Source organism: Cydia strobilella, chromosome 13 (genome assembly GCF_947568885.1).
Source record: "Cydia strobilella chromosome 13, ilCydStro3.1, whole genome shotgun sequence".
Lineage (NCBI taxonomy): Eukaryota > Metazoa > Arthropoda > Insecta > Lepidoptera > Tortricidae > Cydia > Cydia strobilella.
In genome coordinates this window covers 1,780,055-1,833,250 of record NC_086053.1, presented here as the reverse complement: position 1 = coordinate 1,833,250, position 53,196 = coordinate 1,780,055, and the positions used below count along the sequence as shown (strand labels likewise).

General features: G+C 39.1%; 4 protein-coding genes across 4 annotated transcripts in view; all 4 read right to left on the bottom strand.

Moving 5' to 3' along the window:
* The window catches only part of LOC134746504 (uncharacterized), a 2,030-nt gene extending 1,085 nt beyond the window's left edge, over positions 1 to 945 (bottom strand). The window contains exons 1-2 of the mRNA XM_063680915.1: positions 798 to 945; positions 14 to 195 (exon numbers count right to left, since the gene is read on the bottom strand). Coding sequence (XP_063536985.1) covers positions 14 to 195 — 182 coding nt within the window. The 5' untranslated portion in view covers positions 798 to 945. The remainder of the gene's footprint in view (positions 1 to 13; positions 196 to 797) is intronic.
* A 13,754-nt stretch (positions 946 to 14,699) lies between these two features.
* On the bottom strand, positions 14,700 to 21,031 carry LOC134746464 (uncharacterized). The gene is made up of 5 exons (XM_063680861.1): positions 20,924 to 21,031; positions 18,634 to 18,739; positions 15,678 to 18,303; positions 15,249 to 15,392; positions 14,700 to 14,932 (listed from the first exon to the last, which is right to left on the bottom strand). Exons 1-5 carry the CDS (start codon positions 21,018 to 21,020, stop codon positions 14,705 to 14,707), a joined length of 3,201 nt encoding a protein of 1,066 aa, XP_063536931.1. The 5' UTR covers positions 21,021 to 21,031; the 3' UTR covers positions 14,700 to 14,704.
* A 4,277-nt stretch (positions 21,032 to 25,308) lies between these two features.
* Positions 25,309 to 29,517, bottom strand: LOC134746949 (uncharacterized). The gene is made up of 3 exons (XM_063681521.1): positions 29,390 to 29,517; positions 26,886 to 27,106; positions 25,309 to 25,466 (listed from the first exon to the last, which is right to left on the bottom strand). Exons 1-3 carry the CDS (start codon positions 29,439 to 29,441, stop codon positions 25,314 to 25,316), a joined length of 426 nt encoding a protein of 141 aa, XP_063537591.1. The 5' UTR covers positions 29,442 to 29,517; the 3' UTR covers positions 25,309 to 25,313.
* A 534-nt stretch (positions 29,518 to 30,051) lies between these two features.
* Positions 30,052 to 38,258, bottom strand: LOC134746431 (uncharacterized). Its single transcript, XM_063680800.1, has 3 exons — positions 38,100 to 38,258; positions 33,186 to 33,391; positions 30,052 to 31,120 (listed from the first exon to the last, which is right to left on the bottom strand). The coding sequence occupies exons 1-3, from the start codon at positions 38,152 to 38,154 to the stop codon at positions 30,983 to 30,985; spliced, it is 399 nt and encodes a 132-aa protein (XP_063536870.1). The 5' UTR covers positions 38,155 to 38,258; the 3' UTR covers positions 30,052 to 30,982.
* Between the last annotated feature and the right edge of the window lie 14,938 nt (positions 38,259 to 53,196).

Sequence of the window (53,196 nt, the reverse complement as noted above, 5' to 3'; positions counted from 1 at the left end):
AAACTATACTTACTTGCCGCCATTACTCGACCACTGTGTCGAAAAGCCGCCACAGTTCAAGCCATCGTCATCATAGTTAGCCGGCGTGGGGAACCCTAGTCGCCAGGCTGACGCTCTTGAAGGAGGCTGCGTCACTCTCCCGTGACCCAGGACGAGAGATGCTGAAGTAAGCAGGAGGACGGTGTGGCTGATCATCTGTTAAATGGATATTTCATGCATAACATCGTCCCGTCCACAAGGTTAATTGACAATTCGTAAATTATATTTATTGCAAAATAAGGTCACCAATTTTGTGAGCTAAGTACATACGTGACATACATATGATACATACATACAGGGATGGCCTAAAAATTCGTTTACAATGATTATTTACTGTTGTTGATCATTTTAACAAATGTTTGCGTTTGTGTATCGAAGCCAAAAGAGAATATTTTGAACATAAAACACCGTTTCGTTTCAGTTGTTTAACTATTGTAGTTTTAATTTTTAATGGAATTTTGTAAGAGCCAAGTAACAAGAATATTACTAAATATTTTTATCAATGTATAGGTATTGTAGTTTTTACATTAGTCTTCTCTTTAAATATGTTCTTTTTTATGTATTTAAAAAACAATAAACAAACAAAAATGAGGATTTGAGTTAAATCGAAGTTTGACTGCCTAAGTACCTAGGATTTTTTTGTTAATTTACTAACTCAAAAATAACAATACGAGGTAGGTATAAATTTTGTGCATATTTAGATAGTTTTTATTATTTTCTAACAAGTAACTAAAAATAAATAAACATTAGGTAACTACCTTATTGATCTTGCACTGTCTAAACAGAAGATGGGCCACAAAACAATGTAAAAAGTTAATTAGGCAATAGAGCCAACAGCTTTTTTTCACGGCACCGTTCCAAAGCGGAAGAAGCGTTCAGAAATGAAAGTGATGACTGATGCGATTTCCCGCCAATTTATATAGAAGCGTATCTTTCAATCGTTATTAATCTCACCAACATAATAAATACTTGGTGTTGTAAAGATATGGAACGAATCACAACAATTAACAGCGTTTCTGTGTTTGACTTCCTATATATATAGCTCCATGCCGTAATCGGCAACGGCGACCCTAGCTAATTACGAGCGTGGGCTCTGACATGGCTGGCAAAGCCGAACTTATTTTTAAAGACTCTATCGCAGGTGGGGCAGTAAAGCTGACCAGAATCATTGTAAGTGTAATTATAGGAGGGTTTCGGCCGGGACTTACGTATCTGACGTTTCGATATCCAAGACTCAAGTGCTAAAACAACCAGCCCGTAAATGCGAAGCGGACACTTCCAACCTAACTATAGAAGGGAAACCCCTGACAGAAGTGTCCTCTTTCAAGTATCTTGGGAGCCAGATCAGAAAGGATAACAGACTATCCTCCGAGATCCCATCTAGGATTGCTAAGGCTGCGTCCACTTTCGGTCGGTTAACGCATCGTGTTTGGGGATCGCATGATCTAAAGCTGCAGACGAAGTTGTCGGTGTACAAAGCCATGGTTCTTCCGATTCTTTTGTATGCTTCGGAAACATGGTGTTTGTACAAAGGCGACATTCGCTTGCTGGACACGTTCCACTTACGCTGTCTACGTTCCATTCTGCGAATAAAATGGCAAGATCGTGTCCCCAACACAGAGGTACTTCGTCGTTGTAAAATGCCTGGCATGGAGGCGCTCTTGATGAAGGTTGACTTCCTAATCAGATACGTAACCTAGTTTTAATTCGCGATATATGGATTCTGGGCCTTATTGTGCCGGAATAGTAGATTGTGTCACAAGGGAGCAAAATGACATATTTACGGCGAGGACGTACATTAAATCCTGAACGAAGCGAAGGATTCTATAATTGAATCCTTAGAGTAGTGAGGGATTCAAGTGTTAACGCCCAAGGTGGAAATAATTTTACCACGTGACACATACTGTTTTTCACATCACATATAAGGAAATTATTGTGTTTCCAAATATTATTTGACCTAAAAAAATAGTATGCAAAAAAGAAAAAAAAAACATCTCCTAGAATAGAAAAGTGCCACTTTGATCCGTCCTAGCAGGCTAAAAAAGTGCCACTTTGATCCCTCCTAGCGGGGAAGAAAAAGCTCTTTTTCGAATAGGTGATGTGAAATAGTAGATTGTGTTACAAGGGATCAAAATGACATATTTACGGCGAGGGCGTAAATTGAATCCTAAACGAAGCGAAGGATTCTATAATAGAATCCCGAGAGTAACGAGGGATTCTAAAGTAGAATCCTGAGCGTAGTGAGGGATTCAAGTGTGTTCCGCCCAATATGGAAATAATTTTGCTACCATGTGACACATACTGCTTTTCACATCACCTATGAGGTAATTATGAGGTTTAAAAATATTATATAAGCTAAAAAAATAATGTGCAAAAAAATGCAAAAATAGTGTCCTAGAACAGAAAAGTGTTACTTTGATCCCTCCTAGCAGGGAAGAAAAGTGCCACTTTGAACCCTCCTAGCAGGGAAGAAAAACCCCTTTTTCGAATATGAAAGACATATTTATGCGCTATTAGGGTATGCGTTATTAATTTGTGAATATCGTAAAATATGGGACACCCAATTATAGAGCCCTCAACTTTTGGACTTTTGGGTACCTATATCCACAGGGCACAAGGTAAATGCCGAATGTGAAATTTGACAGCACTTTTGAAAAATAGGTGCCAATAGCTACTGCATTATAGAATGAGTGCATTGCATTGTTTTGATATCATCATCATCACTTTCATATTTTCAAGTATTTACCTAAAGTGCCTAAAGGAATGTCTGCAAGGGAAATCCTCACAAAACGTATGTTTTACCTATAAATACTTGTCTTTAAGTGGCTTAGGTATTTCGTTTTACGAATGGGACAATAACCAAAGGCCCTGACACTCTTTGATAGAGAAAGATAGTCTAATTGCGATTCCTATAAGAGGAAATAGAAAATAGTCATGCTTTGTCCTTATCACCGACCGGGTGGCATCATAGGTAGGAGGCGATGGCAAATACCGAAATTTATAAGAGTGAAAGAGAAAAAATCCTATGCTGCCCAAATTTTATATGAATATTCTTTCCCCTGGTCGCTCGGTGGCGCGTCTATACTTACTACTTGTATATACTATGTCTGTGCAATAGCCGGAAAATGGAGCATTAAATTTTAACAAATGGGTTTTTGACCCGATGACGTTATGTTGGTACATGATAATTCAGATTACGTTAGGTCAATGCCCTCAAAGCTGTGTTTTAGATAGGTATGTAATGTAGGTACATAGCCTTCCTTTTTTAGAAGATTATATTTTAAAAATGAGAAATGACATTATATACTCGTAGTAGCAGCAGTAGCTTTATTTACATATAGTAAGCACCGCGAATGGCTTATTTAATTTCATAATCCAGTAAATTATTTGATTTATTTGTGAAACTATTCCAACAGTACCAAGTGGCGCTGTCTATGACGACTAGAAAATTATATCGATACGATAATATCCAGACACTTGGAAGCCCTATTACTCGGTTCGATTACGCCTACACCGATAGTGTGAAATTGTGTCCGCATATAGTTTTTACTGCATTAGTGTACTAATTTAACTTAGTGTTGTTGTATTGTAAGCTAGTATGGGTGCGTAGCAACGTGGTGAAAAGATGCATTTATAGTTAGTTTCTTTATATGTGTGCTACCTCGCCCCCCTCGAAAAAAACCGGCCAAGTGCGAGTCGGACTCGCGTTCCAAGGGTTTCGTACATTACACAATTTAAACAATGTCTTTTATGTGAACCGTGACTGAAATGTTTTTAAAAAACCCGTAGGGGTCGGATCAAAAACTAAGTAATTAAGTCCTACTCACGCTTGACTGCACATTTCTAATAGGTTTTCCTGTAATCTATAGGTAAAGATCTATTCTATTAATTTTTTTCAAAATTTTAGATCCAGTAGTTTCAGAGATAAAGTGGGAATGGTCATTTTTTGCCTATTTTCTTGAATAACTTCTAAACTGTTTATTTTAAAATTATAAAAAATATATTTGAGATTCTTACAATAAGCTCTTTCATTTGATATGTAACACGATATAGCTTGAAAAACTTTTTTTTTTTTCTCATTTACCCCCCAAAAGTGGCCCCCGTGTTTAAAATTCATTTGTTTACGTTACATGTCCGTCTTTAGGTTACAAACATATATGTATACCAAATTTCAACTTAATTCATCCAGTAGTTTCGGAGCAAATAGGATGTGACAGACGGACAGACAGACGCACGAGTGATCCTATAAGGGTTCCGTTTTATTCCTTTTGAGGTACGGAACCCTAAAAACGGCAGAATTTTTTGTTAGGAAAGATGTAGCGATCTACTGATGTGTACTCCATTACTAATTCCTTCAAGCCTACTGTTTATAATTTGTGGTCACAAATTGAATTCGACACAGTTGCATCAGCAATATCTTGTCGTACAAAATATTGCTATATTTCTAGACCATCAGTAAACAGGTGCTGAAAATCAATGTTTAACCGCGACTTTTTCGCATGTGGGTCATAGATACAGACAATAAAATATAGGTATCTTATATAGCTTAATCCCTTGGTCCTTGGTATGTAAATCTATGGCTTTGTATAGCATGTGAAAAGACTTGCATCGTCAAAGTTGCAAAGAAATTTAATGTTCTAAATTCTAGAGACTAGTTTCTAATAAAGAGTTATCAATTATGAGAAAATTTACATGGAATAGTGACTATAATAACGGAGCCGATTTCTAAATATGAGGACGAGTAGGTACCTATTAGGCAATACTTTGAATCATCAGAAAATGTCTATCATTGTTTTAATAAAATCTCGGAACATAGTCATATTGTAACATACATACTAAGAATGATTGGAAATAATACAAGACAATGGGTTATAAAGGTATAAAGATAAATAAAGAGATTTCAAGGGCGTGGTTTATTACGGTTATCTTTAGGGCTTTGAGGTTTATGCCTAGATTAATACCGTCATTAAATGTGTGATGCTGAAATAGTTATTTACGATACAAGTGCGGAAAAGAGGAAAATCCAAACGAGTGGCGATAAATTAAAACACGACCGCAGGGAGTGTTTTAAATCGACACGAGTCGCGAATTACCTATCCGCACGTGTATCGTACAACGTTTTACAGTACATATGGCCCTTTAAACTTTCGACATATGCACGAAAAGTGCTCTTTTACGCACTAGTGCGAGAAAGTTGCACCATATGTACTGTAAATAAATAAAGAGTAACGACACTTACATTAAGAGAAGGGACATTTAAGAGAAATATCGGAGTATTGTAAAATTTACACCGCTTTGCGCGTTAGAGTTGAATGTCCTGCGTCCTTTATGTTTTTCACCTCAGCAGCTCGAACAAGCCTACTTTCGTCACTCCCTGGAGTGAGGAAAGTGCGACTTTCCTCACACCAGGGAGTGAAACAATGTAGCTTTTTAATTTAGTGAAGGCCATGAACTTCATACTACGGTACGGTACGGTACGGTACGGTCCGGTCCGGTCCGGTCTCGTATCGTATCGTATCGTATCGTATCGTATCTTATCGTATCGTACATACTTTTTTTTCTGTTTATTCTGTGTAATTCGAAATACATTTTAACCTTTAATATGTTCTCACTACTGAGGTGAAAAATTATGTGTGCAACACGAGAGCAAAGTTATTTTACATCTCGTGTTTTTGAGTCCCTCGCTACGCTCAAGATTCTACCTTAGAATCACGAGCGACGCTCGTGATTCAATTATGGAATCTTTCGCTTTCTCGGGACTCAAAATAAACACTCGCAAGAAAAACCAACTTTCCTCTCTTGTTGCACAAATAACTATTTCACGTGTTTAATGAAAGATATTGCCTACTGCAATTGGTTTTAACCAAGGATTGGTCCATGGTTTTAACATAATTAACAAATTAGTGGATCTGTGAGCTGTAGACCGAGAACATCCGGACCGGACATACGATAGAATTTTAGCCCAAGCTGGCATAAACACCTACTCCAGAAAGCATTGCATTGTGTTCTTATATATTATTAGAACTTTCTCAACATTTTTAAATACTAACGCCTCACGTTTTTATTTTGGTCTGAGAAAAAATTCCGATTAATAAGGTAAACGTCCGAGTGCTTGACGCGGTACTAGTATATGGCATGAGCACTCTATGTCAAAGTGACATGGCTAAATTCAAAGGAACTAAGATGATTTTTCTTCATTCGAATTTAAGTCATGTCACTTTGACATAGTGCCCATGCCATATACTGTCCGCGCGCCAATTCCGTGCATTCGGAGGTCGAGGAAGAGGGAGGGTGTGCACCGCGCCCGTACGTACAAAATGACATTACTCTGTCATGACGCCCAACATTCCTAACATTCCTCAGCCTGCACGGAATTCGCGCTCGGACAGTACTAGTACCGTTTAGAACAGTAATAGTGGCGTTTAGAATCCGACTCGTTAAGACTATATTGCTACTCGTCTTGCATGATAACTGTCCAGAAAGGAACATAGATAGATGGGACTCCGATTAGTATAATCATTTTTAACTCAGGTGAGCTGCTAATAGGTCTTCTTCTTCCTCGGTCCCTCATTGCTGAGGGTCGCGACTATGTATGTTCCGTCTCCATAGACTGTATTATATAGATTAATTACCCAAAATTTTTGTTCCCCAATAGCTTTTGTTCCTTTCGCGTTTTTCCTATTCTGCTTTTTAATCAGGCGTTTATTTTTCAGTAGTTAATTTAATCACACGCGAATACCTTCCCAGTCGCTTTTTTCCCCAAAGAGTAATATTTCCGAGAACAAGCCCTTCTTACCCTGAGCCGACGGAGCCCCGCTACGCGGGGCTCCTATTTCTGGGCGGTTTGCCCTTGGGGCATCTGAAGCTACCTAACGAAGCTAACCTACCTATCCATCGACTTAGTGTGACTATCGTGAAAACATTACTCTTTGGAGAAAAAAAAACGACTGGGACATGTGTGATTAAATTAACTACTGAAAAAATTTACGCCTGGTTAAAAAGCAGCAGAATGGGGAAAAACGCGAATGGAACAAAAGCTATTGGGGAACAAAATTTTTGGGTAGCTAATAATCTAAACGGTCTTCATAGTGCTAATAGGTATTAGGACCTATTTCTTGAAAGATAGATCTTATTGTATGTAAAATAATGTAAATGTTGTATTAGTTGAAAGATACTACATTTAACGGTCGTCTTTATTGAACTAGGTTTCTAGGCTTAACATTGTCAGGTCGTAAGTTCAAAACGGGTCAAGCCTGATTGTACACAAGACAATAGGTATGAACTCATGTTCAAACTCCGTTATCAATTCATTGAAAATCAGGGTTGGCAATCAGGGTATCTACCATAGGAAACCCAATCCATTTTTCCTTATAGGAATGTAGACCAATTTGAGCAGCAGCGATTGGAAGACCTAGATGCTAAGCGTCATTAAGCCCTCCTACACGTACACCCGCAACTCGACTGGACAACTCCATTGCGCATCCTGTGACCGCATCTTCAAGACAAAGTTTGGTTTTGCGAGCCACATTAGGGCATTTCATAATCCGGACAAGAATTGTTAATGGGGTCGCCATTGCCGGATGCGGCAAGGAAGAAGATTATAAATCATCATCATCTCGTCGGTGGAGCAATTTCCATGTTTGGCGGTCCCTGCCTTCTCTTTGACAGCCTGATACGACACGACGTTGAGTTTTTCCTTTATTTGATGCATGTACGCTCTCCTTGGTCTTCCCTTCTTCCTCTTTCTTTCAATATTATAAATAAATAATAATAAATAAATATTATAGGACATTATTACACAAATTGACGAAGTCCCACAGTAAGCTCAATAAGGCTTGTGTTAAGTTACTTAGACAACGATATATATATAAATATTTATAAATATGTTTTATATACATAGAAAACACCCATGACTCAGGAATAGAAATCTGTGTTCATCACACGAATAAATGCTTTTACCAGGATTGGAACCCAGGACCATCGGCTTCATAGGCAATTAGGCAGGGTCACTGCCCCCCTAGGCCAGACAGGTTAATATTAAAATGTCTCATTTGGAATTTTAGATCACCGATCTTATCAGCAATATCATTCGATTACCTACATATTAGCGTTATTACACAATAATCTTTTATTAATACTATCAATAGTATCATTCTTATCACTGAGTGCAATCAAGTGCAGTGTTAGAACTTTGTCGCTTTGAAGTCATGAAAGATACCACCCATATATGTATGATGATTTAACTTAAAGCGACATAGTCCTAACCTAACGAATTAGTACTATAAGGTGACACAGATTCTTATTCATCGCTTATCAAAAAATCACGGCTTTTCATTGAAATGAAGAGGAATAATCCAATGTTTATCAATATAAGGAAAATAACAGCCTAGCGTTGTGTGTAAACAAATCGACGACCACGGGTTGATATTAGATACGACAAAAAAATTAAAACATCACCATACTTATTGGTAATAACAGTAGCTTATTTATGACATAAAACTATGAAAACGGATTATATCGCGTATATTGAATTTATAATTACATCCCGACGTTTCGAGCCCTTTACTGACTGAGGAAAAGCTACAAAGTGCAGAATATGTACACACATACAATGAACCATCACATATACTATAAAATTTAAGGCTGGTCTACATGCAAAATCGGATCATATACAACTATTTAGCATATATATTTATACCTACCTTACCTTACCTTATCTTACTACCGTACCTTATTTCCCAAAATTAACTCGAAGTCTCTAAAGGTAGGATAGAGTCGCACGCGAGAACACAAATCATGCTAGCCGCATTTCTAGCATAATTGGCGGGAAAAATTCAAAATAAAATATATCCGCCTTGATTCCGGAGATAATGAAATGTTTATTTACCTTATCTTTGCGAGTAAGATTCCTTCCGATTTTTGTTTACCTACATCTTTTTCCAAGACTGATTACATCTTAGATAATTACTTAAATGATAAATCACTATTTCCTCAAATATAAATTAAAACGCACTTTGCCAACTGCCGTATCTTTAAAACTTTATTCTTATTTGCCGAGATAACTACGCAACGCGTTCTTTGTTAAAAAAATACATTTATAAAGGAACACTTTAATTTAAATTTTGAAACGAAAAAACAGTCTACTTCAACTTAAAATAGTTTAATTTCAGCACTTCGATTATAGTTAAAAAGAATTGGTAACTTTTATCACTAACAAAACGCAGAAACCTCCCGCCAAGCCATATTTCCCGCGCGGATGGTTTTTTTTTTAAGATAACGATGCGCTAGCTTCCAGCTAGTCAGCCAGCGCTCGCGACGGACCGACTGCTCTGGGCTATTCCATCATTCTGTTTAGAAGCCTTTCTATTAGATCGATCGACTTTCTCCGAATCCGAATCCGTGCGCGAATTATTATTAAGTCGTTGCGGATGAAAGAGCAGTGTTGGTGATGAAACTGATGGAGGTCATTGGTTATTCCATATTTCCCTCATTTTGCAATTCACTCGGTTAATTGTTAAGGTTAGCTGGAAGAGATCCCTATAAGGGATAAGTTCACCTGAGTCTTATGTTATATGGTTGTGTTGTATTGTATTAAATACGTACCTATATGTAACCTATAGCCGCCCACGCGTCGTATTGAACTCAAGACTCAGGACTCAAATTCAAGACAAATGCAATTTAGACATGTCAAAATTAAAATTCCCAATAGCATGAAATGGGAGACCTTTTATAAGTACTCGTAGGTCTCTGGGCAGCTACAGGATGTACATCACTGATCTTATAATTATCTACTATGGCTATTTTTTCTTTAAATTGCCATTACATCAGGGTTTTATTAACAGTATTTTTCAAACTCGGTGGGAGGGTGGCAGGTGTCATTTCCCTATAATTGATAATCTAAAAACGCAAATATCGCAAAATTGTATTGAAATTACACCTTATCAGAGTACCGAACGTGTTTGAAAAATTGTATGTAAGGTTTATATTTGAGTCGTTTAACTTCAAACTCGGGTAAACACATCTGTCAGATTATCCGATTTTGGTATTAAGAAAAGGTAATAGGGTAGATATTTTGCTGAGAGGGTCGAATGGATTATTACCCGAGTTTGAAGTTAAGCGACACATTTGCTAGTTTGACATTGGCGTGCGCGCCACATATTTGTATACTCATACTCATACTTTATAGGGAACGTGCATGAACTGTGGGGGGAAGCCCCCTGTTTATTGTCGCGAAGTGTAAATGTCAAGTTTAACCTTCCATCTACCCCATAAGATGGCAGAACCTACAGTGCACAAGAAAACTTACATGGACTGTAGAGGGAGCCCCCATGCTTTGGCGTAAAGTGTCAATGTACAGTTTATATATTTCCGATGCAGGTCACAAGATGGCAGGACCTAAGACGCGCACGGGCCATATATGAAAAATGGTCTGAAAAAATATTTTATGGAAAGTTTAAGATTTTGTAGGCACTTTAGGTAATGAAGAGTAGAGTAAAGGGGCCCACTGATTACCAATCTGCCTGCAGTCTGGCCTGTCAGTTGTTCGGAACTGTCAACTTTTTGTTCTAACTGACAGGCTGATATCGTTCGGCGGACTGGTAATCAGTGGGATGTTTTTAGGGTTCCGTACCCAAAGGGTAAAAACGGGACCCTATTACTAAGACTCCGCTGTCCGTCTGTCCGCGTCTGTCTGTCACCGTGTGTGAGTGACATAACCCTTTTTTTTATTGCTTTTTTTATACTACGTCGGTGGCAAACAAGCATACGGCCCGCCTGATGTTAAGCAGCCTCCGTAGCCTATGTACGCCTGCAACTCCAGAGGAGTTACATGCGCGTTGCCGACCCTAACACTCCAACAAATAAACAAACGGAATGTTTCTCAAACAAACGGAATTCATCCCAATGAGGGCTATCGTTTTTTTGCTCACCAGTTGGCGCCTCTGTTGATGTTGGTCCAAAAGACTAAAGAACAGCTGTCAGTCATTGAAGTGACAAGTGACATTTGACATTTCAAACTATGGAAAAGACCACCATCTACACTAGCGCCCCTAGCGGCGAATTCATACGCGTTAGCCCTCATTGATTATTATTACAACAAGATTCAAATTAAAAATAGGCAAATTTGGTATGCTTGGCCTTACGAGACTACGATTGATAATTGATTGTGCGTGGCCCGATACGCACTTAGCTTGTATCTGTCCCATCAAATACAAGTAGACCATAGACGCAACAAGTAAACCATAGTTGCAACAAGCATCGCATTGTTTGTTCTGCAACACCATCTTCATTTAACGGTTATTAAAAAAATGGAGAGCGTGAAGCGTATCAGCCGCCGACCCTTCAACGCCTTTAGTTCGTATTGAGTTCAATATTATTTCTACAGTTTAGTAATAAATAGATTTGGTAAACTGATTGACTAATAACGAATAAATCACTACACTTTATAAAACCGCTTCTTTTCGCCATCGCCCTACGCGACAACATTACCATCCTCACCACTTAGATGGTTGGCAGTCCTCAACTGTGCGTTTCTCTAGAAACTTCCTGCCTCGCACAGCTAAACTATGGAATGAACTGTCGCCTGCGGTATTTCCGGACCGATATGACCTTCAAACCTTCAAGAAAAGAGCGTACTCCCATCTTAAAGGCCGGCAACGCACTTACAACCCCTCTGGTGTTGTGGGTGTCCATGGGCGGCGGTAATCGCTTACCATCAGGTGATCCGTCTGCTCGTTTGCCTCCTATTTCATATATAAAAAAAAGCCCCAGCCGCGTCTCTGTTTGTGTGTAGGTATGTATGTTCGCGACAAACGGATTTTAATGCCCTTTTCACCTATCAAGAGAGTGAATATACTGATTATTGAGGAAGATTTAAGCATATAATTTGTTAAGGTTTTGTGTAACCCTTGCAACGCCGGGGCGGAACGCTAGTTACGATAGAATCTGATTACGGTAAGTACTTACCTTAGCCACGTGCTTAAGTATGGTCAAGAATGGCGCTCCTATGGGATATACATGTTCACTGCCAAGTTGGTGCGATTTTAGTCAAGATGATTTGTTTTACGTTCAGTAGCATAATTAAATCCATGCATACTGATGAGCTGTATGACCAGGTGGATACCGAGAGTAATAATAAACCTAATAACATTAATATATAATTTAATCCTTGATTTTTACTACCTATGTAACGCCAGCGTACAAGAATTTCATTTCCCTGGCTATACCTATGTGCAAACTCCGCTTTATTAGCATCTCATTTTTGTGACTGCATAACTCGTGCCAAGTTCCATCTACAACCAAAACAGCTAAGCGGAATCTCTTGGGAATTTGCGAAAATTAAATAAAATAATGCATAACCAAAATTACTTGTTTATTACCATAGGTGTTCCTTGCCATAATTTTAGATACATAAGTTAAATAATAAATAAAATCACAACTTAATGAATACTTAAAATTAACTAGATCGTCACCCATAGTCCAATTTAAAATTTGGAATTTATGAACGCAGCCAAAGATGAAGCCAATTTAAGCCAAAAATCGTCAACTGTAACGTCACTATCACTACACTTAGTCTATGGCAGGTAAAATGGACTCTAAAATTGTTAATAAAATACTTTAAAAATGAAAAATAGAACTTGTCTACGCTGTTTACAGCAAACTGTGTCAGTAATCATATGTCACTAGTTAGTAATAATTTAAAAGCGTTTTCGCCTTCAAGATCTTATCTAAACATTATGTAAGTTGATTAAATTACTCTCGTGACAAGCTTCTTGTGAAAATGTAACATTCAGAATTGTACACACAAAAAAATGAATAAGTACTGATAGAAAGAACTGTCTGACTAACCATAGTCGTTACTAAAACGCGCGTAATTAAAAATTTGGGTAAAAAATTTAGCGCACAAATGTTTTAGTGACGGGTACGATTGGACAGGACATACTTTAAAATTAGAGTTATCTAGTTCTAAGTTTTCGTTAATAATAGCTAGGTAAGTTGGTACTGTTATATTTTTATTTTAACGTAAATGTGCTCACTTTTTAAAGCTTTCCTGTGAAATTTTAAGGCTATCTACTCTATATACACACAAAGAATTCGTACAACTAGGAAACAACCGTGAAAACGATTCAAATTCATCATCAACTTTTACCTAAATATACATCACAGATAGAGTGGTATAAAAATTATTAATATCTATAGGTAGGTGGTTTAGAACCCCACGATCACGATTATGTTTGTGTCTGACGTAGAGCATTTGTCCTGGGGCCCATTTCTCGAACGCTATTAGACTAATATTATTAGTCTACGAACTGTCCAATCGTATGCGTTGTTATGACAACACACTAATAATATTAGACTAATATCGTTCGAGAAATGGCCCCCTGGGGCCCGTTTCTCAAAAGCTTGTAACTTGTAATACAAGTGGAAGTCCCTTTTTAACAAAAGCTGCCAAAAAGTGACATCCGCTTGTATTACAAGTTACAAGCTTTTGAGAAACGGGACCCAGCTAGCACTTACATACATACTTGCTAGTAAGGGAACGCTATATGTCAGACATAAACACGATCTTGCTAGATATTCTGCAGCGGTATTATGGTCACGTTTTATCACCTGTCATGTCATGCGTCACTCTCGCACTTACATACTTATTAGAACATGACAGACATGGTGACAAATGATAAAGAGCCGGCCAACTTAGGCCTTCTGGTTAGCGCTGACAAACATTTGCCCCTTTCCAGTGACTTCAAAGAGTTACAGAGTCGGAAAAAGACCAATACATCGGCAATATGCTCTATCGTGGTTGGGTTGGGTTTAGGGATAAATATTACGAGCTTTCTTCAACAAATATAACGTAAATCACATGGTGTCTGTCAAAATAATATTTTACAAAATTAACAATTATGTCATGAACTTTACAAGGAACTTTAAAAGAGGAAATTTGCAAATTACTGACGACTAGGTAACCTATTCAGAAATGAAAATTATCCCGCAAATTTCTTTACGACACGAATTTGCTGATCAGAAAATAGGTAATGCAACAGTATTGGACTAATTATAACAAATAATGGAGAAACCAGCAACATAAGCAAGTAGTAAACTAAAATACAAAGTAAGAGAAGAGAAAACAACAGTTCTATTTTTGTCCCCAAGGGAATAAAGTCGGTTCGAAAAACTTACACATTACAATGATATTCTTACCATAAGCTCAGATTACTTCACTGACATTTACAATAAACAAATCTCTATTTATAATGACTAGATGCAACTTATGTTCAAGCTAATCGTCCACATCTGATATGGAGTAGGTACGGGGCATGTAAATAAAAATAAATAAATAGTTAAAACAAACGATTCATACAAAAATTTGTTTGTAATAAAATATTAAATTCTGCTAAGCGAAATCAAAGTTAGCAAGACTAAAACCCTTGTTTTTTTGCATTAGATAAATGGTAATCAATCTTGACGTGTCTTTTTATTGAAAAACGCTTTAAAATAATAGTAACTGTTACTTATGAAACCAAAAGATGATAAATATATATCCTTGCATATTATTACATATTTGCTGTCACCTTTTTTTCAAGTGTTTTTGAATAAAAATACACATCAAGATTTTACCATTTTGCTAATGCCAAAAAAATACGAGGTATAAGTAACTAACTTTAAAAGCTTACTTTTTGTCATCGCTAGTTTTTGAGTCTGTTTTCTTATGTGCGTCCGTTTTATTCTGTGCACTTTTAGCGTCTTCTTTGTCTTCCTTTTTACTGCCGTCTACTTCTGTGTTATCTTGAGACTTCGATTTACTGTCCCATTTGTTCTGAAATTCTTCGTTCAGCAACTTTTCAAATTCTGCTGCTGTCTTGTTCAGATTCTTCTTCATAGCGGCATCTGGGTAAGACTGGAAAATCGTAACAATTCTGCAGTGGTTTTTAAGGTTAATAAACCTAAACACAAATAACGAATCTTTGGGCTTCTGTTTGCTCTTCTATAGGAATTCTTTACGTAGAATCTTCAACGATTAAATTCGCTGAATTCGGAAATGGCAAAAAAACAAAAAAAAAAATGGAATATCCCTTTAATTTTTGTGACAATACTTATTTTTACATTTGTAGTTGAAACTACTACCTACATTATAAATAAACCCAAATAAATCTGAATGTGTTTTCATATAGGTGGTTTAGATATAAGATTTTCTCAATGAAGAGTGAATTTACCTTTAGGTAGAGACGAACGTTATTGAAAATACGCCTGAAGTCCTGAACCACTTGCTCGTGCTCCGTGTAAGATGAATTCTTGAGCTTCGTGGAGATATCGTGCAGGCACATCGGATATTTCACTACCTCATAGAATCTGGGGGCCTGAAAATTATTCATGGGTGAGAATTAAATAAACACATTTAAACTTTTCCTAGGTTACAACAATTTTGAAATAATTAATTGAAAATTGAACATAAATAAAGTCGTCTAATTGCTGTGCAGTTTACTCTTATAAAATCTGATTTTTTTTATCGGAAGATAATCGTCTGTAAGAGCGCCAATCCTGCCTGTCTTGAATTTGAGCAATTACGGCAGATAAAGCGGGGCGGGGCTTCATAGATGGCATTATACATATTGTTCCTAAGGATAAATTATCAGAGAACTTACCACTTTTATGTCCATGTCATGTTGGATGAAAGCGGCCTCGTACAGTTGAGCTAGGTTCCCAAGCAAAGCCTCAAACTTTTTGACAGTAGCAGCGGGCAATGGCTTCTTCTTCTTGGGGTGGTACCACATTCCGGACGCAGCCACCTTGGTTTTCGGTGGTTTCTTTTGGTTCTCGCCTCTAACATAGTTTCCAGTCTGATCATAATTTAAGCGAGTTTCTTTCGACTCTTGTTTCTTCTCCGGAATAGAAACCTCATCAGATTCAAGAGATTTTGGCTCCGAATCAAGACACTTGCTAGAATCATTGCTCAGAACTGATTGGTCTTGGTTTGCTGAAGAGTTTCCCCACAAACTATGCGCGTCCTGCGAAATGAATTTGTGAGGGCCCATCCTAGCGGCCCAGGTGTCACTGTTTTCCATTGTGTATTTAACTTGTTTTAAATCATCAGAGAGATCGTCGTTAGCACTCAACCCTAAAGCATCGTACAACCTCGCAGTATCCGACTTGGATCCTTCATGGATGAAGTCTACAAGCTTGGGAGCCGACTGTTTAGCTGCTTCCCAGGCGCGATCAGACGTTATCATAGTAAGAATTTCTAAAGGTTCGGCGTTCCTAATATCCAGACCAGACATCGCGGTTCTGGACATCAGCTTGTGCTCGTCTGTCAATATATCGTCGCCACGCCTCGGCATCAGGCACGGCCAAGCCTCGAGGTTGTACTTTGGCTGCGGTGCCAACGTGACAGGTGGAAAGGGTACCTTCATCTTTAAAGCCATCTCCTCTACTAATGGGTTGTCAAACACTGTTTCTTGACTCGATCCTTGCATAAACGGTGACGTAGGATCCGCTGGCTTTATAGGCACTTTGTAACTTCCAGGTTTCATATACACTTTCGACATTTCGTGATACTCATCATTTTCAGGATCAATGAATTGCACGGGGCCAGAGATATTATTTGGAATCGTCACAACGTTCGACGGGACCTGAACGTTGTGCGAGTGATGAGTTATAAAATCGCTAGGTTCTTTTTGGACCATCTGACCCCACGCCGCAAAAAAATCAGCCTCTTCCTTTGTGTCGCCGCAGCTGTTGTTTTTCTGAACGTACCGACCTCGCATCTCAATAGAGGGCGCTATGTTTGGTATTAAAGTTTTCTCGACATGACTTAAAGGTATCATTTTCGCTTTCAGTTCCATGTCTCGACGTTGCATCTGATCGAACAACATGCCGCTCATGATTGGGTGCCCAGGAGCTTTACCGAGCTCTGCATCCAGTTTGTGCTTCATTTGGTTGTATAATTCTCTTTGTTCAGCATGGCACATGTTTTCTAAGGCTCGAAAGTCAGGCATGTTGGTAATAGTCCAAGACTGGCGAGGTTTTGCTTCCCGAAAGCTGCAAGGGTCGCACTTGTACGGGCCTTTTAGATATGCATCCATATCACCCTGCTCATTCAGAGGATAAAAGTTATGAGAGCTCGGGGGTGGTACTACAGGGAATTTCTTGAAGGCAACGCCAGCTCTGACCGGCCACGGACCTTCGTTGAAAGTCTGAGAGGTTGAATGATTTTGGTTCTGCACCCATGGCGGTTGGACTGCGTTGAAAGGTTGAGGAGAGGCGTTGACGGGTCTTGAGGTACTAACGTGGGGTTTCGCCGTTTGAAACTTACTCTGGTTCTGATGGCGCGGGGCTGCAGAGTTCGTGGCGTAGTAATTGTGAGTAAAACTCTTTTGCTCCATAGTAAAACCGTGATCTAGACACTTGTAGGTCTTATAAATATGCGTCAACATCTCTTTGGTAACCGCCTGCCATTGTACGAAACATTCACGGATATTAGGGCTATAATATTTGTTTTCAATTCTAGAAAATGTATCGTGTTTCTCACTTAGAAGTTCTTTAACGCCTTTCCAGCCGTCTAGAATTCTGACGAAAGAGAATATAAAGTTTTTGATAACCCACGGTATGCCTTGCGAGTGTAAGTTGGCCACGGCACTATCCGGCTTCTGTACATTGGATCTAGTTTTTGCACAAATCGAATGTATGTTTTTGAAGCAAGGTCTGTTATGATGTGCAATGGCTATATTTTCAGCATCAGTGCAAGCTTCAATAGCAAGTTGGACAATCTGGTTTGGAATCTGATCGTGAATTACGATCTTGTCTAGAGCGGTAAGAAGGACGTCGGATGATCCGGAAGGTTTATTCTTGTCCTCGTCTTGAAATGATTTTTGATTATTTGTATCGGCTCTTGCGTTAGAGTCAGGCATGTTGCATAATTCTGACACCATTCGTTCGCCTTCAACGAAGAAATCGAGGCTCGAGGTGGATTCAGAAGTAAGGTTTCTATCTTTGAGCTTATGTCGGTCCGTCTCGGTGCTGCTGTCTTTATACCTCTCATGATACCGCGGATCGGCGCTGTAAACTTGTCTCTTGTCTTGGCTCTTGACAATTTTCTTTTTAGCACCTGTTCCTATGGGTTCTTGGTACGAGAGAGACCAAGTGCTGTGTGAGCGTCTATCTGTGTTAGAATTACGGTCCATCTTGTAGTTGGGCGAAGATGGATCGAAGACTAAACCCACCAGTGGGGAGTTGGGAGGCGAGCTAAAAGTTGGAGCCGATGGGTTGTTGTATCTGCAAAGATTATGCGCATTAGAATAAGTTTAAAGAGCGCAAGTGAACTGTAGAAAGCAGCATTAGTGCCACCTGTATATTGGCTCGAAGTATTAATGTAAATTTTCAGTTTCCAACTTACGCGGGTTACTAGGTGGCAGACTCTTCAAGTATACTGTAGAGGGCAGCACCTGCTTATTGGCGTGAAGTGTCACGCCAATAAGCAGGTGGCGCGAGTCTTAAGTTCTCGATTTATGCTTCAAGGTGTCAAAACTCAGACCCTCCAACGCGTACGGATTTAATTCAGGGGATGCTATTGCTAACTGTCAAATTAGAATAGTATGAGGCAACCTCTGATTTTGGTACTGCTGCTCAGCCGCCGTAGCTTCGTAGATACCGGTGGCCACTCGGCAGTACGTCGCCATGTTCGAATCAGATATTTCTTTGTTCGAGCACCCTGAAATATATTTTTATAAACTTTACTTAGATCATAAATGGGTCTTAAACATTTTTATAATAGAATTTAGATTGAGGTAGTGTGGAGGTGTTTTAACTTCGGTGTAATGCCTTTTTGACAAAAAACCGCTCCCATATAAAACAACTTTTAGTGCTTGCAGTAGAAAGTTTTCCTGACTACCTCAAGCAGAAAAGAGTTACACAAAGTTATTTTTTGGTAAGATGATATCCTAATGAGCGTAAAACAGCTTGTGAAACTGAAGTCTTTAACTTCCTATTTCTCATACAAATTAATTATTATCTTCAACATACGTTGTCATCAGTGTAATTAATGAATACATTAATGAATACATTGCGTCTTGTAATAAACTTTAAAGTGTTCTAAAAATCAAAATACAAGTTATTTTAAATAGTTGCTGAGAAAATGTTGGTAAGATTGAGGAATTTGAGGAGTACAAACCAACAGTTTAAATTTATGCTCGTGTTACAGGCCACACCTTGTATAGTACTATATCTGCAGATTATTAAAAAAACTGCTTGAAAATGTGCATTCGGAAATATACATATACACGGTGTTTCATGACCCACTGAAAACCTAAAAACAGTTTGTTCAGAATCGATAGGAGAATCGATTGCGCTATATTTTAATGGGGGTATTTTTTTTTTGCATGCTCAGTCTACAAGTTTTTTAACTAGCATTTGACACGTTATTTGTCAATGAGCAACACCCTTAACTTGCCATTGGTAAACCTTATCTCGTTGCAGTAAGGTATGCAAATGGTCAGTTAACAGTGTTTACGATGGTAACTTGCAATTGTTTGATGTCTTTAAGACGACGAAGTATCTTGTGTAGAATTACCAGTCGAATAGAATTGTTAAGAAAACTAAACAACGATTTTTTTTAAATATTTATCGGATTAAAGAACAAATACTCAAGATGAGTTTAAAATAAAAAAATCTGTTGGGGTGTCTCAGGTTTTCAGTGGCTCAAGTAACACCGTGTATATACCAGATCATGCATGGCCAGATATTATCCTGTAGTCTTTATAGCCTGATTTTAAATAAAATTAATGTTTGACTTATTTAATATCTTCTTAGTTCATATGACTTAGTTACATAATGTAAAAAATAATTCTCTCTAGGGACTTTTTTTGCTATTTCTCCCGCTAAATAGTATGAAATACCATAGCAGCAAGTGTGATGAAAGTATTATATTAAGGTGCCCTGTGTCCTGGGGCCTCCGGGATTGTGCCGTTGTGATGGCAAAAGGTAAGTTGGTCTTACATTGGTTTCTTGGGCGGTACCTCTTATGGGATGTCCCTCCGTGTCGTGGTGTGTCCCTCGTGTGTCCTTTGCCCCGTCCCGTCTGAGTCACACCATTAGTGTTGCTGGTTCGACGGCGGAGTATGAGGCTTAGCAGAAACATAGGACGTACTCTACCTTTGAACCTATGTATGATTTCATACCAGTTGCGGTGGAGACTGCAGGATCTTGGGGTGCGGAGGATAATGAGTTTGTGTCGGAATTGGGTCGGCGACTGAGATAGGGTTTGCGATCCACGCTCCGGATCGTACAACAGATCGAAAATATCTCCTTGGCAATTCATGGAGACGTTTGGGAAGGCTACGGTCCGGGACAGCACCTTAGCCTAGTTTAAGTGGGTAGGTAACCCCCCTCCCCCCCCGGCTCAAGAGCTACGGCCGGGGACTAGTCCAAAGTTACGAAGTCAAAATTTGTGTTCTAAGCATTTCCCTCTACAACTTTTTTTGAGCGTTCATTGCCTAGCTGGCCTATAAATGTACTTAAAAATACCCCGAAGTTAACGGAGTTTAATAAACCGGTTAATTGCGAGTCGGACTCGCCCACCGAGGGTTCCGTACTTTTTAGTATTTTTTGTTATAGCGGCAACAGAAATACATCATCTGTGAAAATTTCAACTCTCTAGCTATCACGGTTCATGAGATACAGCCTGGTGACAGACAGACGGACAGAGGAGTCTTAGTAATAGGGTCCCGTTTTTACCCTTTGGGTACGGAACCCTAAAAAACACCGTGTATTATTATTTAAGCAGGTTCTACATCCACAACATGTGTTTCTTGCGCTGGATAAATAGCTCGTCGCTAGGAGCATAGGAGTGTTCTTGCTGTAAGTTCATATTCCCTATGATCACTTTATGATCACTCACCATAGCTGCCTTTCTGCATCACGGGGTGATGAAAATCTTGGTGTCCGCGCTCACCCTCTCGGTGGTCAGTCTTGTTCGACCCACCATACTCTTGCATTTGGGATCGCAGGTTACTGAAACGGTCGTAAATTGACAAATCATTAAGGATTGCTAACCTTTAAACTATCGTCTTTTATCATCATTCGCTTGCCCTTGTCTCATTCACTTGGGGTCGGCGCAGCATGTCTTTTTCTTCCATACCTCTCTGTCACCCGTCATCTCATCATTCACTTGCGTTAATTTCATATCATCTTTCACACAGTCCATCCACCTTTTCCTCGGTTTTCCTCTCCTCGTACCTCCCTCCACATTCATTCTTAATACCTTTCTCGTCACATGACATTCATCCCTCCGCATCACATGCCCGTACCACGCTAGGCGATTTGCCCTTACTTTTTCTGTTATGGGTGCAACTTTCAGGCTTCCTCTTATATACTCATTCCTTATTCTATCCATAAACTATCGTCATTTATACTGTTATTTATAATTTCTCTGTGTACATATCGTACCCACAACACACGCCAGTTTACTATTTCTTTATTTAATAAAATACACCGTGGTATTCTTAAATATAGATAGTCATAGCCTGGGCTATGTCAAGTGGACGGTATCTGGCATACCTACCCTAATAGATTAACAAAAGTATACGAAGGTATACGTTGGTACATTGTGTAAGGATATATGTTAATAGTAATGCAGCGTACTACGTAGGCGAACAACACGCGAACGCAAAGCGAAGCGATGCGGCTCGGGGTGAACCAATCATTTGATACCTATAGAAGTGTCCTACGTGGGCGATCTCGTTGCGAACGCGAATGCCGTGGGCCCGCCGCGCCGCTTCGCTTCGCGTTCGCGAGTTGTTCGCTTACGTAAGACGCTGCGTAAGGCGAATGTCGGCAATCTGCAGATCAGCCGGATATTACTTAATAAAATATTGGAAAACACGACAATGTTTTGAAATGTTTACCGGTTGGTTTAGTCTAAAGTAAATAATCTAAAGAAAGTAGGTACCTAGTTTATGTTTAAATTTGCGGTTTTGCGATAGGTAATTCAGCAATTGGATAACACCAATACGGCCATTTTAATCATTGCCGTATGGAAAAGACACTATTACATAAACCACAATCTTGAGCTTAGCTTGAACAAAATAACATTTTTTGCCTAAAATAAATAAAATTACTACTTATTCCCTTTTGTAAAACAATCTAATGATTTAGAAATTATTTTAGTTTTTAGTTTATCTCTTCCTGGGATATGACATAATACCAGTTGCTATGCAGAATCGAGTTGGTGTCCGCTGAAAAGATTGAATCAAATTTTCGGCGATTTTTCATACAAATTTTACCAAGAAATGTGCAATATCAATTTCTTTTGCAGCTTCTACTGTGCTTTTTCGATAATGTAACAACATATAATTCCTTAAATATACTTAGATATATTTTTATGTAGGGTGCTTAATAAAAGTATTTTATCAGGCACTTACCGTATCAATAAGCGGTCCTCTCACGGGATTCCTTCGCAAATCAGAACATATTTTAAATATCCACTTATCAGTTACTTACGCCTGTCAATCGGCAGTAATATATTTTATTTTATTCTTACGTATTAACCAATGATTGATATGATCTGTGGCAGTGTCGAGTTTCTTATTTCCTAGCTATATATTTACTATTTTTTGTGTAGATTCTTTTTTAATCATGATCCTTTCAGTATGAGATGAGCACTGAATGACTCGGCGACCATATGATTCCGTTCATTTGTTTCCTGACGGTTTGTCAATCGATTTTTTTTGCTTTTTTGTTGCATTTGACCTCTATGTAGGATGTAATCCATAAAAATGAAGACAAAAAACTCCTTCCGGTATCAAATTGGTGTTGTTTCTGTATTTACAAAATTTTAACTTAAAAAGAGGGGTGTTATATTGTTTGATGCCAATGTCTGTCTGTCTGTGGCATTGTAGCTCTCAAACGGCCGGATGGACCGATTTCGATGCGGTTTTTTTTACCGTGAAAGCGAGTTTTCTTGCGGTGATTCTTAGCTACGTTTCATAGAAATCGATCCAGCAGTTTATAGAGTATCAGCTTTTTTCCAAAATTATGTAAAGCATTTTTGGCATAAAATTGATTTTGTTGGCATATAGCGTATAGGGCGTTTTTAAAAACTCTAAGAACAAGTTAAATTACTTTCTATGAAAATATTTTAATTTGAGTTTTTAGGGTTCCGTACCTAAAGGGCAAAAACGGGACCCTATTACTAAGACTCCGCTGTTTGTCTGTCTGTCTGTCACCAGGCTATATCTCATGAACCGTGATAGCTCTACTAGAGACCGTTGAAATTTTCACAGATGGCGTATTTCTGTTGCCGCTATAACAACAAATACTAAAAACTGGAGTTGCAGGCGTACATAGGCTACGGAGACTGCTTAACATCAGGCGGGCCGTATGCTTTTTTGCCACCGACGTAGTATAAAAAAAAAACAGAATAAAATAAATATTTTAATGGGGCTCCCATACAACAAACGTAATTATTTTGCCGTTTTTTGCGTAATGGTACGGAACCCTTCGTGCGCGAGTCCGACTCGCACTTGGCCGGTTTTTTACATGTAGACAAGACACTACTATTTAAACTATAAACGAAATAAATGTCAAAGAAAAAAATGACTAAGACCTCCAGTGCCCAGGGCCCCAGGTAGCAAAGTGACGTCAGCGACGTCATAATAACATAATAACGACGTCATAAAGACGTCGCTGACGTCATAATCACGTATAAATGTTACCTGGGGCTGGAAACGAACCAGCGTCCTCCGTTTATGCGACAGATGCCTGGAGGCCTTGGTCAATTATTTCCTTTTTCAGTAGGTATATGATATTTATTTCGTAAGCCGTTAAAAAAATTAGTTATGTTATGTAATATATATTCATACTAGTAAAGTAAGCCATGTACAAAACCGGAATAAACTGCACGAAATACTTTGATATATTGTAGTAAAGTAAAACAAGAATTGTAAATAATGTCCTTTATTCTTGGATTAAAAAAGCTTGTAAACAACAACTAATAAGAACAATATTTATTTCAGAGTTGGGTCATAAGTCATAGGTAAGCAAGAAATTTTGGGATATTTCTAATATTTACAGTACTGTAAAATGGGGTGAGTAGGAGCAAAACTTACATTCAAACCTCGATAGCATTTTATTTTTACATATGAAAACTGGATGGTGCAATAAGTGTTCCGGACGTTTGTATTTTAGTTTTTATTTTATTTTGGGTAGTTCCATTTCATAACTTTGACGATAAACAGGAAAAACCACCTCACCCCGTAGTCCCTCGTAATTGGGGTGAGATGGGTTTTCATACAAAGGTGATTTTGGAAGATTGTTGGATAGATTTTTTTTACTATAGCTCCATTTTAAAGTGGAATACATTATTTTTGTAGCAGTAGCCCTAAAAACCCATCTCACCCCCCTTTCAAACCTTCTCTCCCCATTCATAACCCAACTCTCCCCGCGAATCCCTACTCACCCCATTTTATGGTACCCAATGCCTTTAAAAGCTTTGCAATATTTGTTTCCTAAGGAACACATTTTTTTACCGAACAGTCATCTGACTCATCTGCTAACGTATAGCAAAGAACATAAATTAAAGCCACACACCATGTATGCCACGTCAACGACGTCATTATGACGCCATAATCACGTCATTATGACGTCGCTGACGTCACTTTGTTACCTGGGTATTGATACCTCTACCACCCCGTAAACCATAAAATAACTCACACACATTCGTGAATTCGAATAAGTGCATTGATAGCTTCTTTTATAGAGCATCCGGCCTGAAGTCTTCAAAGTCTTGTGTTCAAATCCCGTTCGCTCTATCATCTCATACTCGTATATTTAATTTAATATAAATAAATTGGGTAATTGGCCATCTGGCCAATGTCCTACTACCTACTACGGTTAAACCGTTAACCCAGTGTCAAATTGTACTGGTAACTATGGTTATTCCAGGTTTAACCGGTTAACCCCGGAGTGAATAGTGTCAGTGGCTCTTAGAAAATTAACACAGTATGTATTAGACAACAAGTTAGAAAAAGATGGATAGTCCATTTCGCGTGCGAAATATTGTCGCCGCGCGCTCGTGCTAAGCCTACTGCTGCCGAGCTAGCACATGATTGGCGCGAGAGTATCTCGCCGCTACATAGACTACCCGTCCCTCTTTAATTCATACAGTTAGTAAAAGACTGGTAGTCTATCTCGCGGCGAGATAGTGTCTCGCCAATCATGTACTGATGATAGTCCAAGCACAAGTTCAGTAAATTTTCGAGCTGGGGCAGAGGTTGCTGATTTTATTGAAGTCATTGGCAGACGAGCTTGAGTATCGTCATGAGAGACGAGGCGAATGCGAGGGCGGTTATAGAGGTGACGTCGTTGGACCCGTTGCAGAGATCCTTGGTGCAGGAGCATACCTCTTGCCTGCCGCCGTACCCGGAGCGGTGGTAGCAGGCGCCCTGGAATTAATAACAATATTATAGGTATTTAATTTTGATATTAATTTTTACGAACAAGCTATACACAACAACTGAAAGCAAAAGCAAATGACCAAATTCTGAATTATTTTAATTTATAATTACTACTGACATGACACATTATTGTATTTCCGTTTTTCGCTTTAAGATATATGTAGGCTATGATTGGTTTTTAAGTTAAAACGACGTTTGCTTTTGTAATTTTATTTTATGTACTCTGGACGTGTAATTAACTTTATCAATAAATAAAATAAAATAAAGTAAATAAAAAGCTTTTATTTCAGGCATTTACCCATATTGCGTACAAAATTAAATACTACTTAAGAACTAATTGACACTGTAAAGGGGTGCCAGTCATGTTAAAAATAAGTCTAAATCTAGGTTAAATATACAAATACAATGTCGTGTCTTACAGGGACCTAAAGAACCTGGCCGAGGACCGCGAAAACTGGCGCATACTCCACCGACAAGAGCCATGCTCTTAAATTAAGATGATGGTTAATTTTTGATGGTATACTGGTATACCTAACCTCAGAGTCAATTCAAAGCGGTCGTTTAAATGTATTTGTAAAAAGTTTATGGGGTTGACCAGTCGAAGTATTGTACAGATGGCGACAGCATAGGTTTTTACCTGTCAATAACGAATGCCATCCATCCCTTTGAGCCAAATCTCATACAAGAAAATAAGAGACAAAAATCCTATGCTGTCGCAGTTACAGCCATAAAAAAATCCAACTCACCTACCTAAAACAGGGCAGGTAACAATTATATTACCTGGACTAGTTCCAGTGCATTTTTTTGACACAGGGTTTGCGGCACAAACCTTATACCTGGTATTGTCCCACCCGCAACTCCTTATATGTGTCTTGTATGATCTTGTCCCAGGTAGCAGTGACGTCGGCGACGTCATAATGACGTAATTATGGCGTCATAATGACGTCGCTGACGTCATAATGACGTATAAATGCTATTAGGGGTGACGCAGTTTATGCGGCATCTCTTACCACAGCTCACCTTATATCTGGTCTCATCTCACCCACAGCTCCTAATAACCCTGCTAGCCGGTAACTGCCCATTGAAAGCCACATCCACATGTTGTATAATCTTACGACACAGCGTATGCGTCATCAGTGCCACAACTCACATTATATTTGGTCTCATCCCACCCACAGCTCCTAATAACCCTGCTAGCCGGTAACTGCCCATTCAGAGCCACATCCACATGTTATATAATCTTACGACACAGCGTATGCGTCATCAGTGCCACAACTCACATTATATTTGGTCTCATCCCACCCACAGCTAATAACCCTGCTAGCCGGTAACTGCCCATTCACAGCCACATCCACATGTTGTATAATCTTACGACACAGCGTATGCGTCATCAGTATCACAACTCACCTTATATTTGGTCTCATCCCACCCACAGCTCCTAATAACTCTGCTGGCCGGTAACTGCCCATTCACAGCCACATCCACATGTTGAATGATCTTACGACACAGCGTATGCGTCACGCCGCGGTCGTGCTCCGAACAGTTGCGCTTGAGGTTCTCAGGGAGGACGTTTTGGAGGCATTGGGAGTTGGTGGCGCTGTTGCATTCGTAGCACATTATTGGGGAACCTGGAAATAACATGCTTTGTGATAAGACTTTATTACAATATTGGCTTCTTCCCACGATTTCGATTCAGGTTCCCATGAGCCACCGAAAATAGCTACAGAGACAACACTATAGGAAGAAGAAGAAAAGAAAAAACCGGACAAGCGCGAGTCGAACTCGTCCACCGAGGGTTCCGTACTTTTTAGTATTTGTTGTTATAGCAGCAACAGAAATATTCATATTCATATTCATATTCTCATTCATATTCATATTCATATTCATATTCATATTCATATTCATATTCATATTCATATTCATATTCATATTCATATTCATATTCATATTCATATTCATATTCATATTCATATTCATATTCATATTCATATTCATTTCATATTCATATTCATATTCATATATTTATTGATAAAGTAAATTACATCATCTTTGAAAATTTCAACTATCTAGCTATCACTGTTCATGAGATACAGCCTGTGACAGACAGACGGACAGACGGACAGCGGAGTCTTAGTAATAGGGTCCCGTTTTTACCCTTTGGGAACGGAACCCTAAAAGGGACCCCTATTGTCTGAATATTTTTTTTACCAATAAAGAATTAGTATGAGTATGAGTATTTTGCTGTCTCATGTTTTCCGAGGATGTACATGGGCCGTTTTGGCAAGATAATGAAGAACACCTATTGTTATTTTAATTCCATTGTCACCAAATGTATAAAGTATGCATAGAAATGCATACTGCGATATTGTTTAGCGAATATTCCCGAGAACCAATAGAAGAATCTATTGGTTCTTGGGAATATTCGCATAACAATTTTAAATTTAGAAGCGCCTGCCGTGTTTTAATAGCAAAGTACCTGCCTCACTAAAAAAATACATATATCTCGATTTACTTTAGTTAGATTTATGAATATAATAGTTATTAGTTGATATTAATATGATAGAGCGTAGATTCTACGAGTACACTCAAGATTGAGGCGCATTTTTATTCAACATCATTTATTTATTTATTTAAACTATTGCACAAGCAAAGAAAAATGTACAAATGGCGGACTTAATGCCAAAAGGCATTCTCTACCAGTCAACCGGTCATTGTTTTTTTATTGGAATTAACTTACGGTCCTTTATACATTGTGATATTTTAACAAAATACAGATAATTATATTATTGGTTACTAATCGAATGTAAACTGTTGTGAGACATACTAAATTAAATGTGCCATTTTCAACCAAAAGGGTACTTATTGTCGCTTAGATGCTATTTCCATTTTATTATAGCTTCTATTTCAAATCAACCTTATCGACAAGCGAGTCAACCGACGATGTTTATTTGTTTATTATTATTGGTACCTTTTGGTTGAAAACGTCACAAATATACGGTTTTAGTCACTCTCGCGACATGTTTCGGAGAGCTTAGCTTAGGTCTCCTTTCTCAAGCACTATGTCGCGCAAATGACTAAAACAGGTGTCTAAAGTAAAATTATTGAATGGTTACTAATTCAATTGAGATGTCGGATAACCTAAAATTTATGTCTGTAATTTAAAAGGTACGAGTAGGTACATTAGAATTCATGAGAGTCTATTCAGAAAAGGAAGAGTCGTGGAATGTATGTGGCCATTGGGGCCCATTATATTCCACGACTCTTTCCTTTCTAAATAGACTCTCATGAATTTTAATGTACCTACTCGTACCTTTTAAATTACAGACATAAATTAGAGGCAATCCGACATCTCAATTGAATAACCAATCAATAATTTTACGGTTTAGACTCACTTGTTTTAGTCACAGCCATAGTCGTGGAATATATTGGGCCTGTATGGGTGGGTGGTCCATGACTTTTCTCTTCACAGACTCTACCTACTTCGTTGGTCAGTAAAAGACATTCACACTTCACACCCATAGGAAATATTTTAAGTAATTATAAATAAGTACATGGATTTTTGCAGAAATCGCGAAGCGTCTGGTTGACGTAACTGGTGACCGAAGAGCTGGCGGCTTCCTCGCACAACGTATCAGCATTGCGATACAGCGAGGAAATGCCGCGAGCATCCTTGGTACAATGCCTCAAGGCCCTAATTTAGATTTAAGCAAAATAGCTATTAATTTCGTTTACGTAGTACCACTGTATATATCTTGTATGTAAATAAAGATATTTCAATGATAGAACAATGTTAGTACATGGAAAATATTTAAACTTAGAATATTTCCCTTCTCATACCTTATCTCGATAGTGAGTATGATGTATAAAATAATCTTGATATAGTTCAGGATGCAATTAAATATCCCACTTACCATATTCAAATAATCCGCAAAACACCAGTAATCCAAACGTCAAGTACCTCATTTTGCTAATTATCCAAAAAAAGGATTTAAAATACAGACGCCAGACTAGTACTAACCTACTTATTGGACTAAAGCTAAGCCTCAGATGCGCAAGAGTCGACGGGGCAATGCGCGCGCATTGCGCGGTTGTCACACTGATTCACCCTGGTGTATGACTAAGACAGCACTATGCAGGTGTATTGCGATGTCCCGCTTGTACACTGATGATCCCCATCCATTGTGAAGACCGCCTTAAGAGGATGCCGCTCATTTGGCACAGGAAACACATTATTTAGTATTTTAGTCTGCTTGGGACCTAAAGATTTGGGCCTTCTTGATAGGATGATAGGCTAAAATAGAATAAATGGGTGCTCAAATGGGGTTAAGTGTATTTGATAGGTAAATTGGTAGTGGTTGTGCTATGGGGGGGAGTTTATTTAGAAATAGATCCGTAAAATTAGCTTGCATAAGGAGATTAAAGTTTTAGGCAAACGATACAAACATATAATGAAAACTACCAATCATATTATAGATATCTGCATATCATTACGAAAATCGAAGCGTTTTAAGCGATTGCTTTTCGCCGCTATATCGTTTTATCAAAATGAGGGAGGAAATAAGAAACACTGATATGAAAAACTAATAAATATAATAGCAAAACACAAACACAACAAATAATCTATGGCACAATAAACTTTACAGTGTCGGCTTTAACAGAATGACAGTTACAGTGACATTATCATCAATTACCATCGTTTACCATCTATGGCATCTATGTACAGCTCGCTAACTAACTTAACAGTAACTTACATAACGAACACATAGAATGAGAACATTGAGAACCATTCAAATAAGTTACGTAATCTATTTAAACATCTAATAATACCTATTATCATTTACATTGCTAATTGATAACACGGCGGGATCTCTTGGTAACAGTTTTAAAACGTGTAGTGTCAGTTGCAGTTTTCAATGCGGCTACTAAAGATTGCCGATTTTGATCAAAAAACTTCGATAATGAGGTATACAACAAATCTATCACTAACAAAAGTTAACACTTCTGTGGACAATAATTAACAGTTTTTGTGTATTTAGTTATTGTGGTAAAAAAAATAGTATTTCACTCGGTAGCAAAGTTTTTTTAACCCTCGTACCTTGAAACACTCGCAACGCTCAGATTTCACTCTACGAACTATTAGCTACGTTCGTGGTTCAATTTTGGAATCTTTTACTTGCTCGGGCGGGTATCAACATCAGCACAGTTAAATAACAACTTTGCCCCCTTGTAAAACAATCAGTAATTTACAAATAACTATTATCACACAGGTTAATAACAAAGGGATACCTACCTACTCCTTTATGCTTTTTTTATGCTTCGTTCAATCAGAAATTTAAGCTTTAAGCCCTTAACATTGGCCTTGTCCACAGGAGAGTCTGAACCTAAAGGTGTATGACCTTAAAATCCGTTTACTTCTTAGTGCGCAACCTTTAAAATACTCATCAGCATCATTAATCGACTAGACTACCTATCGAGCATTCCCTACTCTAATGAACCTTCTGGACCTAAAACCTGAGGACCGCGGCGGTGAGTAGCATGAGCAGTGTGGCGGCCACGGGCGCTGTGGCCGAGTTGCAGCCATCTTCGAGGCAGGAGCAGACTTCTTGGCGACCGCCGAAGCCTGAGCGCTGGTAGCAACGTCCCTGTTGAAAAGAAAAGGTTTGAATAACTTTTAAAATAAAACTATGAAAACGGATTATGTTGCGTACCTAAACAATTGTTACAAAACGTATCAAGCGCTGGAGTCTCGGGCTCTACCGCGAAAAACGAAAATCGAAATTACTTTATCTCCTATCGCTCGAGTATCCAAGATGAGAGGCAGATAAAAGAATTTCGATTTTTATTTTTGTGGTAAGTAGGCCCTATAATATGAGCAATATAAGAATTAAGAAGAATAAAAAGAATTAAGACAAATCAAAATTAAGATTTCCATGCCAAGTTTAGATTGGGGCGGGTAAAAGTTATACAAGTAGAACTAACATTAGTAAATGTTTTTATGTTACGATTTTTTTTTCCGATTTAAAACAGCGCGCAGCGAGGTTTAAAACAGTATGAAACGAGAGCAAAATCGATACCAAATAAGGGCGAGATTATTTTCTACGCCTTCAATAAACTTAATTAAGCTTTATGATCCTCTGAATCTCCTGGATTAGTACTTTAAAAAGTAATTCCCAGGCCCAGCGTAGATTGGTAGAAATAACTGAATTATTTTAAGTCTTTGGACTTAATAAACTTAAAAATAAACTAGTGGCTGAGGCCTACTACTCTTTGGACGCTTATTTTCGAGTGCCAGACTAAACGGCCCACTAACTATCAGTCCGCCGGACGATATCGGCCTGTCAGTTAGAACAAATATTTGACAGTTCCGAACAACTGACAGGCCGATATCGTCCGGCGGACTGATATTCAGTGGGCCCCTTAAGCAATAAAAAAAATCTTTTGACAAATAGGAACTGGTTAGTTAACCAAATAATTTTCAAACAATACGAATTGTAATAGATTTTAAGTACCTAGTATTAAGACATAATGACATGTAAAATATTTTTTATCAATAAATGATCATATCGTATCGTACTATACCGTTTATGGTTGTATGTACACTATTCGGAAAAAAAAAACAAGGCCTGAAGTGACACAATTGAACATAAAACACAGATTGGAGTTGAAACTCTAGGTCCATGGGGTCCCAGCGCGCACAAGTTGTTTGCAGAAATCGCGAAGCGTCTGGTTGACGTAACTGGTGACCGAAGAGCTGGCGGCTTGCTCGCACAACGTATCAGCATTGCGATACAGCGAGGAAATGCCGCTAGCATCCTTGGTACAATGCCTCAAGGGCCTATATTAGATTTAAGCTATAGTTATTTATTTCGTTTACGTAGTACCACTGTAAAAAAAAACAGATGTATGTGTTTCATGTTTAATTATTTGTCACGTGACGCAAGCCCCTTTCTTTTTCAGGACGTCGAACTAACATAGTGCTTGTTCGATATTTTATCTCCTTAGCAACAATATTGGGGAATATCGTGTCGTAACTAAAACCCAATTTAGAACGAGAATGCAGGCCAAGATCAGTTGAGTCATAAACATGTAGTAATAATGTTCTTGACTCTCTTTGTGGATTTAAGGAACTCTTATAGGTTTATTTATAAACGTCTGTCAATTCTGATAAACCGTTGATAATATTTTCTTTGTGTTAATTTTTTGTGCTTGGCAGAAAGAGAGGAGAAATTCATTGTCACGCCCTAACAGCATTTATACGTCATAATGACGTCAGCGACGTTATTATGACGCCATAATTACGTCATTATTACGTCATTATGACGTCGCTGACGTCACTTTGCTACCTGGACCCAGGCCGATCTTATTTAGAGACTTGGGTCTACAGTCTAAATAAATAGTTGATTTCATTCCCGGCTAAACTGCAACATTTAAGACTGTTCCTCGTTAGTCGTACGAGTACCACGTTTGTCTTGTGAGTTCAGTAGCATCCTGGGGATTAATTTCGTCGGGTGAGAATACGCTTGTGCCGTACGCTACTTACATTGGTTTGCAGCAGAGCGAAAAGAAGGAAAAAAATATATTTTTCGAAATGTTTTATATCTAGGAAATATTGAACATATTTATCATTTATAAAGCCGCACAGAGTCGGCCAGCTTGTCGATGAGACGAGAGTCGCTGTGGCTGTTGCATTGGATATTCTACACTAACCTTGTAGTTGCTTTCATCCCAGCCGCACCCTCGGATAACCCTGCTGTCCGGCGGCATGCCGTTCATCTCGAACTCTACGATTTGCTTGATCTTCCTGCACATGGTGTCCTTAGAGCCGCACTCCTTGCGAAGGGAGTCGGGCAGTTTGTCCATGAGGCAACGGGAGTCGTTGTGGCTGTTGCATTGGTAGCACACGATGGCTGAGCCTGGAAAATATTATAAGTTATAGACTGGCAAGTGAAGAAATAAATAAGCAAATCACCCGAAAAATTGGTAGACAAGCGTGCTGGCGACTATTCATAATTGGAGGCGTACCCACGTTAACATATTAGCTTCATAGAAAAGTGGATAGTTATGTTGGGGCACCGACTGTACTTAAAACTAGCAAGCCTATGATGGTGTGATAAGGTGATAATTTATAGTAATCTCGCAATGATAACGTGACAAGGTGATGACAAGTTATCACATATCGACATGAAACTTTGACAGGGTAAAAAGTTACCGTCAATTATTCAGTAGCGGATATGATTCTTTAAGGATATAATTAATCTGTAAGTGAATAAAAACTTGGAATGCGGAATATTTTTGTTTAAAATACTATCATATATAAAAATAAATATCAACAACGTTCACTCACACACAATCAGTAAACTTTCATAATCATAATCATTTATTTCAGAAGTTCAATGTAATACAATCATTTTATCAACCAATTTACATTTCAAATACCTATTTATATCGCAGATTCCTTATTCCCTTAGATCCTTCGAGCATTGCCCCTGCATAACAAAGGTTCTATGCTTGAGCAGCTTAGATACATAACTATTTCATTTCTCGGGGGAATAAGGGACGCAGACGCTATCAACCTTTATATAACCTGGGACTGTTCACAAAGTTCTTTACCAATTTATCACCCATGAACAACGAAACGATAAAAGTACAAACACACCCTTGAGAAAGGTTTAACTGCCTACCTATAATGGATGGTTCTTAAGATATATCCCAGTGACGGATGTAGGAAACCAACGAAACCCAAAACTGAGTACGGTCGCCATCAGATATATCAGAGCGCCCGAGGTGCTTAAAATATCTGAACACGCACTCTAACGCCTTGACAATAGAGGCGTGTTCAGATATTTGTGAGCACCTCGGGCGCTCCGATATATCTGATGGCGACTGTACAAACAGCAACACTCTTAACTGTCCATCAATGGACCTTATGCCTTTTGTAATACGGTTAACGAACTGCCAGTTAACAGTACCCTAACAGCATGTACACGTCATTATGACGTCAGCGACGTCATTATGACGCCGTAATTACGTCCTTATTACGTCATTATGACGTCGCTGACGTCACTTCACCTGGGTATGGACGATGGTACTATGTTAACAAAAAGTCGCGTGATCATTTCCATTCATATTTTTCAAATTCAAATTCAAAATGTTTTATTTGCAAATATAGGTAGTACATAAAGTGATGGTAATCTTACAAGGAGTGGTGTCTCTATATTTGACCAACAGGCATTCAAAAAAACAGGGGCCCATTTCTCGAAAGGTATTATATTAATATTATTAGTGTGTTGCTATGGAAACTCATACGATTTGACAGTTCGTGGACTAATAATATTAGTATAATACCTTTCGAGAAATGGACTCCAGTTAATCTTAAGTCTAAATTAAAATATTGTGTAAACAAATATTAACAGAAATCAATATTAAAGAATTAATGACGACAAGTTTTGAATAGCATTTCTCTTTAAACAATTGTCATTAGGATATAGCTCATGGGTCAAGAATTACTGGTGTGTCTAGAGTTGCAGCGAGGGGCTTTTTGAGTACCCTAGTAAATGTAATAAGGTTCTTGCCCGCGATCACATTCAGTGCATCTAGAGTTCAAAGAAAATAATCCTTATTTTGCTTGAACTAGCTAGAAATTGGTATTTTGAGACTTTGAAGTTAGTTGAAGTATTCACAATTACCTTAGCACTTTAAATACGATACACATGAATTCATTCAAAATTTCTCCATACAAATCATTCTCATTTCCTCAAAGGTTAACTGGAAGAGATTCCATACAGGGATAAGTTCGCCTTTGTTGTATTTGATATACTCTGTGACTGTGTTTTTCGTGTTTTTATTTCTATGTACAATAAAGTATAAACATAGATACCTACATACAATTTCATCACATCAATATTTGTGTAACAGACTATACTTTAAACTTACACTAGAATAATAAAAACAGATATGTCTCTATGAAGCCCTAACAGCATTTATACGTCATAATGACGTCAGCGACGTCATTATGACGATGACGCCATAATTACGTCATTATTACGTCATTATGACGGCGCTGACGTCACTTTGCTACCTGGGAGGGGATCCGATGCCTCCAATGACCTTCGATCTGATTTTTGAATCCCTTAGTTTTCTAATATTTTTTGTAGCTTATCATATTAACTGCAACGCGACTATTTTTTTCTGACGGAAGTAACGCTCAGTAGTGACACACGCACAAGACACACGTCAAAGTGCCAACACAGCGATAAACGTCATCGTCAAAGTTTTACTTCAATCGCGTAAAAATTACACGCACATACCTTTTTTTTAGAAACAAACGTCTTTTACAGAGATATACCATATTATTCTGTACCAAATGATATTGAATATCTTGCCCACTGGATTACCCTGTTGCTGGCTGTACAAACATATTAACTTAGTGCCTAACTCCATTCAATTCCTTTTCAAATATTTAATTTGTGACCGTTTCAAGATAGCCATTACGCAGCGAACGTGTCAAAATTAATTTGGGTCCAAAAATTGCTTTTAGTGTAAAAGTACTCGTTATGTAAACGAATACAAAGCCAGAAGAAAATGAACTTTAAGGTTTAGGCTCTAGGTCTGTAATCGTATATCATAGAGCCGTTTTCTCTGAGTCAGATATCGTCAAATATTAATGGAAAACGTCCCTTTTATTGCGTTCTTAAGTGGTTTCAATTTCACAAAATATGCCGACGATTCAATATTAACATAACAAGAAGTTTTCTTAGAAGCGATAGTAGAAACTTTTATTATTGATATGTGAAAACCGCATGAAAATCCGTTCAGTAGTTTATGAGCTTATCGCGAACATACGTACACACAAACAGACAGACGCGGGGGGATTTTGTTTTATCATTTATCATTTATTTATTGTATTTTCATGTACATAATAGGTGTTACATAATATAAAGTCAGATCATGACACCCTGTAAGGGCACACAATAGTAATATTATTCTAGGCTATTACATTTACTTATTAGTAATCAATTAAAATTAAAATAAAATAAATGACCGCAAATCTTAAAACTAAATCTAAGAATATATCGTCAAAAATAATTATATTGGTAAATGATTAATTGAATTGATTTCTCAGTTTATTATTAATAGTTATTATTTTAATTTATTGATGTCGTATAATAATAAGTAGGCTAATAATTAAAAAAATGTCAAATTGCAATGTAAAATCTTAGTTTCATCAGTGTCATATTCATAACATTACTACCTATACATACTTAGCTAAAATAAGCTTATATAAGGTGTAGTGATATAAAAACCTTTCATAGAAGCATATACTTATGTAGGTAGATATATTGCATACCTACTCCTACGCCAACTGTCTTTTGTGACAGTATTTAAACGAAATCCTGAAGAAAGGCCAGGTCAAGAGCACCCTAAACCGGCGAGCGTGTATGAGGAATGTTATGAAAGTGAAGGAAGCGAAAGAGGTATGTCAGGATCGTAGCAAGTGGAAATCCGTGGTCTCTGCCTACCCCTCCGGGAAATAGGCGTGATTATATGTATGTATGTATGTATGTATTTAAACGAAATGGCTTTCATACCTACAGTACGAAGACAATCAAGTAATGAAAGAGGCGTGCCAAAGAAATAACTACACATCAACGGGCAATGAACAACAGTAAATATATGCTTCGCAACCAATATGTTTATGTTTAGTCTATTTTGAGTTTCGCACGCTTATAAAATTTTGTTCTGGTTCTGACCGACATGTTTTACTACGTTTACTGATTTTGATATTGGGAGTTGATATGTTGAAGTTGTAAAAAGTTTTTAAGAAATGGGAAGTATTCGGAATTTTCTGGAATATCTCACAATGGAATATACAAAATGTGAAATGGAATAAGTGTAAAAATGTTTAGATATTTCTATTTCACGATAGGTAATTGAGACTACGCGATTGATATTCAAATTGTAAAATATTTAAACTCTCTTTCTATTCATTCACTTTGCTATCATAACAGAAAAAAATTGTAAGAATCCAGAAATATTTAGAAGAAACCCCTAAAATTTTTTAAAGGGTTATATACAATCTGTTTAAGAGATAATACTTATTCTTTAGTGAATGAATTTTATTTACATTTGCCTGATATAATATTTTTTTTTAAATATAAAATAAAAATATTTGACACGATCTTATTTGTAATTTGTAGAGCCATTAACAGCTCTTTGTTTTACAAGATTTTATACTTAGTTACTTAGCAACTGTCTCCATTCGTAGTTACAGTCAGCAGATAAAAAAGTTTTCATTGCATGTATATTGGAATTCAAAAACGTTTAAATATTCTGGGTCAGGCACAACTTTAAACGTAAGTGACTAAAGTGACATGTTACGTGGTCACAATTAGTTATTACGAAACGCCATTTCGGAAACGAAAACTATTCAATTTAATAAATTTAAGTAAATAATATTTGAAAAGCAAAAAAAAGGCGGGAAAATTGAAACACGATGGGGAAAAGCGGCTACTATTCAACTGAAAATTGTCTTCCCATCCCAAACTAAGGGTAGCAAAGTACCAACATCTCTCAACGTAAATTACCAAATGAAGTCACTTAACTAATTTAAATTCAACAAACCTTGATGTAGCAAACTGCACAATACCGCCAAAAAGCACAGCGTTATAGCCGCCATATTGTAAAAAGCAGAAAGTTCCGGTTTGCTCCAGTGGCGTGTCAAACGAGCGGTGCGCGAGGTGCGACTGCGAGCTGTGTGGTATAAACCACCGCGTAGAGGTTATATCCATGTCCTAAATAAGGTGGTTATTCAATTGGAGTAATTCTACAAATTGACGGTAACACGTGAATACCGATTTGTGGGTAATCGTTTTTGAATTCCTATTCCTACAATGGTTAAGGTGTGTCCATCAGTACATTACAATGACGCTGCATGAGTTGAGTGCACTAGCTGTGCTTTGAATTTCGCAGATGCACTTTGCGGGGAGGTGATAAGGGCGAGAATCGTAAAACTGTAATGGTAAATTAACCTTAAGGGTGGAATATATCAGACTACTTAAGTATATTTCCAAAATATGTGTGAAGGTAAATATCTGAATGTAAATTTATTTGTTTTTGCTTATTGTGCTCAATGTTTGATTTATAAAAATGCCTTTAATATGACAAATTAATAATTAGAAATGCATATTATATACCAAAATCTAGTAAAGTGAAATAAAACTATGAAAACGGATTATATCGCGTATATTAAATTTATAATACATCCCGACGTTTCGAACCCTGTACAGCGTTCGTGGTCAACGGGTGACGGGACTGACGGGTGAACGGGTGAGGGTCTAGTACGAAGTGTTACCTACACCTAGATCTTGTATAGATGACGGAACTAGCAATTAGGTTAAACTACTCACCTAGTTTAGCATACTTTAACTAAACTGCTCTGTACGTCACCTCTGTTTGTGACTGTCCACATCTCATGTTGTGTCAAAATTATGCAGTTTTTGTTAATAAAAAAAACTTAATTTTCGTACATTTACATCGTTACCATCAGGATATTTGAATATTTAGTATCTGTTGCGTGTCTGAGACTGAGGGTTATTTTCCTTCCTTTAGTTAAGCTGAAACATTTTATAACTATACTTTTACTATTTATTCCAGTCCAAAATCTCAAAAAATACCAAAATCTCGCACCCCGAAAACTCAAGTTCCGAAACTTATTTTAAAATCAAAATACCGTACGATCGAGCAATAAAAAGTTTAAAGTAGGTACATATATCGGGTGTCCCTAAAACCAACGCCAAGACTTCAATGGCTATATAGAACAGCTGATGGGCTACAAGATTAAGCAAAAATCTTATTTTTTTTAGATATCGGCACTTTTAATAGAGTCGGTTATAAAAGGTATATAAAAGTCCCGATGTCTCAAAAACTATGAGATTTTCATTAAGGATATCAGCTGTTATTTTAAGCCATTTTAGTCTACGCGTTGGTTTTAGGGACACCCGATATATGTACCTACTTTAAACTTTTTTATTTTTATTGCTCGATCGTACGGTATTGTGATTTTAAAATAAGTTTCGGAACTTTAGTTTTCGGGGTGCGAGATTTTGGTATTTTTTGAGATTTTGGACTGGAATAAATAGTAAAAGTTGGTTGTTGGTAATGTTGTGGTTGTGTTGGAATGATAGTGAGTAAAGTTGTTCAATTCAACTATCTTCATTAGGTAATTTTTCAACTTTTTTCCAATGCAACTTCAACCCAGACCAGATCCAAAATAACCCGTTAAAATTACTTTGAAGATTAATTGTTTTTTTTTTTAATATTTTTAGTGCCGATATTCTCGTATGTTCTATATAATTATAAATCGTATATAGAACATTTCTTGTACTTATCCCACAGGTAGAATACATCCTTACAATAAAATAATGGATCTATCATTGCACCTACTAAGGCACCTTGAGGCATACCAAGTACCAAGTGCATAAATAATTTATGCATGATGAGGCATACATAACTCAGTAGAACAACGTTGACATTATAGTTTAAGGTTAATAGGGAGTTAGGCTGTTGTGGTTCTGAAGTGATTTACGTAGGCAGATCATATAATAGTGGAGGATATTTCGTGATCCCTGTGCCGTGTCGGTAAATGGTGGTATCCTGTGCACAGGCGATGGGGGAATTGGCATTTCTGATGTGTTTAAAAGCTTAAATGATAATAGGGGGTATTACTGCAATGTTCTGCCACCAGAGTGAAGCACTAGCACGAATCGTAAACCATAGTAACTTATACATAGTATGCTTTAAACAGTTTTTTGACAAGTTTTCACAGATTATAAAATATATATTTATTTATTGTTCAGAACACATAAAGGATGTCCCAAAAAGGACGCAAGATTTGAAATTAATGAAATGTCCAAATGTCCTCCTAGGCTTGCTGGCACATACGCACTCTTTTGTCAAACTTTTCTATGACCATTTTGCATAGATGCGGCTGAATTTCTCCGATGCAGCGTCGAATTTCCTCTTTTACAGCATGAGAGAGACTTATTGGCATAGACTTTTGACTTTAAATAACTAAAGGGAAGTCTAATCAATTCTGATCACCGAATCGAGAGATCACACAACTAGGAATTTTCGAACCGTACCCGCCAAACTGTAATTACTTTTGAAATATTGTTCAATTTAAAACGCGTTGATCTTTCGTATAACCCGCCATTTTTACAAACCCTAAACATTCAGCTGTCAAATAGTTTGTTTAGGGTTGCCAGAGTGAGAGAAACTGGCCCCTGGAGGTTTATATAAAAATATGACATTGATGGATCAAGGCGGTTTGTTTACAGAGGGCCTACCGGGAAACGCGAAAATTGAAATTTCGTTATCTGCCTCTGACGCCTCTGTCGCTGTTTGCATGAGTGATATATAACGAAATTTCGATTCACTTTTTCCCAATAGGCCCTCAGATTGTGTGCGAGTTTTGCATAATATTCCCTATTGCGATAATTGTGGTTACCATACCTTCGGGCATTTCATGTTCAGTGTTGCTAAAACTAAGAAAAACTAGTAGGAAATCTTAAAACTTTTTACGCTCTAAATAAAAAAACTACGTCTTGATAAAGCACCAAAGAGTAGTATTATATATCAAGCACTGTACCAAACACTGTACGGCTTGGATGTTTCACCTGACAAGAAAACGTTGTCAGTAATCTGTCAGTCCAAATTGTGTCAGAAGTTTGAACTGCAATACCGGTACATCGTTTTTGTCTTGTTAATAATGTATAATTAATTTTGGTTATATTCTACCTCTAACTGACTGGCGAGGACAAAAGTGACGCAGAAATGTCTTAACATCAGTGCTTAGTATGACATAGTTAAGTGAAGTGTCCAGGTGAGTTTGAATAACAGTGGATTTAAGGGTCACGTGAACTTAGCTACCGCCATACAATGTCAAATTTTAGCATGTCGTTTTAAGATGAGAGCGTAACTTTGATTATATATATGTCGGCAGTTCTGTTTTGGTGCCTCTTAAGACTTGGCGTCTTGGGCATAGAGAGCTTATCTATAGAGATAAAGGTTTGGGGCTTCATAGCTGCCTTGAGGCGAGGCTAATTGTACGAACAGACATGACATTTTCAGGATATTTAAAGGCATTTTATATTACTATGCCCTCAATAGATTAATATATTGTCAAGAGTAACCAACACCTCCTTTCGCTGTCCTCGCACGATTGCAGTCCCAATTGGTATAACGCAGGACTTCCTTCAATCTGCGGTCGCCAGGACAAAAATACATACACAGACACCAACGGTCGACCACCACAGAGCGCCTTAACTCCTTCCCCATAATAGCGAAAATCCCTTGATGCCATAGCCAACTACGAATGGCACGTAAGCATAATACTCTTAAATAATATAACTGAAAATGAATGTTATATAAAAGGGTTAGAGTCACTTTTGGGTTGTGTCGGAATTAAGTTTATAATGTCAAGCCAAGGTAGGCGCTTTGAATTAGATAATGAGGTTTTTATTCAGCAGTTTATTGCACTGAAGGATTTTTCCTATACTAAAAGTTCCTGGTATCAGGGGAGTTAAATTTTTGATACTATTTCCTTGGCAACCGATACAAAAATAACTTTTAATTCCTTTACAATCTTCACATATAGAGTCCGTCCAAGCTAACTTTGCACTAATTTCAACAGAACAAAGTGAGGGAGTGTCACGTCATATTTTCATAGAAATTATGACAATTATTAATTATGACATAGCTACACTTTGTCATTGCAAATGCCATGCTGAGTTAGCTTGGTTAATAAATCTATACATAGCCCGGTATAATACTAAAAAAATGCTACATACGAGTTGAATTTCAGAACTAAGTAGCTTAATTTTTCTTTTTTATTTTATATTTCTATTCTTGTACTCTTTATAACTTTTATTTACACCTACCACCGCTTTAATGCGTTGTTTTTAGATATGTTCTATGGTCTTCAATAATAATGAATATCGAAATTTTCAATACTTAGAAGAAACTGTTTCGTAACTGATATCTAATGATTTTAAGAAAAAGTTTCCAGATTATGAACATACAGATTGTGGGACCCCAGGTAGCATTTATACGTCATTATGACGTCCGTTACGTCATTATAACGTATAAATGACGTCATTATGACGTCGCTGACGTCATTTTGCTACCTGGGACTTAGTCAATCTGTGTAAGAATGTCCTATAATATTAATTAATTAATTTATTTATATACACAAAGATATGTATATGTAACTTCGTTAAGAATAAAACGCCTCTTAAAATCATGAAAAAAATATGCGCGAATAGATGGCGGATGACCTTTGGCCTATGCTCGAGAAGATGGCGACACCGTTTGATATTTAACAATTTTAACACATATCAGTGAAAGAACATTGGTCTAAGTCATATGGCGTTCTAAAAATATAAATAAAAATAAACATTTATGCAGTACATGTACCTACATTTTTTTTTTTATTTTAGTTTTAATCATTTGTCGAAAGATGGCAGTAAATTTACCTTGACTACACTATGACAATATTATAAGTAACCCTCCATACACTATTCTCTTTGGTATAAATATACATGTTCCGTTTGGTTTTGTCTGAGGTATGTAACAAATTTTGTGTGAGGCTAACTACGGCTTTTAAATAATAATCACCTGGGGGCCTAGCCAAGTTGACAATCGTTTGCAGAAAACGAAACGAAACGCATTATCATTTCCATATTATTCACGTATATCACAGCGGGGAGTTTTTGGACTAGTTCGATGGTACCGACACCGACTTGCAGAACAGCGGAAGGTCACGACATTGGTGACATCGCCTAGCGGTGCCCTAAAAAAACCGGCCAAGTGCAAGTCGGACTCGCGCACGAAGGGTTCCGTACAATTACGCAAAAAAACGGCAAAAAAATCACAATTGTTATATGGGAGCCCCACTAATATATTTATTTTATTCTGTTTCTAGTATTTGTTGTTATAGCGGCAACAGAAATACATCATCTTTAAAAATTTCAACTATCTAGTTATTATTTCAACTATAGCTATAACGGTTCATGAGATATGGCCTGGTGACAGACGGACAGACAGACAGACAGCGAAGTCTTAGTAATAGGGTCCCGTTTTTACCCTTTGGGTACGGAACCCTAAAAAGGAGGGCTTATAAAAAGGGGGGAGGGGATAGGTAAGTATGTAATTTAACTACGTAGGTAACTCGACATGAATAAATATTACATACTACATATTAAAGCAAAAAATAATAGACCCATTTTCATTATCTTTCTATACTCTGGCACACCCATTAGTCAGTTAAAGGCGGCAAATAAAAAAATGTAGGTGTGAAGTTGACTTCTTTTTTCGCTTTTTTCTATACTGACGAAGTGGGTGTATCTGAAAATGAGTACTAATTTTTGTAGGGTATTTTTTGAATTTTTGTCGCTCGATACTTTTACCACTTTTACTCAGCACATTCAGCGCGTAGCGCCAGCGCGTGCTACGCGCTACAAGCGTAGCCGATAACATGTAAATTCGAACAACGTGATAATTAATAGATACGAGAACAATACGAGCTCTAATAGACAGAGTTGGGCGTTATCTAGATAATTTCTTATCTAGATAATTATTTCAAATAAAATCATTTCAAATAAATTTATTCGAAGATAAATTCAATCACAAATAGTGCGTTGACAACTTTTTTATTTAGATATATTATCTAGATGAAGATAACTGGCCTCGTTTTTTATTGAAGTAAGCTTATAATAATAAATTTATAGAATGTCACGTCGGGTCAAACCGGTCACACTAACACTGTACTGACATTCATCTTTTATTTAAAATCCCAACTAAATGATCTAGATAAAAATGAAACTGATCTAGATAAATTCAAAATAACAAATGACGCATTATTTAGTTATTTCAAATAAAATATGATTTAGTTATTGTCGTATATAGCTTTTAAGATATGTCGTATATAGCTTTTAAGATATTTTTATTGTACGTTTTGTGATTCTCTAATTTTGTGTTTTATTATTGTGTAACTTTCTATGTCTTTTAATCATTGTGTGTTTATGTTTTATTGTTATATTTCGTGCATAGTTATAAGAATCAATGTCCCACAATAAATATTACCTATTCCCTAACTTTGTAAAATAGCGTAAGCTGATTGGCCAATAAATGGATACTGACTCTGCACAACACACCCACGTGACACAGTGGGCGGGGCGCGGTCGCGCTATCATATAAATATGACTGCCCAACCTAGCCTCGTCAGTCTTTCTACAACACCTCTACACTTAACATCTTATTAACCCTAAAATAAGTGTTCTTACTAACCCTCACACTAACCCGGTAACATGGTGGTGGTATTTCTGAGGTAATTGGCAGCGGTAGCTTCACTTCGGCCAGCGCGTTCCAGTCTTCGGCGTACGAGCTTCATCGGAAAAAACAGTCTACGCTCAACAATTATGGTCCTTCGATAGCCGAATAAAGAACAAAGAAACAAGTACGCGCTGAGTGTTGAGAATTTCTCCACTCAGATAGAACAAAGAAACAAGTACGCGCTGAGTGTCGAGATTTTTCTCCACTCAGATAGAAAAAAGAAGCTTGAAAAACGAACGCGCTGAGCCTTGAAGTACGCTTCGGCTCAGACCCTTACCCAATTACCCCTCCATACCCCACCATACCGGCTTGCCGGTCGGACCGTGCTGTGTTGTAGGTTTTCCTCCACTCACGCGTCCTGGCAACTTTCGTTGCATGTGTCACATGGTGATGCCATCACACTGCTTTCGAACGCTCTAGGCATTGCACTTTGTCATTGCGGGAGATTCAGTGCATCGAGGGATTTACGCTTAGGGGCACTGACGTTGCGCTCTGTGGCGTCAGGGCATAGGTGTTAGGCAGGTAAATTTGTATATAGTTAGGGACCCCCGCGTGTGTGTCAAGAAAGAAGAAGATGTCTACGAAGAGTACGAGAAATCTTCGACCGCGCGCTAAGGGCCCGCCTGCCCCCGCGCCCACAGAGACCCCTACCCCCTCGTCCGGCAAGACCACGTCTACCGAGACACATACATGGAGCAAAGGCTCCACCGGCAACCAAGTGAATAGCGGTGGAGAGATAGACAACAATTCGGTACACTCGAACGCATTCGAAGATACGGTAGTAGAACGCAGTAGGTCGAATACGCTAGTAAATAAAGACCCCGTGGTCGCGCCGCCGCCGCCGCGGGCGCCGTCTGTTCGTGGATCAATCAGAGGTCGCGAATCGGTAAATAGGGATCGTGATAGTCAATTATCGGTGCTCATGGCCGAGCTCGAGGTTCATAAAGCCGCTCTAGTTGTCGCTCAGAAGCAGTCCGATACTGCCAAATTAAAGCTGCAGATCGCCGAATTGGAGGCGAATTCTGACAGAGGCAGTACCGTGGCTGACGAGTCTGAACGGCGTACTAGGAATTGGGTAGGACAACAGTGTAGGCCACAGGAGCACGACGTCGCGATCGTGAATAGTAAAATTCCCTTGCCGAAGGAGACAGCGCCGCCGCCGCGCGCCGCCGCCATTGAGCGGGGTACTAGTAGGCCGCAACCGCGTTATTTAGAGGTGCCACACGGCAGTTATGCACCTATCTACCATAAGCCGCCCGAGTTACCCTCATTCGGAGGAGATATAACCGAATGGATTTCATTTAGGGCAGAGTTCGAGGACACGTCTCCCATGTTTAGTGCCGTCAATAACGTAAGTCGTATTAGGCGCGCGCTCAAAGGCGAGGCTCGGACCGCCGTGAAATCAATTATGTACACAGTTCAGGACCCGTACGAAATTATGGAGGCGCTAGAACGGCAATTCGGCGACCCGGAGGAAATTGTGTTAACGGAGTTGCATAATATAAAACGTATGCCGCGCTTGTCAGAAGACAACGCGAACATAGCTTCCTTCGCCGCACATATTGCGAATGCCGTCGCAACCATACGTTCGCTGCGACAAGAGCAGTATTTACACGCGCCTGAACTTGTAAACAAAATCGTGGACAAACTTAATCTGATTGTGCGTTACGAATGGGCAAAATATAGGCAGTCTAATAGTCAAACTCCCGGTCTAGTTGCATTATCGGAGTTTTTGAACGAAATTAGCACTGCAGCCAAACGCGTCAACCGACATAGGCCGTCGAACAGATTGCGGAACACAGTAAACACGGTATCTTTTGAGCACGACCCTAGGCGAGCAAGCAGTTCTCGCGATAGGCGTCGCGCCCCCGCGTTTTCCCGCGATCCTAGCACGGAGTCGGAGTCAGATTCCCACGATCATTACGTACGCGAAGCGCCGCGTAGTAATAAACCCGCTATCGCGCAAGTTAAGCCTCGCGATAGTAACAAAAAAAAACCCGCGTCGACCGGAGCTAAGCCCAAACAACCGACATCGTCCGTCCCTGTCTCGCGCAGCACGTGCGCCGTTTGCCAGAACGGCCACGAGCACAAAGTTAGCGCGTGTCGTAAATTTTTAGCGGCGACGATTCCTGAACGGTGGGACTTAGCAAAGGGCGCTAGATTATGCTATAGGTGCTTAGACGCGGCTCACCGTAAGTTCAAGTGCAAGTACATCGCGTGCGGAGTTAACCAATGCGAAGCCGGACATCATAAGCTATTACACGGACTGAACGCGGCCGCGCCCGCGAACGGTAATAGTACTCCGGCGGCAGCGGTTAATAATATTAGGCTCCCGCAAACGTACCTCAAAGTCATGCCTGTAGAGGTGTCGGGACCGCTAGGTACCGTACAAACCCTCGCGCTGTTAGACGAAGGCGCGGCTATGACTTTGATGCTTCACGAAACGGCCGATAAACTCGCGCCTCGCGTAAAAGGCGAAACTCTAGAGATAGAAGGCATAGGCGGCGTAGTCAGAAATCCAGATTCGTATACGTTACGAGTCGCAATACGGGGTTTTTGTAGCCGACACATGGAAATGATGGAGGTAATCACGATTGGCGATATTGGCATAGGAATGCAGGGCGTACCACGTGACGTAGTCGACAAGTGCGAACACTTGACTAAAATCGTGATAGGACAAGATAATTGGCACCTCATCATTTCTCGGCAAATTTTAGAGGGCCCGCCTGAGCTTCCTATTGCTAGCCTAACTAGACTGGGCTGGGTTTTACACGGCCCAGATAGAACGCGCCGCGCCGCGGTAAACTTTGTAGGGCACGCACGGCCTAAAACCACGGACGACGAGGCTTTAGAGCTAATGAAACGGCATTTTGACATAGAATCATTAGGCGTTTCACAAAAGCTACCTCGGGCCGATCCCGACCAGCGCGCGCTAGACTTGCTGAAAACCACCTGTGTAAAAATACCGGGGGAGAATAGGTATCGAGCGGGCTTATTATGGCGGACAGACGACGAAAAGCTCCCAGATAACCGAGCGCAAGCATTAAAACGGCTGTACAGTCTAGAACGAAAACTAGACCGAGATGCAACGTTAAAGGCCGAATATGCAAAGCATATGGCTAACTTGCTTGACAAGGGTTACGCGGAGAAAATGGAGTCGCCGCCCCCCCTCGATGCGCCCCGGGTGTGGTACTTAGCGCATTTCCCAACTTTTCACCCGCAACGCGGCAAAATGAGATTAGTGTGGGACACGGCCGCCACGGCCTACGGACGGTCGCTCAATAGCGCGCTTTTGGCCGGCCCCGACTTGTTAGAGTCACTCTTTGGCGTTCTAGTGCGTTTCCGCGAGGGTAAAATCGCGGTAATAGCGGACGTCAAAGAAATGTTTTTACAGATCGAGATAGTTGAACAAGATCGCGATGCGTTACGTTTCGTTTGGCGGGGGGAGGACCGCACCTCTCCACCGCAAGAATACAGAATGAAGCGGCTTATATTTGGATCGGCAGCGTCGCCGACAACCGCGCTATACGTCAAAAACGAAAACGCAAGAACGCATAGCGAACAATTTCCGATCGCAGCTGAAAAAACAATAAAAAATACGTACATGGACGACATGTTGATCGCGCTCGATACGTCCGAGGACGACGCCAGGCGCATAGTAAACGAGGTTTACGAATTAAATATGCGCGCGTCATTCGAGCTTCGCGGGTTCGCTTCGAATCATCCTGCGGTTATTGCTGACGTAGTTAACAGTAAAGAGGAAACGTCATTGTTAGGCGCTAGCGAGAGCGAACGTACGTTAGGTTTGAAATGGAATCACAAGCGTGACACCTTAGGTTTCAACGTAAACTTTCGCAACACGCCCGAGGACGTACTTAACGGTCAGAAATTACCCACAAAACGACAGGTTACGAGTAGTGCGATGTCAATATTCGATCCGATCGGATACGTTAGCCCCATATCCGTCTTAGGCAAGGCATTAATGCAGGAGATATGGCGCACCGGAATCGGATGGGACTCGCCCATACCCGTCTCGCTCGCACCCGCATGGCGATCGTTCATAGATAACGTACAACAATTACGGGACTTGGAAATTCCGCGACACGTGCCCGCATTTAATAGGGAGGCATATATGCATGTTTTTTGCGACGCAAGTGAAAAAATATATGCCGCGGCCGTGTACCTAGTCAGCGTCAACCCCGAGGGGACTAGAACGTCCGCATTAGTGGCCGCAAAGGCCCGAGTGTCACCTCTCCGGGTAGTTAGTATTCCACGAATGGAATTACAGAGCTGCGTACTAGCGACTAGGTTAGCGGAGACCATAGTCAAAGAGTCAGACTACGTAATAAAGGACAAGTATTTTTGGTCTGACTCCAAAACGGCACTCACGTGGATACGGTCGGACCCACGTAGGTACAAAACGTTCGTCGCACATAGGTTAGCGGAAATCGAGAACACTACCACCCCCGCCAACTGGCGCTGGGTGCCTAGTGCAGCTAACGTAGCTGACGACGCGACGCGCGGTATACCTACGCAATTTGGAGCGAACCACCGATGGTTCATAGGGCCCGATTTCATACGTAAAAGCGAGGAGCATTGGCCGACAGAGAAAACGCCCGCGCCCGTCGCCGATACGGGCGAAGAACGCGTTAACAAGCTCGTATGCTCGGTAGGCGCCGCGAAAAATAAGTTTGAGTACCTGCCGGAGGTATGTAGGTTCTCAAAGTTCGTACGCTTAGTCCGCGCCACCGCTAAAACACTGGTTGCCGCCGAGGTTTTTAAAGCCGCATTGCTTAAAAAGAAACCAGACACAGACATAAATAAGGGGCATTTGAATTTAGCAGAGATATTGCTTATACGCCGGAGTCAACATGAAGCCTTTCCAGAGGAAATCAAGTTAATGGAAACTGGACGGCCGATTCCGAAGAAATCGCCACTCCATAAAATCGCAGTAAAACTCGACAAAAATGGAGTCATCGTGCTGAACGCCAGAATAGATAAAGATGTACACATACCCGTTCTACACGCTAAAGAAGATTTCGTCAAGCTGCTAATACATCATTTTCATGCTCTCTACAATCACGGCAACCACTCAACAGTGATAAACGAGCTGAAACAGAGATATTACATTATCGGTCTGCGCGGTAGCATTCGTTATATAACGAATAAGTGCCAATGGTGTCGGACCTATAAGGGGACCACACTCAAGGTTCCTGTAGGCGACTTACCACCAGAGAGGCTCCAGGCGAATCAACCGCCATTTACCGCCGCAGCCGTAGATTTATTTGGCCCAATGAATATTACAATAGGCCGCCGCCGCGAGAAAAGATGGGGCGTATTATATACTTGCCTCACTACCCGAGCTGTGCACTTAGAGCTTGCCGCCTCACTTTCGGCATCCTCTATGATACTCTCACTGCGCAGAATGATAGCTCGGCGCGGCACGCCTACCGTTCTGTACTCCGACAACGCAACTAACTTCTACGGAGCAGAACGAGAAATTGCAGAGGCCAAGAAAACGCTGCCAGACAGTCTAAAGCCATTCCTGACTGAACGAGCGATCACCTGGAAAAAGATACCGCCTGGCAACCCTTCCGCCGGCGGTGCATGGGAACGACTCGTGGGCAGCGTGAAAACTGCACTGAAAGCTACACTAAAAGAGAGAGCACCTCATGAAGAAGTTCTACATACGCTGCTTCTAGAAGCCGAGCACGTAGTGAACTCCAGACCACTGACACCTGTGAATCCAGACCTAGATGTCGAGGCTCTGACGCCGAACCATTTTCTCATCGGCCGGTCGAGCGCAATGGCACCGCTGGGCGTCTTCACAGACAAAGATATGTCACTGTCGTCATGGAAGACAGCGCAGAACTTAGCCGATCACTTTTGGAGGCGCTGGCAGAAAGAATACAGACCCAGCCTCCTCCCTCGGCCCAGTGCTCACCAGAACGTGCAGAAGCTAAATATAGGCGACATCGTCATCGTAGCGGACAGCTCTATGCCACGAGGAACATGGCCTAGAGGCGAAATCGCACAACTCTTTCCCGGCCCTGATGGCCACGTAAGAGTAGCCATTGTTCGCACCCGAGCGGGTGAAGTCCGTCGTCCAGTTTCCCGGCTTATACCTATATACTCCACGAATGGAGACGGTGTTGGCACACGCGGGGGAGATTGTCGTATATAGCTTTTAAGATATGTCGTATATAGCTTTTAAGATATTTTTATTGTACGTTTTGTGATTCTCTAATTTTGTGTTTTATTATTGTGTAACTTTCTATGTCTTTTAATCATTGTGTGTTTATGTTTTATTGTTATATTTCGTGCATAGTTATAAGAATCAATGTCCCACAATAAATATTACCTATTCCCTAACTTTGTAAAATAGCGTAAGCTGATTGGCCAATAAATGGATACTGACTCTGCACAACACACCCACGTGACACAGTGGGCGGGGCGCGGTCGCGCTATCATATAAATATGACTGCCCAACCTAGCCTCGTCAGTCTTTCTACAACACCTCTACACTTAACATCTTATTAACCCTAAAATAAGTGTTCTTACTAACCCTCACACTAACCCGGTAACATGGTGGTGGTATTTCTGAGGTAATTGGCAGCGGTAGCTTCACTTCGGCCAGCGCGTTCCAGTCTTCGGCGTACGAGCTTCATCGGAAAAAACAGTCTACGCTCAACAGTTATCTTCCCGGTTATTCGTAAATAGATAATTTTTGCCCAACTCTGCTAATAGATACGTTATATGTATATAGTTTAGTTATCAACTAGTTATCTCTTGCAGTTCGATTCGAGAAACCAATTGTCATTTCACGCTGCAATTATTGTGACGTTTTGGGATATCCATTAAATATCCATTGGATGTCTAAATAATATCTTAAGCAAATATTAAAGAGATTCGAAATCGCGGAAATGTCAAATTTGACATGACTTTCTTAAATATCTCGTTATCGTTTCTGTTTCATATCTAGTGGATATCTAGTTGATATCTAGATCATTTTTCGAATTGGCCCGAAAATCTCGTATGTAAAAAACAGCGACTACGAACAGAGAACCCGGGTCACTGGCACTGAATGTGTTAATAAAAAAGCCGTCAAAATAAAAAAAAATGTAAGAAAAGAGATATTTCAGTTTGTAGTCTGTGCAAAAAGAAAATCTAGCCAATATTTATTAAAAATGTTGAAAAAGATAGCCATAAAAAAACTATGGAAACGAATTATTTGCTTCATGAGTAATTATCAGATAACCATATATAATATATACATTATTAGATAACCATTAGTTTATTAGTTTATATAAATATATAGTTTATAAAAAATTAGTTTGAAATTTTGTCAGTTTTGCATCTCACGAATTCAATATAAAATGTTGAAGTTAAGATACCATCATCACGCAAATATAGTTGCTATACTCGTGTTTCATTCTTTCATTCGATCGCGTGACGAGCATTCGCGTCTATATGTCTTTTTTGTATGGGATTTGAACAGCGCGCCAAGCGGGACGTTTTGAAAACTCAAAACGCCATACAAAATTACACTACGGAAACGGATACGTCACGTCACGATATAGAATGAAATTTACACTAGGGGTACCGACTTTTCAAAATGTTTATTTAATTATCTACTAGATATAGCTGGTCATGCAAATCTTTTCAGTAGAAAAAGGCGGCAAATTGAAAAAATGTAGGCGCGAAGGGTTGTCGTCCCATAGAAAATTTGAATTTCGCACTTTTTTCTACTGACAAGATTTGCTTGACCAACTATACTTAATTGCTACGTGCTACGGCGTAGCACGTCGTAACGTAACGTACTAATAGTGCGACATAAAATTGTAGAAATTATATAAAATGGAACTAAAAAAAATTCTACTAAACTGTTGCCATGTTTAAGCATTTTACGTCAAAAATGTGACAGTTTCGTAGGAAGTGGCGTCCTCATTTATTACAAGCTTTTATTAACTTGCAATGTACATACCTATGTAAGTATGTATGTAACATGTTTGTAAGGGTCAAATCTTGCAAGTTAAGTTTGACCCATTTCCCGGTTTCCGATGAAGCTGAAAATTTGCACACTTACGTAAGTCGGGTGACAATGCAATATTATGGAACCATCGAGCTGATCTGATGATGGAGACAGGAGGGGTCATAGGAACTCTGTGATAAAACAACGCAACCTAATTGTGTTTGGGGTTTTTAGAATTGTCTCGATGAGTTTTAGTTGCCCGTGGAAAGAAAAGTACAGTCAGCAATAAAAGCTTTTACCAAAAAGTAAATTTTTGCTCTAAACTTATTTTATAATCCAGCTAGTTAAAATTAAACA

Coding starts and splice junctions, on each gene's coding strand:
- LOC134746464 (XM_063680861.1), bottom strand. CDS start 21,020: ATGCAAGAGTATGGTGGGTCGAACAAGACTGACCACCGAGAGGGTGAG. Junction 18,304..18,633: donor CAGCAGTACCAAAATCAGAG/GTTGCCTCATAC, acceptor TAATCTTTGCAG/ATACAACAACCCATCGGCTC. Junction 15,393..15,677: donor ATGACATGGACATAAAAGTG/GTAAGTTCTCTG, acceptor AATAATTTTCAG/GCCCCCAGATTCTATGAGGT.
- LOC134746949 (XM_063681521.1), bottom strand. CDS start 29,441: ATGAGGTACTTGACGTTTGGATTACTGGTGTTTTGCGGATTATTTGAA. Junction 27,107..29,389: donor TTGCGGATTATTTGAATATG/GTAAGTGGGATA, acceptor TGTTATTTCCAG/GTTCCCCAATAATGTGCTAC. Junction 25,467..26,885: donor GGGATGAGACCAAATATAAG/GTGAGTTGTGAT, acceptor TATTAATTCCAG/GGCGCCTGCTACCACCGCTC.
- LOC134746431 (XM_063680800.1), bottom strand. CDS start 38,154: ATGGCGGCTATAACGCTGTGCTTTTTGGCGGTATTGTGCAGTTTGCTA. Junction 33,392..38,099: donor GTGCAGTTTGCTACATCAAG/GTTTGTTGAATT, acceptor AATATTTTCCAG/GCTCAGCCATCGTGTGCTAC. Junction 31,121..33,185: donor GGGATGAAAGCAACTACAAG/GTTAGTGTAGAA, acceptor TCTTTTCAACAG/GGACGTTGCTACCAGCGCTC.